At 34.7% G+C, this 67,560-nt stretch overlaps 3 protein-coding genes and 2 pseudogenes across 3 annotated transcripts; 2 read left to right on the top strand and 3 right to left on the bottom strand.

The window, feature by feature from the left end:
• Positions 1–5,269: 5,269 nt before the first annotated feature.
• On the bottom strand, positions 5,270–8,771 carry LOC138312153 (uncharacterized; annotated as a pseudogene).
• Positions 8,772–20,251: 11,480 nt separating this feature from the next.
• Positions 20,252–46,329, bottom strand: LOC138312150 (uncharacterized). Its single transcript, XM_069253171.1, is given in 9 exon segments — positions 20,252–23,241; positions 23,243–23,565; positions 23,710–23,817; positions 24,421–24,642; positions 26,012–26,096; positions 36,137–36,247; positions 42,051–42,287; positions 42,675–42,768; positions 46,002–46,329. Coding segments are annotated over 5 exon segments (2,931 nt in total). The 5' UTR covers positions 26,082–26,096; positions 36,137–36,247; positions 42,051–42,287; positions 42,675–42,768; positions 46,002–46,329; the 3' UTR covers positions 20,252–21,033.
• Positions 36,522–37,705, top strand: LOC138312149 (uncharacterized; annotated as a pseudogene).
• A 2,535-nt stretch (positions 46,330–48,864) lies between the features above and the next one.
• On the top strand, positions 48,865–57,599 carry LOC138312152 (uncharacterized). The gene is made up of 10 exons (XM_069253173.1): positions 48,865–49,497; positions 50,311–50,407; positions 51,208–51,290; positions 51,443–51,565; positions 52,547–52,597; positions 54,881–54,978; positions 55,169–55,308; positions 55,584–55,696; positions 55,964–56,115; positions 57,379–57,599. The coding sequence occupies exons 3-10, from the start codon at positions 51,250–51,252 to the stop codon at positions 57,582–57,584; spliced, it is 924 nt and encodes a 307-aa protein (XP_069109274.1). The 5' UTR covers positions 48,865–49,497; positions 50,311–50,407; positions 51,208–51,249; the 3' UTR covers positions 57,585–57,599.
• A 12-nt stretch (positions 57,600–57,611) lies between these two features.
• On the bottom strand, positions 57,612–64,641 carry LOC138312151 (uncharacterized). The gene is made up of 6 exons (XM_069253172.1): positions 64,250–64,641; positions 63,854–63,961; positions 60,125–60,501; positions 59,842–59,966; positions 58,443–58,617; positions 57,612–58,184 (listed from the first exon to the last, which is right to left on the bottom strand). Exons 1-6 carry the CDS (start codon positions 64,351–64,353, stop codon positions 57,946–57,948), a joined length of 1,128 nt encoding a protein of 375 aa, XP_069109273.1. The 5' UTR covers positions 64,354–64,641; the 3' UTR covers positions 57,612–57,945.
• Between the last annotated feature and the right edge of the window lie 2,919 nt (positions 64,642–67,560).

Genomic DNA, 67,560 nt, shown 5'->3' with positions numbered 1-67,560 from the left:
ATGGTATTGTGTATTGGTTTTCACAATGTTATTATTATCGTTGTACGGATGATGACGTTAATAACCAGTGCTTGGGGCGTTATATTGATGATTTCATCGCCATCGCCAATCGAACATTAGTCCATTACATTAAGACTCTCGTTTTGGTCTGAAAAAGTAACGATAAATTTGCGAAGAAATAATACGTAATTTAAGTCTGTACAGTACCCTTCTAACATTGGTGTTGGTTATGTGTCTCTCTGGTGAATTCTCACTTCACCTGCTAGACAAGTTCATACTGTGTTCGGTCGATCAACGAGGTTATCTTTTACAAATAATGTAGTAAAAATCTCTTAGTTTCGTGAATGATAATGTAAGTCCAAAATCCATGCAAAGTGTGTTCGTCATAACATGAACGTCACAAGCTTTAATTTTATCTACATTCTGGTGTCAGAAATAACTCTAACCGTAACATCATACTTTTTTTTAAAACACATTGCTGCTTTAACGATGAGCTCTCACGTTTTTCCATTTTCTGATCGTGTATGAGTTATGATACTTACGTTTATATCAAAGCATCAAGTACTTAAAAAGCATAAATTATTTGTATCGTTTTCTCAGAATTATTCAAATAAAAATAAAAGCATTATAAATAATTAGTAAGAAGTTTAAAATGCTGCAAGTGAAGTACTTTATATTTGAGTGTTAATGCAAAACTCTTTAACAAACCAGAAATAAAACCTTGTTTGCAGAGAATGAAAATCAAGTAAGGTGTATGAATCTACTACCTACACAGAAAAAGACCGTGAACCTGGGGGGAGGAATCATTATTTATCGCAAAGATAATATAGTTATGAAAAGAACGATATACAAATGCTTTGGACTGAGGTTACCACAGGTGGTAATAAGTCGCTTTATTAGGTTGTATTTACAGACCACCTGGTAGCAATGTAGATTATGTAGCGTGGAAATTTATGTCACGTTTTGTTTTTTATTAGTTGTTAAAGTTAAAGTTTATTTTTTTTAGTATTGTTAAAATAGAGGGGAGATTTTATGCTACTTAGTTCATAGTTTTAGTTTATATATATGCAGTATGTATAGTGTATATGGACAGTTAGGGGCCAGAGTGGCCACGCGCACGTGCCCATCTGGGGTCGTTACGTATAAGGGAGCTAGGGCACCGCATTCCGTTTTCCATATAAGGAGTTGTTTACGACTTAGGGCTGTGTATTAGGGTCCAGTTTGATGGACAGGTTGCGTAAGGTGTTCGTATTAAATAGTAACAGAATGAGCTAAATTTAGGTAGTGGTCACTCCGGCCAGCCAATTAGAGTTAGGTTGGGAGGGGGAATGGAAGTAGGTAGAAATACGTAATCATATTAAGATTCAGCCAATTGAACGTGAGAATGAAGATGGAAGGAGCGAGGTTTTAGCCAATTAGAGGATAGTATGAAAGTGGTATAAAAGGGGGTGGTGCACGTGAAAACGAAACGAGGAGTAGGACATGGGGAAATTTTTGGGACTTACTCCACGCATCTCGGGATAAGTTATTTTAATTCGGATTACTTTACTACACATGTATCAAGTGATGTGATATATACGGATTACTCTATCATTCTTAGTGTGTGACCATGGGATTTATACATTGCATTTGGGATGTACTGAATACTTCGCAATTATGGATATCACCTAGCAGTGACAGTGTTACCAGTAGGTGTGAGGTGTTCCTAATGGATTTATTGTGAACTATATTACATTTTGCACGTGGATGGTTTATGTGATAAATTATGTGAATTTTAGAGTGTTGTTTTCTAGTTTTCCCTGCCGTAGTCACTTTCCATCAACGGACTTACGATATACAATAGCGTCTCGTCATAGCCTTAAGTGCTATCATATTTTGAGTAAGAAACGCTACAATTATTTGGAAAATTTTGATACAATGTTTTGTGATATAACTAATAATATAAATTAGATATAATATTAACGGAGACATAAATGTGTGGATGGGTGGATGACTTGTGATCGCTATTTGCGAATGGACTTTTTTGGTCTGTATCCATGAGTGGAAGGAGTAACTTTCACATAAACAATTTTCACCTAAAAAACAATATAATCGAATTATACATCATCTCTAATTTACAAACGTTGATTATCTAAATCTTCTCATGTTAGTTGTTCAAATACTATAAATTGATTTTTAAAAGAGTATATTTTGTATATAATGTTAAATGCATTGTGTTATCTGGGGAGAACCTGTTGACGCTTAGCCTAATGTTTGACCGCTTTTCATATTTTGTATGAAATAAAATTTTATCAAATTGAAATTATGAAACTCGTCTCGAAGTATCAATTTAGATTAACTCAATTAGGTACTAATTATATATAAATTTCCGTGATATTACTTACTTTTATAATTAATCAAATTGAGTTTTGGCGGATTGATATCCTATCTAATAGTTCAGTTTGGCCAATGACTGTGCCACTTTTAAAAATATGCCCGGAAATTGCATGTATGACGTCATAATACTTCATACAATTTTTTCGGTCTATGGAAAAACAATATCTAACCAATAGAAATGAGTATAACATAAGAAATTGAATTGGTATGAAATAAACACTCGTTTTTGGTCGATATAGCGGAAATGGAAATCCTCTAGAACAAACGTCATGACGTCATAACCTGCAACACGATCTGTCAGATGACGGGAAATACACAAAAGATGGCCAACTGCAACCGCTTCGTTTTCTTTAATCACACAGTTTTCAAAGTTTTCCCGGCGACAGAGATACTGTAAACACAAACTCCTACCGACCATGCATATCTTTATAAAGAAATAAGAAAGAACACAGATTTGAAAGGTATAGTACAGATCGTTTTAGTAAGTGCATTCTGTTTTTAAATATTTATACAGGTTTATTAAAAATTGAATAAATTCAGAACACATTTGTATTAGGCTTTGTTTTGTTTTACTTCTCTGGCCATATTATGGACTTTTGTGCTGGTAAATATGATGTGATATTCACCAGCACAAAAGAACATAATTGTATATTATTCAAATATCTATATCCTATGTATAAGATGTAGGTTTCAAACTCGCAACCAAGCGCTTTATATAGTGGAAAAAACTGAAGGGGGATGAAAAAAATCAGATGAGCCTATATAACAGGGTTGGGTCTTTCAGAATGTTTACCTGGTCAAGTACATTTTAAATCTAATTATAAGTAGTCCTTTATATGTCGTCGACATTTTACCTACGTATACAATGATTGAAGTCAATTGGTCATAAAGAATTACAGGCCCCATTTTACTATTCCATTCTATAGCTGTTACTCTTATGTCATAATGTCGCATAAAGTAGCGGCGATGTTATTTTTACAAACTTTTGGTACGAATCAACGGAAAAGAATAATTTGTCAAATCATTGCTGGAGACACATATTCGGTCTTCCTCTTGCTACTCTTCACTCTACACGATACAAGTCATTCATGTAATGGAACTGCAGAACTTAATTGCATTTTTCGGTACATAATAATTTTTCATTAACATCAGCTGTTCGCGAAAAAAGCGTCACATTTCCCCCTAAACTAGCAAAACCTTATGCTTTTGGTATCGACCTCATCAAAAGTGCTTTCATTTATTTACAGTCGTTTTGTGCTGGATTGTTTTTTAATCGTTTCAATGCTTATGAATAAAACTTAAGGTCAGTTTAAGATAAACTTCGATATCTGAAATGACCATTGCCCAAAGGAATCCCAGTAAAGTTTGATATGTTATTTGATCACTTTCAGATTCCAATTATATTATATTCAAAATATATTTGGATAATATCATTTTTTAAAGTTTGTCTTGAGTAAAGTAATAAAGTTCAATAATAAAAACTGGGAGACATTTACAACTTTATTGAACCACGTTAGTATAAAAGCAGCATAATTTATTATCTTACATCAAATTTGCTGTCAATAAATATATTTAAAAAAATTACATTCATCAATCAATGTACATGTATATCAAAAGATAAAATAGACTTTTGGTACCATAATAACAATAAGCGATAAAACTGTGAATCACTTATTAACAGTGTTACCATAACACATTATTTATTTTATAATATTAAATTCAAAAGGAAACATTAGTTAAAACAAATATCTACATCATTATAACAAAATATTCTTTTTTAAAATATAATTCCTCTCCGAGGTACGTAGCTGTATGTTCTGAGTCAATAAATATAATGTTTGTTTACCATTAGACGATATTGATACTAAGAAGTGTTGAAGGTATACGACAGGTTGATATTGTAGTGCAAATACAGTGCTTGAAGAACTATAAAAATAGTCTTGAACGACAATCGTCTACCCTATATTTTTTATCTTGTGATTATCTTCCGACGATTCAATAAGAAAGAATCTGGATTAAAGAGGTAGCTGTGACTCATCCATAACATAAGAATATCAGTGGGACACTGATTCGCTCATTACAATATCAGTAGATATATTGTTTCGTATAGTCATCTGTATGTGCCAATGCTTAGCGTTTGAACCACGTAAATAACTTTATACCGTCTATCGCAAACCCCTTCCTTCCTTGAAAGAAATAAAAAAAGGATATGGTTGTTATTACAGCTAAAAACAGTACGCTGACACATTCTGCCATGTATGTATCATAACACTCATTTTAAAAGAGATATAATCATAGAATTTATAGCAAATAAGAAGGTAAAAATTTCACTAACCAGGTGATTAAGCCAATCACCTTTTGAACAACCAGGCCCAGGTGGTAAGTTATTATGGTGTAGATGTTTTAAACCAAGCTTTTCTGCTCCAAGGCAAGTCATTCAGTTTCACTTCCTTCGCCTTCATGTACTACACGCCGCTTTTTGACGATCAGCCTTTTGACTTCATTTGAGGTATCCACTGCTTTTTGGTAAATTTTCCTGAAATTGGATTCGTGCAGAGATCTGACCAGCATCCCGCATATGTCGGCAGCCTCTTCGAGAGAAGTTTTGGTACCGCGACGTATGAGACAGTCAATCAGTCCAAATTGACCCTGCAGAGCAAAATCGAGATAATCTTTGCAAATTATACTCCTGTTCTTTTCTCCATCTTCACTCGGCAAGTCTGAAGTGCTCCTCAGCCTTTTCCGATTCATTTTTGAGAAAAAACCTTGCTACTTTGGAACATGGAATCCTGGAAGGGCAAGCCACCGACACATGTGTCTGTCACCTAGAAGTTTTTCCAGCTTGTTGGCATGTTTCTTTCCATCCTGAAAGTGACGACTTTTGTTCTCGTCATCAGCTGCGTTCGCTATTCTGGTAATGTAACACTTGAGGAGAAGCTTCAAAACACATTGCGTCGTGATGCAGACGTTGGTGTTCGCTAACTTTAATGATGCCGTACTCATAGTAATTCGAGTCTTTTTCATTCAGCATATCTTCGTATTTGGAAATGATCGTGTGTAGGATATCATCTTTCTCTTTTCCTGATTCATTGACATGTTTCCCTACTGACCAAACAATGGTAACAAGATACCATTTCGTCTCGTGATCAGACTCTGCACGGATGGGAATTCTGGATATCGCTCCCGCAATAATTTCCCGAGCAGGTATGCCAGACGAAGTTCATTCCAGCTAACAAGTGATAACTGGTGATGTGATTTACTTTGGTAGTAATGGGCTCTGCCACTGTTGTACAGTATTGTTACCATCATTTCCACAACAGTTACTTCCCCTAGCTTATCTCGAGGCATCGCTTGTTGTTTGTCAAGCAGTTTTCTGTACAATTCATTGCTGAGTCGGCCTCTTTTACGTTCATCAACATGTTTCTTGGTCTCCAGAAAACTCAGCAACTTTTTCCAAATGATCTAAATCATGAACAGTTCGTTCTGTGTGTATAACGATGTCTGGTATCAAGTCTTCAGGGAAGTCTTTCGCTACATTTACTAGATCTTGGAACATCTTTTTAGTTTGACAAATCTTTCATTTTTGCGTTTTGTCGATGCTTCTCCATCTCGCTGTCCCTTTCATCAGTTCCAGCATATTTTGTTTTGTCTCGAATAGATGACAAGAAAACATTTTCTGTCATCCTCAATGTATTCCATACCGTCTAATGCTTCCATTTCTTCTGTCGTTATCATAAGCGTCTCGGGATCAGTTTTGATTAGCTGAAACCCAAGTTTCTTTGCTTCGTTTAAATGTTCGTCTGCTGCTAGCAAGCTTTCCACTCCACTCACTCGAAAAGTTACCCCAATGGCGGCATGAAGAGTACACATTAGAAACATGCATGCTTTCTTTTTGTCTAATTTTCAATTTAGTAGCACACAGAACAACTTTGGTAGCGTGAGGCTGCAGTTCTAAGTTGCTGAGCAGAGTTAGATGAAGCCGGCAATCAATGCTGATATTTTCGCAAAAGAAACAGAGCAAGTCCCTGATGGTCGACTCTTTCTCTTCTCTGGATAATCTCAAATCTAATACCAATGCTGTCACAGCATGTATGGAAATAGCTTGCGTCTGGTGCTCAAATTGAATTTCACCGCTTAGACAATACTTTCGAATGTTCGCTATCAGCTCGAAAACGACAGTGTCTTTATCTCTGTCGTCCATGCTGTCTGGAAGTAGTTTTTTCAGAAGTCGGATAGGAATTTCGTGGTGGTGCAGGAAAGGTATGAACTGTAATAGCATCTTCATATGTACTGACGATGTCTTTTCCACTCCTTCGATTGTGAGCATCTGAGCAGATACTAGCCCTTTGTCATATTTCTTGTGAGGTACCTCTCATTATTTTCTCTACTTGTTTAAGAAACTCTTTGTCCGTGAGTTTGTCTATGTACATCTTTACCGACATGCCAGTCGTGTACATATACGAGTTCGCAAGAACCAATCCGTAGGGTAGATATCCCATTGTTTTTGCCAAGGCCTGAATGTCTTTTTCGGAATTTTTCTGTTTGATCGGTTCCTTGAAAAACTTTAAAGCCTCTGATTCCTCAACTCCCTCAACATCCTCAAAAACATTTTCATTTTGAGTACACTGTTCGTAAAACTTAGAGTAGTTGGTAGAGCATAACATTCTGAGATTTCTTGCTTTGTGAATTTGATGAAATGAGTGAATGATTTGCTCCACTACCCCGCATGTCTCTTCAGTAACATCGTCAAAGATGAGCAGATATACTTTGCCATCCTTTTCGCCAGTTTTTATTAAAGATATAGCAACTTCCGCCATGTGTATGACATATTCACTTTTTCTTTCATTCTCTTGTTCAAATTTCATCTTCGAAAATTCCAAAAAGCCTCTAAAGCTCGTTAATAGGTCGTCTTTACTTTTACACAGAAGCTTGTATGCTTTGTGTTTAGCGTGTTGTCGAAAGTCGCTTGCATACCAACAACATGTTTGGGATTTTCCTGCAGCGGGTGGTCCTGCAAGAAATAGTGTAATGTATAAGGATAAGTTAAAGACGACCGGAAAACACACTTTTACTTACATATTTGTTGACTATTTTATCAGAGTAAGGTATGATAAGATATATAAATATCAGATCTGGTAAGCCAATTTAACATACCCCTGAGTATCGCCAAATGTTCTTTCTCTACACGTTCTTTCACGTTCTTGCATGTCAGTGTCTCAACAAAATTGGGAACTAGTTCTTGCCACATGGATCTCTCCTTGGCTGAAACAAACAGAAAACAATTGGCCTTCAAGAAGAAGAGAACATTGATACCAAAATATAACGTATATATATCCTCATGCGCTGAAATAAAAAAAAAACATCATCATGAAATACATTGCGAATATAAACAAACATTCACGCATAAGGTAAAGAGATCTAAACTTAAACTGTGATAATATAACCAGACGTTTCGGAGATACAAGCGTTAGGTCTGTCACCTGCGATACCAGCGATATAAATGTATACTTATTCATTGACATGAACTTTTCAATCTGCTAAGGTTGTGTGTAAATGTCGACCTTAGTCGACCTATTAAACATGAATTTTATTTACTTACATAAAAATAGAATGCAAAAAATATATATATTTTCATCAATATTGATCGCAGGAAAGCATACATAATACTTGTTTTGTTCCAAAATCCTCAACAAACGGCTTGATTGTTATATTACATGTATTTAATCAATTAATTAACACCTACCTGAATGAATATTTTTCATTTTTTCTGTATATAGATTCAGCATTTCTCGAATTCTATTACAGCCACCGATATTTTCAAAACTAGACTGTAATTTCGAAACGTTGTGTTTTGCTGACGATTTCTTTCCTAACGAAGAAATCCAGCACGTCCTTGCCCGTAGCACATCTCTCTAAACCCTCCATCTCCTCAAGGTTGTCAAAAAAGCTTCTTCCAAGAAATTTCAGTTCATCACGTTTTTCTGCGTGTAAAAGAGCACATCAATGAATATTGAAATATCGACAGCATTGCGTAAATGTGATATTCATAACAGGTAAAGAGATTTAGAGACCGGATACAGCAAGCCAGCAATGCTTTTCGGGGTATTGTAATTAATCATTTTGGCGCTATCAAATTTTAGAGAAAACGCGATCTGGAACAGGTTAGCGCAGTGATGAATTCGCACAATCGATGTAATAATTATATAAAAGGTATACCGAAAATACGATTGGCGCAAAAATCACTAAAATAAGGTAACCGCTAAAGTATGCAGGTTTACAGTAAATAGGTTAGATAAGCGGTATTTTGTATTACTGTATTAAGAGAGCCACTTACTGTCTGTTAATTCGTTGCTTATATTTTGGAGCAATTCTTCGAAATCACTTTCTGACGGCATTTTGAATCGTTTTTTCCTAGTTGAAGCGCTAGACCTGAAACAAAAGTAGAATATAATGTAATTCAATAGTTGAATAAATCGGTTGGTGACGTGCCTAATTCCATTTAAATAGTACACATGCACACACAAAAAACAACATAATCCTTTGTCCCAGTTTGGTCGTACTATTGCTTCAAATATCTTTCTACAGTTTTGAACAGATTTCACACGTGAGTGTGACGACAATTTCTACCGAGGATACGAAACCTGTAATAAAGTCAAGGTTATCAAAATCAAACGTCCAGAATATCCCACTAGGCTCTAAAATGCTGTTTGTTGTTCATTCAGTTATTTTATTTTTTATAATTTCTTGTTAATTTCTAGATGTAAAGTTTTCTTAATTTTTTTTTATTATATACTTCATTTTTTTAACTAGTAACTAATCTTTCTAGTTATTCACTATCAGATGGTAAGAAATCTCTCCTCGCTAGAGGGCTTAAGTTTGTCCCGGACAGGGTTAGGATAGACAAGCTGAAACTTTTAGCAGATTTAGGATGTTGGGAGAGGAGAATGCGGTTTAAAAGAGTTTTTCTATGACCGTGAAAATGTAACAGAACCACATACGGAGTGTAGTTTATGTTTGTAGTGAAGATAACTTTACTCCAAATAAAGGTAGAGACGCGTGGCTTGATCTATACATAGAGCTTGTAAAGAATGGTATTGTTAACAATTTGAAGAAGAAAGATAAGTTGAACATTTCTCCTGATGAACAACAGTCATTCCATTATCAAGACCAGCAGACAAAGGTTCTGGGATTGTTGTAGTTGACAAGACTGAATATATACAGAAGTTGCAAGATGATATGGATGGTAGTGACAGTTATATAGAACAGAGTACAAACCCGACCCAGCATGCATTTAAGTCAGTTAAAAAGTTGGTGAATAAAATGAGCAGGGATGGGGTGATAACCAAAGATATGCATCAGTATCTCATTCCGAAGCATGTAAATCCGGGAAGTCTCAAAGGGAATCCAAAGTTACATAAAGCAGGTAAACCGTATAGATCTATAGTCAGTGGGATAGGAACACCAACAGAGAGGATAGCACAGGTGATGGAACATGAACTTGAAGAATTCGTTAAAACGTTATATTTGGGATACAACTGATTTCATAAATAAGTTGGCAAGAGTTGAAACACTTTTACCAGATCTAGCAATACTATTTTGCTTTGATGTATGTAAGTTATACCCATTCATTCCCAGAGAAGAAGGACTCGATGCATGTGAAGAGGCGCTCAATTCAAGAACTGATGCGATAATAGGAGATTTCAGAAAAGATGGCGATGACGTCACACAAAGGTACATCCGGGCGCTCAAAGGTACAACTCCGTATATCTGTACACATAAACATGGTGGCAACACAGCCGCTTGGGATGTTTGTTTACATTTTATTGTAATAAACAGTACGGCAATCCGAGAACTATTGCGTTATTTTAATTTTTAAAAGTGTAAATAATAATATTTAACAATAATATATAGATATAAACATCTGGTATTCATATATTTCACTCTGTTTATACTCCATTTTCGACCGCCACGAGAAAAAAACAAGGTCGCCATTAGACCTACACATGTACGTATAAACATTGACAGAATATTAAAAATATCAGCTTGAAATTATCAATTTAATTCCAAGTTTCCCGAAATATCATACTGACATTTTAATAAGCGATTACTGTTTTCTAAGTCTTACTTGGTAAACACCTTACGATGTGTGATTATGACCAAACTAAAATTTACCCCAAGCGCACGGCAGCCATTACGTTCAGTACTGCCAGAAACATATATACATATGTATATATATATATATATGTATATATGTTTCTGGTACTGCCGAGATTCAGAATTTCGTCATTTTTCAGAGTCACAAAATTACGTATTCTGGATAACTTTTTCGTCAGAAATTTTGGAATTTTGTTAATGACATACAAATGAGTCAGTTTATAGTTACTTTTTATCATATTTCAAAACAAAACTTCGAGTAATTTAGGATTCTCGAAGCCATGCGCAATGTGTCCTGGTCGGCATTTACAGTACTACGATCTAGCTATATTGTAGTCTATCTAACATGTATTCAAATTATTTAAAAGTAACATCACTTCAATGTGGGACTTCACATAGCAGCCCATGGAATAAAAGTGACTAAAAAATAAAAAAAAAAAACAAAAACACTCTACAGCATGAAATTGAACGATTTCACCATTTTATTTTTTCGAGATATCGGCAGCCATACTGTACGTGCACGTACATATAGATCTGCATTTACGTGTAACACAGTAGCTTATACCATTTCTTTAAAACAAGATATACATGGAAAATAACGAAATATATATTTTTACAAGTACTTATTGTGATATGTGTTGGTAATTACGTATTAATATTATTAATTTCCCAACAATGGGCTGTGGCCTGAGGTGATCTACCAGCGAAGCCATGCACGAGCGGCCGTGGTCTGGCCAGGTGGTTCACATTCGTTATATTTATATTAAATAGTGTTGTGAATAGAAACAAAATACATTGAAATCAATTCTCTATTCATAACTTTTTTCACTACATGGATTTCTACGTGTGAACAAACAACGGGTACTTGTGACGGCCCGGCACCGCTTCGCAAGCTGGCTTCAACACTAAATCTACAGATATATTTAGCAAAAAACAATTGTAAATATAAAAATATAAATGTCTGTAACCTCTGAAACAATCAGAAAACATTCTAAAATCAGAATTTGCAAGTATGGAAGTGTATACTTTTGTCAACGTATCGATTGTGTAGCAGGGATGTACGTATCTGTTATTGTTTTTATTAGTCGCCATACTGTGTTTGTACCTTTGAGGACCCGGATGTAAACTTTCTGTGACGTCACGCCATCTTTTCTGAAATCTCCTATACCAACAGATCATGCTATGGAGATGATACGGACGGTATTGGCCAATAACAATTTTAGTTTGGGTGATAAAAACTATCAACAAACTAAAGGAATAGCTATTGGATCTAGATTGAGCAGGAACTTTGCATGTTTAGATATGCGTAAATGGGATGAACAGCTTATGAAGTATGAGAACCAACCAGAATTAGAATTCTACAAACGCTTCATTGATGATGGATTTGTGATATGGTTAGGTAGCCCAAAAGAGCTGGAAAAATTCGGTCTGCACAAATGAGGATTGTATTTGATCAACCGCCGTTACTGGCATACCGTAGGGACAGCAATTTGTGTCATAGTAAAACCAAAGGTGAGATATATGTAGACGCTGGTTGTGATTGTGCCATATGCGATCAAATGGAGAAGAATGTTGTGTATGACACAAGCCGTTCATACGAATATAAGTCAGTATCATTAGCAAAATGTTCCACACAGAATGTTGTATATGTTTTGATTTGTAATAAGTGCAATGTAACTGTGTATGTTGGTGAAACCGAAACATCGGTGAAGGAAAGGTTCACTGAGCATTTACGGGATGTGCGGATATTAAACCAATAAACCGGCATTTCTGGAACCACAAACGAACTGATGAGAAGATTGCGATTTTGAAGACATTGTCTAAGAATATGAAAGAATACCGGCTTTTACAAGAAAAACAATGGATAAGGTTGTTGAACACAAAGACTCCAAAGGATATATTTACATATGCCCCTATATAGTCAACGGATGGGAGTTGCGTTCAAATTAGCGTAATCGCAATGACGTCTGAATACTAACGCAGTATAGGTTCGGACTACTTCTAGTTCACGCTTCGATAAGATTTTGCGTCACAAGTTGACGGATTTCAAAATAACAATAAAGAGTTTTTGTAAGATCCAATTAAATATTTATTTGACATCAAAACAAAAGATGTGTTCGAGCATTGTAACGGTAATAAACTACAAAATGAATCGCTGGTCGGAGCTACAACCGGGGGGTTTTCCTCAGGAATGTTCGGGGAATCCCTTAGTTACGTCAGATGTACATGTGTGTACGGTCACTCATCTCATCTAAATATACAGAATTTTTGATTGTCGGTGAACAATTCTGGGAGCGTCTAAGCGGTTTTTGTTTAACTTCGTTCTTTAAATAGTTAATATGTTGTACACAACTTTTCTGATATAATAATATTTTTATCAACATGAACCATGCTACATACATGTACGGTTTGATAATTTATTTTATTACAAACCAACATAAACCAAAATTGTATAATTCTTAACCAAATATCGACATCTAATGGATATCTTTCAGCTTCTCCATATACCATAAAAAGTGTATCAAATTGTCTCTACTAGGATATGTTTCCTGAGGTTTACCTGTGCTCTCAGTGTATTGATAGTAAAACACACCTATTCCACCCTGGCCAACTTTTTACCCTACCTGTTTCTCACCTATAATCTCAAAAGTTGGCTAGACTGGAAGACACCAATTACTGCAAAACACTTCTATATATAGTTTTCTCTGTACACCAGAGCAATTACAAGGTCATCTAGTGATTACCTGATATATATGTTGTGTTTATTTCGGTATAAATGCAGATAATCACTAAAATGTTTTCAAATTCAGAGGTAGTTAAAGGAAAACGCTATGAGGTACATAAAAAGTATGTTAAAGTATAAAATAATGAAATAATTGTATTCCAATCACATGTCTGAATGTCATTCATATACATAATTCCTGCATTGGAATATACACGTGTCTGATAATGCATGGCTTCATACATGTATTACTTATAATTGTGTTTTATTCCTAACTATACTTTGGAAAATCTAGATTCGGTTATTTTCTATTGTTTTCTATATCTTAAATATCTTTTAGCATATAATAAAAATATTAAAGTTGCAAGGAGAGTAAAATAAAAAAAATACGAATAATAGGAATAATATGTGCTTTGCACGTAGTAAAGTACTTTTCACCAAACAGATTACAGAAGGAAATCTCAATTAGCTAGTAAAGTTATATGTGCCGTAACTTGGCGAAGATTTTGACATGTTATTTTTTCTTCACTAATCTATTGAAAACCATAAATTTGATGAATAAGCTGTGAATATCAATCAAATGACTTCAGATGTGTGATAAACGTTAGTTGAAACACAGAAATTATGCCCTTTTAAAACTGTTGTTTTTATACCTTATGTATGTTTATATGGAAAGTTACCTGCAGAAATCACTTTACAATGACTAATCACGCTATAAAAATGTTAAATGAAATTGTAGATCACGATTTGGCTTCATGTTCTGACGGTATGAACTCATTTCACCTCACTACAGATGTTAATATAATGATTTTTGGCAGTACTGCCAAAATCATTTTCAGCTCTTATATGTATATTCGTAAAATTAAAGCGTAAGCATTGAAAATACTATAACTCTCAAAATGTTGGTAACTTTTGGTAATAAATAACATATTAAAAGCTTATCTTGATTTGTGAGAATGAAAAATACTTCACATATAACTTTAACTTCTTTCAGGAGTTTTAATATTTTTTCACATGCCTTTTTACTTGTTCGTATTTTTATGAATGATTTTCAATTCCTTTTAAGTGTCCAAATTGAAATGTTGGTATATTTACATGACATTTTTTTGTAGTGAGACCACAGGTTTACGACGCGCAAAAAAAAATATTAAAAACCTAAAACATCATCCGATCTGAATATGTTTAATTGAATTTTATTTCATATCGAAAGTTGAATTACGAGGATTCGTGTAAAAATCGTTAGTCGGAAAAGTACACGCTACATCCCCAGGTCACGATTTCCTAATGAGCACAGACCGAATAAAATCATCATCCATTCAACGAATGCATCCCTGAAATATTCAGATCGGAATTTTTTTGTGGTGTTCAGAGCCTTTTAAAATTAATTACCCCATTTTCTGGAAATGGGATACAGGGCTATTTTTAGTATTATTTTGTTTGCGCAGCGTAAACTCGTGGTGAGACTAAAGCAATATCAATCTTTCTTTTGTGACTGTGTGTGATTGTTTTCCTTTATAAAATTATATCATATTTTCCATATTTGTAGTGTGCTGCGTGTGTAAAGTGCACGGTATGTGTTTTGGGTTTGTTTTGGTTAATTATATTATTTAAGAATGGCTTTCCATATATGTAGTGTGCTGTGTGTGTAAAGTGCATGGTTTGTGTTTTGGGTTTGGTTTGGTTAATTATATTATTTAAGAATGGCTTTCCATATATGTAGTGTGCTGTGTGTGTAAAGTGCACGGTATGTGTTTTGGGTTTGGTTTGGTTAATTATATTATTTAAGAATGGCTTTCCATATATGTAGTGTGCTGTGTGTGTAAAGTGCACGGTATGTGTTTTGGGTTTGGTTTGGTTAATTATATTATTTAAGAATGGCCTTCCATATATGTAGTGTGCTGTGTGTGTAAAGTGCATGGTATGTGTTTTGGGTTTGGTTTGGTTAATTATATTATTTAAGAATGGCCTTCCATATATGTAGTGTGCTGCGTGTGTAAAGTGCACGGTATGTGTTTTGGGTTTGGTTAATTATATTATTTAAGAATGGCTTTCCATATATGTAGTGTGCTGTGTGTGTAAAGTGCACGGTATGTGTTTTGGGTTTGGTTTGGTTAATTATATTATTTAAGAATGGCCTTCCATATATGTAGTGTGCTGCGTGTGTAAAGTGCATGGTATGTGTTTTGGGTTTGGTTAATTATATTATTTAAGAATGGCTTTCCATATATGTAGTGTGCTGTGTGTGTAAAGTGCACGGTATGTGTTTTGGGTTTTTTTTGGTTAATTATATTATTTAAGAATGGCCTTTCCATATATGTAGTGTGCTGTGTGTGTAAAGTGCACGGTATGTGTTTTGGGTTTGTTTTGATTAATTATATTATTTAAGAATGGCTTTCCATATATGTAGTGTGCTGCGTGTGTAAAGTGCATGGTATGTGTTTTGGGTTTGTTTTGGTTTAATATATTTACGTCCTATTAACAGTCATAGTGATATTTTTCCTTTTTAAAATTATATCCTATTTTCCATATTTTTTCATAGTCATTTGAGGACATCCCTTGTATATGTACGTAGTGTCGTGTATGTGTGAAGTGAGAGGTTGTTGTTTTAGGGGACCGTGGTCTTAATGGGTTCGGGGATTTCGAATGAATTTCCAGAAGAAAAAAAATATCTGCAAAAAAAAAAAAATGTCAAGCGGTGACACATTATACATATGTGTGGCCTGATTGTTAGATTCTATGTGATTCTGATAGTGTGGACTGGAATATTTGTGATTTATTTGCGTAGATGATATATAACTGTTTAAAGTCATATGTGCCGTAATTTTCTTACTTACGATTTTTTATTAGAAAACAAATCTTATTGACCAAAGGGAAGTCATTGATATCAGAAAGCAGACATTGCCTATATAGATCTTCTCATACAAACAAATCAAAAAGACATTTCTATATGTTATTCCACACCAAATGTTACTATTATTTTGAAATTTACAATACTTCCAGTACACAGGTTTTGATTTTTGTATATAAAGCTCAGTTGAATGTTGGTAGTATTGCCAAAATGCATTCTTTTTACAGCTACAGTGCAGCGAAATGTCACCTAAGGTCAAACCAAGAGGCCAAATTGTGGTATACAATTTCATTCCAGATTTCTGTCTTATTAGTAATTGTGAAATGACTTCCGCTGTTATATTTTCATCTAAACCTGCATAAGGTCTAAAACCAGAACTTTCACAGTGCTTAAATTCTGTGTTGTTACTAATGTTTACATGTAAAAGTAAACATATTTATAAGTCCTTTTGGATGATTATCACAGCCTTATTCATCAAACTTATGGTTTTCAGTAAATTTCCGATTAAAATAGCATGTCAAAATTTATATCTAGTTATGGCACATATAACAAAAATAAATTAGGATATAATTCATAAATATAGACCATTTTATAATGTTTAATGTTTAATGTTCATAAATATAGACCATTTTATAATGTTCAATGTTTAATGTTCATAAATATAGACCATTTTATAATGTTCAATGTTCATAACTATAGAACATTTTTTAATGTTCAATGTTCATAACTATAGAACATTTTATAATATTTAATGTTCATAAATATAGACCATTTTATAATGTTTAATGTTCATAAATATAGACCATTTTATAATGTTCAATGTTCATAAATATAGACCATTTTATAATGTTTAATGTTCATAAATATAGACCATTTTATAATGTTCAATGTTCATAAATATAGACCATTTTATAATGTTTAATGTTCATAACTATAGATCATTTTACTTTCTAAAATTCCAACGCATTGGTATGTTGACCAAGACTATGTTAATATATGTTATTGTTGTCGGACAGAAAGATTAAACTTTAATTGTTACATCACTTAGGTTTTTATTCCGAAGTATATTCCGTGGAAGTTGTAAGCCCTATAGTAAAATCAGGTACTGAAAGCTCTTGCGAAAATTGTTAACCTGTTATACTTTACACCCTGTCGACAACAATAAAGTACAAATACATACCTCTCATACACTTACATGATAGTAGTCCTCCACTTCATTGTCTCATTTGGTATTTAACCATAGTGACATGTTCAGCAGTTTCAGCAGTTTGCGGTCTTTGTCCTTCATGGTCTGTAGATATGTTGGGAAATGTTCTTTGTATACCAGTCCTTGTATCAGATACTAGTGTTGTAGTTTGTTTATCACTATGATGTGCTCATGTGATGCATAGACGAGTTTAATCTGGGAATTCCGAGAAAACTAAACAAGTGTCAGATACTAAATGGGGCTATATCTACTTGGGTAAAATTATCTTCATGAGCTCACTCACCTCAATTTACGTATGAAACATTGATCCGTATACACTTACATGGTATGGGAATTGTAGGCATTCTAACATTTCAACTTTGTTAAGATATTGATATATAAAGCATCATCTGGTATTTAAAGTATAAATCAAATAACTAATAAGTACACATGTAATTAAAAGTATTGTTATTTAAGCTATATAATAATCAGGGAAATGTCATTAGAATGTGCCCGATGTTTCGTGTACAAATCACGGTATCCACCAGTAAGGAATGGCACTACATCAGTAAGTGTGTAATTATATATGGCCTCGACAAATTCCGAGAATAGTAAATCATGATCTAATATTATGATAAGTCACTGTTAATATTTGATAAACCATCAACATAATGTTCAAGTCAATTTTCTGGGTTTTTTTAACCTTAGGTAAAGGTACTTTACATACTAATATTATCAAACATTCCTGAATTATAACCTAGATTTGATGTATAGATTTATGATGAGCATCTACTTTTACCGATATACAAATGACAAATAATGTTATGCTGAAAGAGACTTATTTCTGCTTTAACCGTGCTTTTAGTTTCAGAAACAATGTATATTGTGTTTGAGGACATGTTACAGCTCGTACATAAAGAATCATGTTATACAATCAGAGAGTTATGTCTAGCTACATCGTTATCTTATAGGTTACACTCAAGCTCGATTATTTCTGAATTTTGTTTTGTTTGTTTGAGTTTTACGGCCCATCGACAACTGAGGTCATTTAGGGCCAAACTACAGGGCAAGTATTAGTATTAGGATATAAACAAGGAATCTATCTAAAAGATCAGGATAAGAAAAAGGCAAGTAAAACCTAAAACACAAATTGTTAATGTTGATTTAATAAAAATAGTTGCATAGGATAAAATAGTTTTGGCTAAAACACATGAGAAAACTCATGCACAATGTTGATGAGACAATGAGTGTTACGTTGATATAATGATAAGATGAGAAAACGTTCAAATTTTGCTAAAAATACCGATCTCTTTGAGATAGTTGAAAAAATACGATTATGTCTCACGACATGGATCAATGTGTACATGTCAGAGACATCGTAATACTTATCTCGTATGTGTTTAAAATCAATACAATGCACTAACATATGTTCAATTGTTAGTGGAGAATCACATCAATAGATAGGAATGTGTAAAATATGTGTGTCCAGTTCGGTGCCGAGAGAGAACAACTTCCTCTCTGTGGTCTCTCCGACCCGACAGTTTGTTGGTCAGTAATCTACATCGTATAGTCTCGTTATGTATATAATGATGTTCATTCGTAGGTAAACTGATTTCTAAGGAACAAGCTCGTTGATTTTAAATCTCAGATCATATTGACTTAAGTTTTAGGTAAACTGACAAATAACAATCAAGCTCGCCAATTTTAGATTTTTCATCATATTGCCTCACAAATTAGAAAAGTCATTTGTAAGTTATGGAGATAAGCTGAAAACTGTACAATATGTTAATAAAGTACACTTTTATTTCTAATATAAACCAGTTTTTTGCCTTTGTCTATGAGCTCAGGTACACCAATGCGCATTCAACCATGACAAATCCAATATAGGCAATGCCAACATAGAATTACCTTTGCCTGGGTTATATGTGATGAATAGCCTTCATGAACGAAATGCATGAAGTTTGGGTTGAACAAATACAAATCTGTATATTCACTTTCACCATTTCCACCGACAGTTATAGAGGGATATTAGGTTCTCAATTTAAGCGACATAATAAGGTGGATTTAGTGACTTTTATTACTAAAAGGCATTTATTTCCATTGTTTGATGTGGTAAAAAATGACATATGAAATATGACTTGCAATTTAGGCATTAGTTTGAAAGCTTCTTGCTAATATAGTGTCAGCTAGTGTGTTACTATATATGGCCTCGGCAAATATGTACATGTCTGTACTAGTTTGGACAACGACGTCAATTTCATTGTTTTCCCCCCTTAGTTATACGTTCCGTACATACTGTAATATAATAATTGAAAAAAAAATGTTCCTCGTGATAAACCATCAACATTATGTACATGTCATCTACTTTTATTGACAGACAAACTGATACAATTAGGAAAGAGACGATTTTCTGCTTTTATCATGCTTTTGATTTAGAAACAGTGTATATTGTGTTAGAGGGCATGTTACAGCTCGCACACAAAAAATCATGTTATACAATCAGAGAGGCTTATCAGGCTACACTGTAATCGTATAGGTTACTGATAAATCACACTCAACTCGATTATTTCTGATCTCTTAATCATATCGTTGAGTAGATAATGATGATAACTAAGCTCCACGCTCGCTCATTTTAAATCTTACATCATATTGTTTCACAAATCATAAAAGTTATTTCTAACTACAGTGTAACCTTAGGTAAGCAATTAAGTAAAATAATTCGTATGGAAACTGAAAAATAACGACCAAAGTTTGCTAATTTTACATCATATTGTCAGAATATTCACACAAATCTATATTTATTGTCCTTATACAGGCTGATTTTGAATTCGCATTACTTTTAACCATTTAAACGATAGTCGTTACTTTTTTCACTGTATTTTTCAAAAAATAAATTGAAAACGTAGCGTGTTTATGTATTTAATTCTTTTTTATTGTTTTGTGCACATACAACAGAAGCCATACATTTACAGACCTCTTTTAATAACAACTTGTTAAATTATAACAATTATATAAAGGTATTCATATTTGTGCCATAAAATTATTGCACTAGTTGTGTTTTCGGTAAGGCGTAACTATAGCGCAGATTCATCAATCAGGTTCAAAATAGATTTTGGGGAAACTGTGATTCAATCTGATTAAAATACAGATCATCATTATACACTACGTTATGGAGTTTAGTGTGTGGAATGGTGATCTGTATTTTAATCAGATTGACTGTGATTGTGCTAAATTGATTGCGCCAAAAGTCTTACGTTTACTTCACAAAGCATTCATAGTTTTTATTTAAAACCATTAAGCCTATAATTACTTACATAGAACATATGTTGTGTTTTACCAAAATTTTAGAGTCAATTCGATGAACGAAAATTACATTAAATTACTCTGATGATGTGGAATGATAGAAACAAATTGTGATGTAGGGGTTTGATGATTTAATCTAATTACAGTACTGAAGAATTGCAGTATACACATATACAATCTGAACTAAAGATAAAAGTAGACTTGAGTGAGCACAGTAATCCCACGTCCATGTTCAATTAGTAATAAATGCATAGATATGAACCTATATTTGTTGCAAAGTTCTCTGCACATCTTTTATTATCCATATATATATTTTGAACAGCATGGACAGTTCTTTTATAAACCAATCTGTGCGAGAATGATCTTACCATTTTGTGTAAAAGTTTTGATATTTATCTAGTTTGACTAGTTCGCGTTATTAGCGTTCTTATCCAATCATTTCGGTCACTTCACAGATCGCGTTCGTTCCGTGATAGTCTTCATGTAATTTTCAGCTTTTTGTCTTTTAAAGTTTGTTTTGTGGAGTGAGCTTAACAACATTTCGCATATTGTACGCCCCTCCTCGAGATCGGAAGGTGTTCCACGACGAATGAAACACTTGATGAGCCCGAATTGTCCTTGGAGTTTAAAGTGGTTGTGATCCTCTTCCATCTCAACTGCACGCTTGAAGTGCCTTCTTGCTTTTTCGATGTCGTGTTCAATGAAGAACCTTGCAACCTGTACGTGAAATCCTGGAACAGCCAGCCAATGACAGATGCGTCTCTCCTCTAGAAGTTTTTCCAGTTGCTTGGCATATTTCTCTCCTTCTTTGTAATAACTCACTTTGTCGTCCGGGTTTTCGGTGTTTGCTATTTTTGTGGAATAGCATTTGAGAAGAAGCTTCAAACACATGGCATTGTGATGAATACGTTGATATTCACTTACTTTGACAATCCCATAAGCGAAATACTTCGAGTCTGTTGCCATCAACATTTCTTTGTACTGGTCAATGATCCTGTCCAGGACAATTTTGTTGTCCTTCGCGTCCACTCTGCTCCTTTTCCGGTCTAGTAGGCAGTGATACAATAGCCCATTTCTTCGTGTGATGAGACTTTGAACAGAGAGAAACTGAGGATAATCCCTTTGCAATAATATGCCGAGAAGATATGCAAGCCGCAGATCATTCCAGCACACCAGTGATAATTTGTGCTCTGTCTGACTTTGGTAATACAAGTTTCTGCCATTGTTGTACAGTATGATTATCATCATTTCCACAGTATATACTGTTCGTAGCTTTTTAAATGGCATCGCAAGATTCTTTTCAAGCAGTTTCTCATAGAGCTCCTGACTCAGTCGCCCTTGCTGAGATTCCACATGCTTCAGGCTCCCTGGAAAATTGGCGACTTTTCTTAGATGGTCCATTTCATGTTCGCTTCTTTTTGTTTGCATTATGATATCGGTTATCACATCTGCTTGAAGTGTTTTGGAAGCACTGTCTAGACGTTGGTACAACATTTCGACTCGCGAATCCTTCTTTCTGGCACTTTGTATATGGTTTACATTTTCCTCCTCAAGTTCCATTTCTGGGTGAGAAACTTTTACCTTTTTGTGTTCTGGCCCTTCGGTTATTTGACAACTGGACGGATAGGCCTGGTAGTGTCCACTGTCCAAACGACAGAAATATTGTTTACTGTCATCAATATATTCCGTGCAATTCACTGACTCCCTTTCGTCGGTGTTAAACATATATGAGTGTAGATCACGTTCATCAATGAACTCGAAACAGAGAGTCTTTGCTTCGTACAGGTGCTCGTTTGCGAGCAAGCCCTCGATACCACCAACACGGAACGTCACTCCTATCGCTGCATGGATAGCACACATTAGAAACGTTATTTCTTTAGTTCGTGTTATTTTAACCGCAGCAAGCGCAACTTTGGCAGCATGCGGGAGACATTCTAAATTGTTCTTGAAGGATTCTTTATGTCTGCAGTCAATGTTGATGATCTTGCAAAAGAAGCAAAGCAAATCTCTAATAGACGATTCTTTTTCTTCGCGAGTCAGTCTAAGTCCTAGAACCAAAGCTGTCACTGCATGGATTGAGATGGTCTGTGATTGGTTAGACGATTCAATTTCACCAATACAGTACTTCCGAACGTTTGCTATGAAGTCGAAGATAACTGTGTCTTTATCTCTGTCATCGATGCTTTCTGGGAGAAGCTCCCTTAGGAGGCTAAGTGGAATTTCGTTATGATGCAGAAAAGGTATGAATCGTAGCAACGACTTCACGTGAACTGACGAAGACTCTACTTGTTCCACAGCCAACATCTGTGCTGATACTAGCCCTTTGTCGTATTCCTGTGACGTACATGCGATTAATTCTTCGACGTTTTGCAGGAAATTCCCTTCTGAGAGAAGCTCTACATATTTCTTCACCGACATGCCCGTGAAAAATATGTACGAGTTCGCTAGAACTAAGCCGTAGGGCAGGTGTCCCATTTTCTCCGCTAGGTCCTGAATGTCCTTTTCAGAGTTCTTCATTTTGACGTGATCCTTAAAAAATTCTAAAACCTCTGATTGTGAGACTCCTCCAATCTTCACAAAAACATCATTTTCTGTACACTGCTTGTAGAACTTGGCGTAGCTCGTGGAACATAATATCTTGACATTTTTTTTCCCTGTGAAATGAGTGGATGATGCCCTCCACGACCTTACACGTTGCCTCGGTCACGTCGTCAAATATGAACAAATACTGCCTCCCGGTTCTCTGTCCCATCTCGATAAGTGACATTGCAACTTCTGCCATATGTTTGATGTAGTCACTTTTTGCCTCCGTCTCTCTTTCAAATTCCATCTTTGACGACTCCAGGAAACTTCTAAAACTCGCCAAGAGATCATCATCTGTTTGACACATTAGTTTGCACGTTGTATGGTTTGCCTCTTTCCGAAACTTGGTTGCATACCAAATGCAGGTTTGAGATTTCCCTGAAGCGGATATTCCTGTAACAATCAGACGAATGCATTGTAGATATACGAAAGTTATGAAATTCTATAAACCAAATTATTCTAAAGTAAATTAGGAAATATCCACCAATACTTCAGTTATAAACTTCATTAAGAACAACAGTTATTTTTCAATCTAACCTGTGAGAATGGCCATCTTTTCAGCTATTAAGCGCTGTTCGACTTCACGACACTTTGCTGTCTCTATGAAGTTTGGTACTAGTCCCTGCCACATCAGACTGTGTTTAGCTATAAGAGAAAATGTGTAGTTTATCAAATGCAAGCAAAATTAAACTGTTCACATAATGTCCTCGTACTGAAATTATAGTTTCATTATAGATCATATCAAATTTATTTGAAACAAATCCACATGGAATCGGGTAGTCTGGTAGACCGGGTAACTTCTCACAGCCTGCTATCAATTAGATTAAATGTGTAAGTAACAATGTGTTGATTGCACTCAAAAGTCCCACAACCCCAACCCCCAATCCTCGGCATTTTTAGATAAATTCTTTTTGCAAAATTCTGTTTCGTTCTAGCTTGGGTTAACAGAATAAAATTTGCCTGAATACATTACAAGTTTGCCTCAAAAGAACAAGTGATCAAGTAATGGTTTAAAAAGTGAAACAGAAACATAGAAAATGGCTAGGGAAATAATAATACATGTGCTTGGTATATTACCATGTATTCAAAATGCCTCACTCTTAACATAGCCGGTATATCGTACTTAAGTTTTGTTGAAATGCTCCCGATTTATTATGAAAACATTATTTCAATATCAATCAAGCTGTATATCATATGAAAATGACATAACCTCGATATCGCATGCGTTTTATTTTATATTGTATTTACCTGTGCTGATCTTTTCTTCTTTCTGTTCACAGATCTTAACTCGATCTTCAAGATCTTTTCTCCTGATCTTTGACAGAAGTCGTTTGAGATAATCAAGGCGAGTGCGTCCCACTAATTCCTTACTCCTTAATGTCGATATGAGTTCTATCCCAGTAGTGATTCGTTCTCGTTCAGAACTTGGGATGTCTTCATTTAATAGGAACAGCATGCTTTTCACATTCTCTGAAAATTTAATTAAGATATATTACTATAATTATTTTTTATTTCTTTTCATACTTCATCCGACTTTTTGATTAGCAGATACTTTTGTTCATACACGATGAAGAAAATATCCGAGAATGGTGCGAAAACCCGACGTTATCATGACGTCACAATAGAGACGTCGACGTTGCGTATTGATTTAGAAATAAATAATCCATGGGAAAATCAATGGAATCGTATGTTTAAACGTATTCATTGTCATTGGCATCGATGAAACTAGTTTTTAACTTTTGTGAGAATCCGCTAAAATCACAATTTACGTCAAATAGATAACTTTGAGTCATATGATAATAGCTCAAAATCAAGCACATCCCCTAATCATTTTTATTAAATATAACAAAAAAGTTAGACATCAGTTTGCAAACAAAATTTCTTTCAAGTATTGTCGACATCAGATGGATGTTGTCACAGTTGTAACCATAAGACAAATGACTTCAGAAATGTCGACATCAGACGGATGTTGTCACAGTTGTAACCATAAGACGGATGCCGTCGGAAATGTCGACATCACGCTTTTATCATTCAACCAATCAAATTAGGATCTATAATATGTGGCAATATCCTGAATCAGGTGTATCAGCATTAGGTTATAAATAGGACTGTAGTAGATGGTAGAGCTATTTTCATGAAGATCATTCTATTTAATGAAGGAAGTGAATGTTACTGTATAGTTACTATTCGTTGGGATTGACAATCGCATATAGTCGATATTCGCCAGCAAAGTAAATTTCAACTCAAGTACTAGTGGATTAAATAGAAAATAAACCAGGAAAGATAATATGGTTTATTTATGCTTTAAATTGACAGAACACAAACTCTATTCCCACCGCGAATCGGTGTCACAGAGAAACCGTGAAACTAATAAACTGTACAGTATATTAGGGCATACAATGTAAGTCTAGTATCTGATACAATGTTAAAGATGCTATACCGTTGACAAAAGGTATTGTTTCTCTATCAAAAACAGGGGAAGAGGAATTAGTACTTTTATTAGTTACAAAAGTTACTTACTTAAAACCATTCAAATTTAGGATAATCAAACTTATTAATTACGTCCCGACTAAATTCCATGACACAACAGGAATGAATTACTGATTGGGCATGCATCAGAAGTAAAATAAATTATTTTGTATTAATGTTTTTTGTTAATTAGTGATATATCTATAATATATTAAACATCGGTTATTGGTCAAAACATGAATATTATTTCTGCTCTGTCGGCATTGCTGAAATACAAACAACATGAAATAAGGCACATGTTCGTTCGCCTTATCAACACCTTTCCTCAAACATGTCCAACAAAACTAAAAAGAACTATTTATCTTAATACCTGCCGTCAGTTCCTCTGCCACATCGTAAAGGACCTCGTTATAGTCATCTCCGCGCTCTGTGTTCTCCATCTCTAGTTAACCTCTCTGTAAGTCAATAACACCAATAGTAATTTAAAGTGTTAAGTTAGTTCTATACCAGACTCTAAACGTTCCTACTTTGGCGCAATAAAATTTTGACGAGAACGTGATTTTGACCATTTTAGAGCAAAGATGAATTAGCACAATAAATACATTTTAGTGCAACATTTCTGACACGAAACTAATACTACCTCTAAAATGTGTACGTTTGCAGTATCTCATTCCTTTCCACTGGAGAAAATATACTACATGTATTACCTATCTAAGCCATTGAATTTTCCTATTTTCAGCTATATGATTTTACTACAGTTAATGCAGTACGTCGGGTAGTAATTACGTTTTGCGTATTTTTGTTATATGGCTATTCTAAACAAAAAAAATATTCTCGTTGAAGTTTGTAATGATTACCGTCATCATTTATTATATTAAGATAACTAGAATTGAAAATGTTATTTGTTTTTTGCAAAAATACTGTACATGAATCAAAATTATTTAGTGGTATAAATGGTCATCAGGAAATATACGGTATACATGTTTATATCATATTTACACCTGACAAGCAAATGCGTCACATCAAAGGTATCAAGTATAGATTTTTGTCTGAGGTTTTTAGGTATGGCCTTGTAGTTTACACAGTTTTAAATCTGTAAAAGTATAAATCACATGCAAATAGCGTGTTCGAGCGGTAAATGTATATGCCTATAATGTAGTTGGAAGACTAAGCTACCCGTCTCGAATGTCAAAATCACACTAAACATTTCAAAGTTGAATGATACATTACCTCGACGTCTTATTTACATAACAATACAACCCTCAAAATGCCAATTCAATCTATAGAACAGTCACGCTTACATCTTATATATGTAATCAGGCATTTACCTGTTGTCAGAGGTTTCAGAAGCTCAGCATTGTTTACTGACAGGAAAATGCATGGTTTTTTTCTCTCTCTCCAATATCAAAATCTTTTTATTATTAGTCCCCTGTCGGTGAAACCGCAGGGGAATATAATGTTTTGTTAATCTGTCTGTCTGTCCGGATTAGGTTTCCAGATGATAACTTAAGAAGGAATTGATGAATTTTGATCAAACATTTTGAATACGCAATGGTAGTATATGGGGAAAACAGCTTGGGATTGAATTTGGGGTCAAAAGGTCAACTACAAAGGTCACTGTTACTAAAATTAGATTGTTTAAAAAAATGGATTCCGGACAATAACTTGATAACAGACTAACAGAATGTGTTATTACTTCATGCAATGATAGCAAAGGAGGTGACACAGCTTGGGAATGAATTTGGGGTCAAAAAGTCAACTATAAAGGTCACTGCTGCTAAAACGTTTCAATTTTCCAGACGATAACTTGATGAGAAAACATCAATGGATCTTGTTCAAACTTCATACAACGATAGCATAGCTTGGGATTGAATTTGGGGTCAAAAAGTCAACAAAAAAGATTACTGCTATTAAAATAGATTGTTTCACAAAATATAAGTTTCCAGACGATAACTTAAGAACACATCAAAAGACTTTGATCAAACTTCACAAAATGGTTGCATATGATTAAATACAGCTTGGGATGGAATTAGATGTAAAAAGGTCAGCTAAAAAGGTCACTGTTACTAAAAATAGATTATTTCACAAATTCTAGTTTCCAGACGATAACTTGCGAAAACATCCACAGATTTTGAACAAACTTTATACAATGGTAGCATATGAGAAAGCAGAGTTGAGAGGTCAACTACAAAGGTCAGTGTTACTTTAAATATATTGTTTAAATTTTGTTATAGTCTCCGGACGATAACTTGAGAATACATCAACAGAATGTGTTCAAACTTAATACAATGATAGCATAACTAGGCAATAATAATACCTTGCTATAGATTAGAAAATGTAATTGACGGCAGGGGACGTGTGTTTCTTGCATATCATAATCTAAGAGCTCGTTTCACTAAACTTGGGAGACTTTGGACGGATATGTTTCGTTTTCTCAGTAAGGAATGTTAAAGAGCATGGACAAATGTCTGTCTCCGTTTTACCAGCCAATTAGCAACAAGTTCTAAGTGACTGTCAAGAACAAATATCTCGGATAGCCGGTATTACTACATATACACTTTTATCATGACCTTGATAACACGAGTGGTATGTGGTGAGTATGGAGGCTGATAGCGGGTCGCCACAATTGTAAACTAGCATTATAAATGACACTGACATCCTGCTTTACAAAGAAAGGGGCTACTATGAAATTTATTCATAACATCATGTTCGTAGACCTTCATTTTTAATAGTTGCTCGTTTGGAGTTGGAGGTTTTGTTTTGTTTTATTTTTATTAATTAATTTCTTATTACAATGTCTTTTATTTCATTTATTTCATTAATTTCTTTTTTTAGTGAGGTGAGGGGGTCAGAGGTTGGATGTAAATCCATTTGGATAGCATTAGGATTTGGATTGCATGCTAAACTCAAATTGAAACTACAGAACAGGCTTTCTTCTCCAGCAAGTCATTTATATTTGTGATCTGTATCAGTCTGCCTATAGTTTAGTAGGTCATTCGGTTGCAAATTTAATCAAGATTAGATAGAAACTATCTCCTAGGAGAGGTTTTGATCCTCCATGTGTATCTCACAAAAAAAGTACCGCGGGTACAAATAGGGTAACAGCATGCTGTGTATAGCCCCCGAAAAAGACTCGTGATTATATGCTTTACAGTATAAAATATTAACACCTGATTTAATCTAAATCAATTTGAATCATTTTTTCTAATTCTCGGGAAACAAGCAGGACATAATAAAAACACCGAGCGTAAGAACGGATAAATCCAATACTTTTACAAGCATATAGTATATAAACCTGCATAAATATTTCGAAAAACAATTTTGACGAAATATTTCAAGAAAGTCGTCTAGACTGTGAATATCAATATAATCACTATATCCTTATACACATGAGTTACCTCCCCTGAATATTGTACAAATATGTAATATACAAATGTACCTAAAACTGCTACAGCCTATTTGTATGGACACTTTATATAGTTTTTGTCTGTCATTTGATTCCTTTGGTTCTTCCCCCAATGTGTCAATAAAATTGGTTAAAATAAAACGAAAAATGAAAGACTAAAAGAATTAAAAAGGGAATTTATATAAATTTTAACCTTGTTTTCCAATTCCCAAAGTTTTTGTATATATATATATCAATATATATTTACATTCTGAGTGTTTCGTCACTATATGAATCAAACAACTGACGAAAATAAACATTTGCCTATGAAAACACTATGAATACATTATGAATACAAAGATTCTCGTGCATCGATCAGCTGATTTCAAATAATACGCCAGTTTCATATCAATAAAAAATAGTCCCCCACAAAATTTTAATATTTAATATTTAATGTGTTGTTTCTTGATATAGAATCAACTAAGGTTTACTGTAATAAGTCATTCAAATCTTATCTTAACTAAATTTCTTGTTTATCATTTGTCATTTGCAAAAAACAGTCGACCGGAGGGCGGAAGCTTGAAAACGCGACGTTTTGGAACGACTTCGTCATTCAGCTGTTCCATAAATCTCGTTTCTCGTCGTATGTGGGTGTCATAATTTTAAATATAATATAAAAACCTTTCAGTAATTTTTATTTTCATATATTATTCTAATGTAAACATATGGATTGAATGTATTTTTCTAATTTTCGTAGCGGCTATGAATAGCAGAAGCTATCTACATATCCCGTGGGCGCGTTCAATACATTCAATCCCTATATATGAATAAATATTTTAAAACTAAGACTTAAAACAGCACTTGCAATATATCAAACCTGTCTGTCTGAACCATATAATATATCATAAATATATGTCATACTATTTAGCAGTTTAAAAACGTATCAGAAATATGCATACATCTACTTATTGATGTTTATTTCAGGATCACAAAATAATGGAAACAATGAATTCATGATTTAAGGAATTCATGTGCATCTAAACTATAGTGTAAAAAGTTTTGAATCTAACCATTCTGACGTTATTACAATGTGTTATTACAAAGGAAACCCGCTTCTTTGTTCTAGTTTGAAAAAAGGGGGTTTAAATATGAATTTAAGCTTTGAATCTTTTTTCAACAATTGAAAAATTCCGAAATCTGTCGATATATTTATTCAATTTGTGGGACGGATGAAATAGAGATATAAATGTACACTTAATAAACCAGAAGCGGTTTATGATGAGAGTACACTCAGAGTTAACATAAAAAAAATTATTTTGGGTCTCTTTTGACTATGAAATCATCACGCCGTCATCTCATCTAATCAGAAGCAACGTTACAAACGGCGACGCCATTTTTTTCCTTTATGGGCTGATAAAGTATGTTTTAAGCCAATGCAAATGCTCGTTACAAGCAAAAACTGAATCATTGGATGATAATCTATTTATCCGTCACCCAATCTGTATCTATAACACGATTATATGAAATATTAATAAACGAATGAATAAATAAATGTGTTTTGTTAAGTTATTATTCCCTGTTTAAGCTAGTAATTATTTTTTGACGTTGTTATGAATATGGTGGTTGTAAATTATATTGCATGATATGGCATATAGGCAGGAATTTTAACCATAAGAACAAGACACCTGCAATGAAGACTGGAAACAGGTAGATTTAGGGTAAAAAGACTGAAAGTCATTAATTTAACTTTTTTTCATCAAAACAGTCCGTTATGCTGTATAATCATGATTTATACATTATTTACAACTGGCATATGCAAGTAAGGGTAAAATAGTACTCAATGTGGTCACACAAACGCTGATAGTAACTGCTATAGACACTTCTAAAAATAACGACATAGTTATTTGATGATAGAAATATGATCCGAAACTGTGGGACATTTCGCTTACAACACATCATTAGTCAACAATAGTATCTAATGTTGCATACACACACAATTTTAATCTACTTAGTGATGTTCATTTGGCCTAGGCAGTGTTATAGGCATGCACGATATCACTAGTCTTAACACTGGATAATTAGTGTAATTTATACCGGTAAATGTCGGGTTGGTAGAAGAAGACAAAAGTGAAACACAACACTTTTTAATAGGTTATATTCGTTCTGAGTTGATAAAGTGGTACACCAGTTTAAAATTAAATGTTTAAGAGTCGGACGAATAGTTTGTGTAATGTCAGTATGATGGGAAAAAAGTCCATGAGATAAGTATTGCTTCTTTTACGCCCTTTTAACAGCCAGGGTCAGGTAAAGACGGAAGGTCTCCCATGTATGAGGTGTGTAGCGTGTATGAAGTGCGCGGTGCATGTTTTGGGAGACTGCGGTATCTCCGTGTTGTGTCTACTTGTTTAGTGGAATCTTGCCCTTTTTATAGTGCTATATCACTGAAGGATGCTGCCGAAGACACCAAGCAGAAAACGGGCGAACCAGTCGTCCCACTCCCGGTATGCTGAGCGCTAAGCACGAGCACAAAACTACCATTTTTATAGCCTTTGGTTTGTCTTGGCCAGGGGACAGATCCAGAAGCCTACCTCGCAGGGTCGAACGCTCAACAGAAGGCCAAAAGTGAGGTGGTGTCAAGGGAGACGTTAGGAAGAACAAAGCTAGTTAAAAAGAAGAGAAAAGATAGGATCCACAATTTAGACGCCTTTTACGGTCATGCAATATGGGCAGAAGGTACAATTCTAACGCTCTACCTGCAGAACAGAGGAGATATGTATTCGACTGTATACTCTATAGAGATAGCACATAAACATAGCTATAGCCACAATTATCACAAACCATTATACACTAATAGCATTTCTTATTACACAAAATTGCCACATATACACGAAACTCTCGTTGCTTTCGAACCAAAAAAATAAAAAAAAACGAATTGTTTGATGCACATGTGAATTCATTGTTACAATGAAAAAACCCACGAAATAACGTTCCAAGAATAACCACAAGAAAGTATCTTAAATAATCCATGTGATACAGTATATCGAACACTACTGTCATTACGACGTGATATAAAGGGAAAAACTGCTCTTTTATACCCTAACCCAAGATCAAGATTAGACTGAAGTCTTTACTATGCCAATCAAAATTGACATAAATTTGTAACGTCCTTTGCGATTTGACAATAAAGCTTCAATTTAGATTGTTTTATATTTCAGACTATTTTTATGATCTTAGGGCTAGGAAAGAAAAAACAACTTTCAATAACTTACAACAAACATTGCTCCAACCGGCAATCTTGACGGCACCCCTATTTCAATAACTTACTACAAACATCGCTCTTACCGCCAATCTTGACGACACCCCTATTTCAATAACTTACAACAAACATCGCTCTAACCGCCAATCTTGACGGCACCCCTATTTCAATAACTTACAACAAACATCGCTCTAACCGCCAATCTTGACGGCACCTCTATTTCAATAACTTACAACAAACATCGCTCTAACCGCCAATCTTGACGGCACCTCTATTTCAATAACTTACAACAAACATCGCTCTAACCGCCAATCTTGACGGCACCCCTATTTCAATAACTTACAACAAACATCGCTCTAACCGCCAATCTTGACGGCACCTCTATTTCAATAACTTACAACAAACATCGCTCTAACCGCCAATCTTGACGGCACCAGCTATTTCAATAACTTACAACAAACATCACTCTAACCGGCAATCTTGACGGCACCCCTATTTCAATAACTTACAACAAACATCGCTCTAACCGCCAATCTTGACGGCACCCCTATTTCAATAACTTACAACAAACATCGCTCTAACCGCCAATCTTGGCGGCACCCCTATTTCAATAACTTACAACAAACATCGCTCTAACCGCCAATCTTGGCGGCACCCCTATTTCAATAACTTACAACAAACATCGCTCTAACCGCCAATCTTGACGGCACCTCTATTTCAATAACTTACAACAAACATCGCTCTTACCGCCAATCTTGATCGCTCACGTCTGACATTAACATACTAAAACATTGCTTTAACCGCTAGTCATAACCACTTTCATCCTTCAATAACAGACTTAAACATTCAGGAAAAAATTACTGCCATTTTTTTTATACATTCATTGCATTGATTTTATTTTTCCATGCATAAATATTTGTACTGATTTAATATATAACAAAGATAAAAACGATGATTGTTCTGACGAGTTATACCGTTTTGAGTTTCAATTTAATTTAAAAAATATGAAAAATAACTATCAAAGATTTGTACCTGTATATATGACTAAATAGATACATTGTACAAATGAAAAGGCCATTCATTATCATATATTATATCGCGGATTAAAGTTTCGCGAAGACCAAAATATCTCTTGAAGTCCCAAAAATACCACCCGCGCTAAAATTATCGACTTCACGGTATTTTGCTTTGCTCCAAAGTAGAGGATTTTTCTGAGTCATTATGCGATTAATTGCGCCATTTTGTAAGTCCCTCTTTGACTTTCGTAGTGTAGCTCACTGCTTTTTGGTAGGTAGCTTCTTGTGAACTTCGATTCGTGGAGAGACTTCTCAAGTTTTCTACATAGGTCACTAGCCTCCCTGAGTGATGATTCAGTGTTGCGGCTTATGAGGCAATCGAGAAGTCCAAATCTACATTTGAGAGTAAACTGTGACATTCGTTGCAAGTTATAATCTTTCTCCAACTCCACTGCACGTCTGAAGTGGTTTTCAGCCTTTTCCAAATTGTGTTTTAGGAAGAATCTTGCTAACTCCACATGGAATCCAGAACAGCTAACCACCTACATATGTGCCGATGAGTCAGAAGTTCTTCCAGTTTGTCCGCGTATATGTGTCCATCTTTGAAGTAACTCTCCTCTTCCTCCTTCGTTCCAGCGAGTGCCATTCTGGTATTAGAACACTTCAAAAGAAGTTTTAAACACGTTGCATCGTGGTGCAGACGTTGGAATTTGCTCAATTTGATGATGCCATATTCATAGAAGTTCAAGTCTCTCTCTTCCAGCATTTCTTTATATCGGCAAATGACTTTCTGTAAGATGACGTCTCTCTCTTCTCCAGATTCACTGCCATATGTTCTACTGACAAGACAGTGGTATAAAATGCCGCTTCACCTCGTGATCAGACTCTGCATGGAAGGAAATTCTATGTATTTTCCATCCAATAATTTGCCTAGTAAGTATGCGAGTCGAAATTCATTCTTGCAAACAAGAGTTAATGCAGGATATGATTTGCTTTGATACTGATGAACTCTGCCAACATTGTACAAAATAATCATCATCAATTCCACAAGAACTACTTCGTCTAGCTTCTCTCGTGATAATGCCAATTTTTTGTCGAAGAGTTTCTGGTACAGTTCATTGCTGAGTCGACCCCTTTTACGTTCATCAACGTGCTTCATACATCCATAAAACTCAGCAACTTCTTCCAAATGATCCAATTCATGAGGAGATTTTTCTGTCTGTAGGACGATGTCCGGAATCAGGTTTTGTGGTAACTTTCGTGTGACGTTTCCTAGACTTTGGAACAGCGATTTAGCTTTTGAATCTTTCATTCTTGCATTTTGTCGATTTTCTTTCTTTTCATTTTCCCTCTCTCTTCCGGGATGTTTGTTTCTTTCTTGATTCACTGATAAAGTTGGGATATACTGAAGAAGGCTGTCTGAAATGCTTCGAACTTTTTTGCTGTCATCAATATATTCCATGGTGTCGAGTGTTTCAAATTCTTCTGTAGTTAGCATAAGCGATTCGGGGTCAGTCATATATATGAGCTGAAAACAAAGTGCCATTGCCTTTTTCAAATGGTCTTCTGCTAACAAGTGATCTACTCCACTCACTCGGAAGGTAACTCCAATAGCTGTATGAAGAGCGCACATCAAAAATATCGTCTCCGTTGATAATTTCAGTTTGACCTTACGTAAAACTACCTTGGCGGCGTGAGGCTCAAGTTCTAGGTTGCTGACTGAAGTGAGATGAAGCCGGCAATCTATATTCATATTTTTGCAGAAGAAACAAAGCAAGTCCATAATAATCGACTCCTTCTCTTCCTGTGATAGTCTTCTTTCTAATACTAACGCCGTCACAGCATGGATGGAAATGGCTTGTGTCTGATGCTCAGATTGAATTTCGCCGCCTATACAATACTTTCGGATGTTCGAAATCAGCTCAAAGATGGTGGTAACTTTATCCCTTTCATCCATACTTTCACCAAGAAGTTTTTTCAACAGTGTGATTGGAATTTCGTTGTGATGAAGAAAAGGCATGAACCGTAAGAGTGGTTTAACATGTACAGACGAAGTTTCTTCCACTTTCCTGATTGTTAGCATATGTGCTGATAAAAGGCCTTTGTCATATTCTTGCCATGTACAGCTTAAACTTTCTTCTACTTGCTTGAAAAACTCTTTGTCTGATAGTTTGTCTATGTACACCTCCATGGACATGTCTGTAGTATCCAAATACGAGTTAGCCAGAACCAATCCGTATGGCAGATATCCCATTTCAATTGCCAAAGCTTGAATGCTTTCCTCTGAGTATTTCATTTTGATGTCCTTCAAAAACTTCAAAGCCTCCGATTCTGAAACTCCGGCAATTTTGACGAAAACATCATGTTCAGTACAATGCCTGTAGAACTTGGAATAAATGGTAGAGCATAGTATTTTAACGTTGTTTTCTTTGTGAAATAAATAGATAATTTGTTCCATAATTTTGCAGGTTTCTTCAGTTACATCGTCGAAAACGAACAGATACTGTTTGTTCTCTAAACTGCCAGTTTGGATTTAGGACATTGCGACTTCTGCCATCTGCATAACATAGTCACATTTTTCTTCCCTCTCTTGCTGAAATTGCATCTCTAAAAACTCCAGGAAAACTCCAAGGCTATTAATGAGGTCATCTTTATTTGTACATCTTAGCATGCATGTTACATGATCTTCCTTTTTCTGAAAATCAGCTGCATACCAATAGCATATTTGGGATTTTCCTGCGGCCTCTATTCCTGTAAATACCTATGAAATGTATAAGTAATATGATATTGCAAATCAAATTCTGATACATTTAAAAATAATAATAAAGGACATTTTACCTTTCAGTATGGCCAAACGATGTTTCTCCACACATTCCTTTACCTTCTTGCACATTGAAGTCACGATAAAATTGGGAACAAGGAGAAAGTGCCACATTGCTCTCAGCTTAGCTAAACAAAATCAAAACAATCTTCAAGAGATGACGTAAACATGACAAATAACGAATGTATGTACTTGAATTATGATAAACAATTTAGAACTTTATCAAATATATCTACAACGTATTTTTGGTCAATATTCCCAGCTAATGGTCGAAAATAGTGAGTTATCGTTCCTGTCCAGGTGTCGCCGTGGTACCCGGTCCAGCATCAGTGACAGGAGAGTTCCAATATCTTAGCAACAAGTAAACATAAAGATGGGGTAGTTTAGTAAGATATTTTAGATATGCCTTCAACTTGCTGTTCGGTTCCCGGGTGTCATGGAAGAGGTGGACATGAATTTCCGAAAAACCGGGAGCGACGGAAATTATGGATGCATGCCATAAGACGTGAAGATGAGTGCACAAGGAAGATCTGGACGCCGACAAAGACATCTGTCGTTTGCAAGGCCCATTTTTCACCGGACGATTACACGTAGCAGACGATACATGGTAAACATGAAATATAGTTCTTTTGCAAGTAATAGCTTTCAAATTTTAAAGTGTTATTATAAATTTAATGAAAATTTTGTACGTAGAGTCGTTCAGCGATTTATGCGAAATTGTAATAAACTGTACAAAGTGTACGTTTGTACAGTACATTGTACAAAGTGTACGTTTGTACAGTACAGTAGGCCTACTAGAATAGTATATGTACAGTACAGTGTAGCGACAACGTACAAGATGTACATGTACGTACTTTTTGTCACTTATGAAGCTCAGGCGTTACACAACAAACTTTGAGTTGTCCAAAGTTTTCTCAATATCTGAGTCTAGTGTAAAAAATATTGTATATACTTGGATCATATTTAAGTCCAAACAGTGGCAGGAAATTAATATTTGGTCATCTCGCAGTTTAGTGAGGTACTTTGCCCCATCTGACTTCAAAGCCAAGTTCCCAACAACTAGAGTTATAGTAGATGGCACCGAATGTCCCATTAATTAAGAAGCCAAGAGCTCCAAAAGCTCAACAAGGTACATTTTGTACTACAAGAACAGGAACGCCATAAAGATTCTAGTTGGATCAACACCAGGTGGATTGGTTAACTATGTTTCAACTGCATACGGTGGGTGTACAAGTGACGGTTAAATTGTTGAAAGATGTAGGTTTGTAAATATTTGTGATCCTGGAGACAGTGTGATGGCAGATAAAGGTTTTAACGTACAAGATCTTTTTGCTAGAATGGATGTCACTGTGAACATACCAACCTTCTTCAAAAAAAGAAACAGAATGAATTCAAAAACACTTATGCGAGATAGAAAAATCACAAGTAAAAGAGTCCACATTGAAAGAGTGATTGGTCTTGGAAAAACATTTAAAATTCTAACAAATCCTGTTAACAGTACTGAGACTAAACTTTCATCACATATCACATTCTGCTGTTATATGCTTTGTAACTTCAAAACTTGTATCATTCCTAGAGATGCTTAAAGGTTTCATCTTCAATAAAATGTAACACACTTTTAGATGTTATGAAACCAATTTAATAAATTACAACAACAGTTCAATATAATAGCAGAATCTGCTATGAGCATGGATTGTACATTATATTCTGCATATAAATGACCATTTAGAACTTTAGGACCTGTGAATGTAATTTTAATTACATTATAACTACTATATACTTTAGGACATGTGAAATTAATTTGTAATTACATTAAAACTACTATATCCTACATTACATGTAGTTAGCACTTGGTTTGAAGCATTTAAATGTCATTAGATTACAATAACTTTACTGAAAATCACATTTGGTATAATACATGTATGCCAATTTTATGATATGTATATAGTGTACCTGCCCAGTGTGGCTTATCAGAGTGTTACTCAGCTGATGCAACTCCTGTATCATTTAATGCACTTAATGGTATTTAAATACAGTATGTTCGATAGGTTTCCAAATCATACCAGTACCACAGGTTTTAAATATTAAGAAGGAAAATGCCATACTGTCGTGCCGGAATCCATTGAGATCATGATTAGACAGACTCAGTTTGACAAGTTATACTGTATCAATAAAATTTAGAATACAAATTGATCTTTTTCAATGTGCATACCAAGTTGAAATGTTATAGATTTTTTCTTCAACTACTGATGGTTCAAAATTAATCAGGCAGGTAATGTTATGATGTATAATGTGTCAATCATGCAATACTGACAGTTATAAGGGCACTTGCCTGTTTCTATTACATGATTCATGTACACTAATTTTTGTACAGGTGCTGAAATTGTCACTTCTAATGGATAGATTAAAAGTGATCATTATACACAAGTTGAATGAGTAGCAAAGTAATATTTTAAGAGTTTACAGCTGCTTTTGTTTGTTAAAGTTGTTTGTCAAAATTATTATATTTCTGATTTGTTAAGTTATCAAAACATGATTAGTGTAAACAAAGTACCTTTCACAATTTTATTTTAGCATTTTATTGAAAAGGGCCTTCTACCTTAGAGGTGACTCAAATAGTTGTATTGTAAATAGGTACGTACATTTATCATTGTTTTATCAATATCATATATTTTACTACTATCATAGCTAAATTACTTCATTGACAGATTTGATTGATGTAACTGATAAATCATTAAATGGAATAGCTATAGATAGTAATTAATAAAATATTGCTTGGAATATGTACACACTGTTCATGTATTGTTTCTTACTTTTTTACATAGTGAGGCCAACTCTGATAATATTTGTGTTTCCTATTTAGCATTACCTTTAGTCATCAATACAATATCATTACCGGCAGATAGCCATAAATGGCTCATAAATGGCTTATAAACCATATAATAATTAATTTACTAACATATTGTACTGTATTTGCAGATACCTATGCTACAAGGCAGCTTATTTATTTCATATAATTATGAAATTTATATTTGTTTTGTACCAATAAGTTCTGTCTTTTCTTTGTGAAAACTAGCTATATGTATAAATGTCAAGTGCAGGCAGGAAAAATAATAGGGAACACAATATTATGTTAGCCTTACTGATCAAATGGTTTGTAGTACAGCATATTCAACAATGTTGGTTTGAAGTATTTGTGATAAAGGTTGGTTAACTTTTCAACCATGTCTGCTATGAAGGCATCATCTCTGAGAACTGACAGGTACTTAATATCAGTGATATTTAGATCATTTGCATGGCAGACATAAGAGTACATTCCTTTAAGCTAGTACATTAGAGATGACCCTGGATTTGAAAATAGTAGTCATGGTTTGGGTCCAAAGTGTACCCACCTTCTGAAGTTTGTTTCAAATATGGTACAGTGAGAGAATTAATTGGTTTGTCTCTTGAAACATATGGGCACTTAACCTCAATGATGGACTTGTCAGTTACTATACCATGTGGTGAAGATGACAGATGTGGAAAGTCCATGGACACAAACAATCCACAAGGTTTAACGATGCACCCTGTGTCACTCATGTATTTCTGTATAGCAAAGCTCTCATATTTGCGACCATGTTCTAACGGTGCTGTTTTAATGTCAGCAAAATGTGTTAAAGATCTAGCTGGCTTGACAAAATCAGTACGATCCGTCGCATTACATATTCTTCCATACATGGATGATGGAAGATGGTGCATGCGTTCTTCTTTCCAAGCAACATTATTTATTTGACCCCGTGTGCGTTCTTCAATTGCATCTATTTTCTCTTGTGTTATGTTGAGTAAGTTAATTCTTTCAAGAAATCTATCTTGGGGTGTTAGTTTCAAATAATCATGGTCATGGGCAACAGCGAATGCATTGGCAGGCTGAAATAACTGAAAAACGGGCATTTTGGATATGCCTGAAAAATTTATACACTTACTTCTGAAATTATCTTCATATCCAGGATCATTTCTGAGGTGCTCTGTCCTTGGATCAAAATCCAAATTTGTAAATTCATCAGCTCCAGGCATATTTATGTCATGTGCCTTCAGAGGGCTACCAATGAATCGCTTTGCTTTGTGAAAACTCTGGAGCTTTTGGGTACACGTCTCCTCAATTTTAACATCTCTGTGTTTTTGAAACTTAACTGAGGCATACAGTACAGAGAGCAACCAACTAAATGATTTTACATAGACCACAGTGTTAAACTTTGTTAAAGTTTTGTACTGTATTATTAAAACAAAGGAATATTAGTTAGCTGTTGTGTTCTATAATTAAAGTCTAGGTTCTCATATAACACTAAATAGAAAAAAAAGTTTGGGTCCTTCTGCTCAAACTCCAACCAGGGTAGCTTTATTGAAATCAGGCGCATTTTGCACTAAAAAATCCTGAAATTCTAATGCTTTTACCTATTCATTATCAAAGTTGATATTTTGAATCTAAATCTCAATATGAATTTCCAAATTCATATCATGGTTATCTAGGAATAATTACCTGTCAGAAAACATTTTTACTTTTGAAATTCATAATTAGCCAGCCAATCAGCGGCCGGGTTAAAATTCTATCCTGGGCTCAATCTTGTATACACAGGGGCCATTTCGAAGGTCTTTTTTTATTTAGTTGGTTGATCCCTACAACACAGACATGTTTACAATGTGCACCTAGTCCCTCTCCTGCTGGGCAGTCACACTGCGCCTGCTGAATAGAACCATTTTTGTCAAATTGCACATCAACATCATATGTGACACCTTTCCTATATTCAGCATAGCAACTTGATGATACATAAGTAAAATCTTTGTCAGTAGATACTCTAAAATACCGGATGGTTCGCTCACTATACATTCTTTGTATTAGTATGTCTAGCTGCTTGTCATACTTGGCCAAATAAGTGGTAAGATTGTCTAGCGTGGTGCCAGAAAACACTGAATCACAGTTTACATCCAAGTATGATGAAGGATCAGGTGTGGTCATTAGGTACTCTGGGTCTAAATTTTCTGTCTTTCCAAAATTCTGATTTCTATCATAGTCAGCCAGTCTGTAAGAAATTTAGAATTTTGAATGACCTTTGAATAGGCATATCAAAGTATTTTTTTAATCTCTATTGACAGTTGCCTATTTGTATAAAATACGTAACAGATGCAAACTAAAATGTGTCAGAACCGGTTTCCGTTTGTACTTTTTAATAATGTATAATTATAAATTATTAGTGGGATTGTTACAACAGGAGTTTGAAGTTTTGTCTATAATGTATACTGATGCATAAATACATGTATTCCCATATTTCTACTATTAAAGATATGTGCTTAAGTGTGTATATATATATTATAGATAGAACTTCAAACTCCGGATCTCGTGTTGTACAATATATGTAACTGCAATGTCTGACCGATTGAAGGCTTGTGGTACATGTACAACACTAGACTAAACTAGACAAAATTCTATATGATGTACATATGTGGAAACACTGTATACAAAATATCAATATTCATGTCCAGCAAGACATTCTGCTGCAGTATATTCTACGTTATGATCATTCACGGAATCGGACATGACACCATGTTGTAAATGAAACAATTTAATGGCTGTAATATTATAGCCTACCGGTTAAGTAATTCTTGTTTACGACCGGATATTCTAGCATTTCTCTTTCTCAACTCGGTTTTGAGTTCTTTAAGATTCCAATGCGCATATTTATCACACGATTCAATTGCGTCGATTCCATCGCGTCATTGAAAATCGCATCAATAGATCGTCAAGGTAAACATTAGAGAGTTCCAAAACTGCTGGACCGGGAACAGTGTCGCCACCTGGTCAAAATCAAGATGAGATAACCCACTATTGTTTGTCATTGAAAGTACTTTACCATATATTCACAATAACTTACATTTATTTGGTTATAGCACACTTACCGTTACGAATCGTTTGAAATTTCTCTGTGTATTGACGAAGAATTTCTCGTAAAGTACTGCAGCCACTGATTATTTCGAAAGCATGTTCTAGATTCGAAATGTTGTCTTTGCTTATAATTTGTCTTCTTGCTAAGCAATCCAATATTTCCCTGCCTGTGGCATTTTCCTCCAAGCCCTCCTCCTCCTCGGGAATTTCCCACTTGCTTTTTGCAATATATTTTAGCTGGGCTAGTTTATCTGAAAATAAAGCTATATATCAGTGCCATTGGTACAATTCTTAAAGATCAGGTAAAATCGAAATGATTGGAAGAATGACATCACCAAGTAATTTTATTCATCATAACATCCGCCTTATATTCACTGACTGGTGTTATATTGTTGCTTATGTCACTAGTATAATATGAATATAACCTGGAGCGTTTTTCATTACATAGAAATCCATGGTGAAATCATGACATGACGTCAGTAAATGTTGACGTAATGTCAGAATTCGAGGATGTCTTGCCAAAATATCTGCCTTCGTTGCAATACATATTGACGTTGAGCTTCTTCTAAATGTAGGTTGTTTTATAGTATAGTTTTGTGATAAAAACGTATCTTAAATTTGTTAATGATATCACTTACTTCTTGACAATTCACAACTTATATCTTTAAGCAACGTTCTGAAGTCACTATCAGTTGCCATATTTATTCTTCTTTCCTCGTGACAGCAGTACACCTACAATTTAATCGCACCGTTGTTAAAAGACATATTAGTGAATATCATTTTAATGTATATGAGTAAACATTTCACAAAAGTATACAACTGGTATGGCATACGTTTATTTCTTTATTAATTCTTATCAGGAGTTCACAAAAATTAAACATAAGTCCTGTAGCTTCATCGATCTTGTAATCAATGGATAGGAAACCTTCATTCGCCACATATGATTGGCGGCTTGACAAATAAGTAACGGCTTTACAGACCAATCACACAAATACGAAAGTTTCATAGTTACATTATTGAGAGGTTTTTCATCGAAAGACTGAAGACTGGATATATGTAAATGATATAGTTCTATTACCATTAAACTTGTCTATATATAAAATGTGGTCTCTTTAGCAAAGCGGTCTTTATACACAGGTCAAGTTGTGTTATAAATAGACCTATGGGACGCTAACAATGTGAATAACAAATAAAAAATAAGCAGGTGGTTATTGTACAGAGGTGGTCGCTAAGGCAGGATATACTGTACACCATATAGTATATAAAATCGAGTGATTATCCTGTCAAAGTACTGATCCATATCTTTTTCCATGTATATAGCTTACATAAAAACGCTTCTCTGTTACAAATGTATACTCTGTTGGATACGAAAAGTTTTAAAAAGATAGAATAGAATTTCCAAACATGATCTGATACATGTAATAATGAACATACCGTTATGTAGTTTAAATGGGATAGTTGTAAATGTTTAAGCTTGTGCTCAGACTCGTTTTAACATTAAGTATAGAGTTTTTATGATTCTCAAAATGTAACTGTCTCTATTTGTAGCAAGTTGCCATATAGAAATATGTTAAAATCAGACTTCTATTGTTTGTAGAAGTTTTTATACACGGACTTTAAGAAAGGACAAATGTGGCGGCTATTTTGAAAAAGTGCATTTCTTACTTCAGTGCTTTGCCTGAACGACGACATTTTTAGCTACCTTATGTTCATTTCTGCTGTAAATCCTTTCAAGGTTTACTGAGATGGAAACATGAATTTATTTTTTATTTTTGCATTTTAGTGAAATTAAAGTTATTTGAAGTTTTAGCTAGAAATGTTTGTAAAACAACAAATTTTGTTACAACAAGCACACTGACCCTCTATTTTCATGGTGGGTTTAGAAACCTTACTTCATTGGCAACTTATCAACATTACTTCATTTGAATTGCAAAAAAATAGTTAGTCATCAGAACTTTTTCTGTGAAGAGAGTTAAATTTGTCAGATATTGTGAAAATACCTCGTTCACCTTCGGAAGAGTTCGGACAGACCTTTCGTAGAACTTTACGGTAGTCACATAACGTTCTCGGCAACGACGTTACAATGTCGGTTAACTTCGGTTTGTTTGAGTAAATTGGACCCACCTAGCGATGTTCAATATTTATTTGACATTTTTATCAAAAGTTTCCTAATCATTATCGCTTTTAGTCCTGTCTCTGCATGATTTACCACAGGATTTTTAACTCTTCTTAATCATGACAAAATAAGACAGATACGTATATTGGGACTGTAAAGACAAAATTTTGTTTTAAATGATTATCTTAACAAAAAATCAATACTTTTGGGAAAATTGGAAAACGAAATATTGCTCTTCTTCATCTCTTTTCACCCTTTTAATGGGGTGTATACAATATTGCCATGTATTTAAAATACTCCCAGGACATTCACTGTCCATGTGTAAATTAGTTTCAAATTAAAGTAAAAGAAAACTTTTTTTTGCGATTTAAACATAGCGAGTGCAGGTAGGAACAGAACTCTGTTTTGTTAACATATCCAGCTTAACATTTCCAGTTTAAGATTCCAGAGTTCATTTAAAATGAAAATTTGTGTATTGTAATAATTTTGGATGCTTAATAAAATGGTAACAGTGTCGAAAGTATTGATTGCCATGGTAACAAAGCTATTACATATTGCTTTTTCAAAGTGACGCTAATAGGCTTTCATATTACGATTTTCAAAGTGACGCTGATAGAATTTCGTAATATGATTTCAAAGTGACGCTAATAGGCTTTCATATTGCTATTTCAAAGTGTCGCTAATAGGCTTTCATATTAAAATTTCAAAGTGACGCTAATAGGCTTTCGTATTAATATTTCAAAGTGACGCTAATATGATTTCGTATTACGATTTCAAAGTGACGATAATATGATTTCATATAACGATTTTAAAGTGACACTGAGAGGATTTCGTATTACAATTTCAACGTAACGCTTATATGATTTCGTATTACGATTTCAAAATGATGCTAATATGCTTTCGTATTACGATTTCAAAGTGACGATTATGTGATTTCATATAAGGATTTCAAAGTGACGCTAATAGGCTTTCATACAAAAACTTCAAATTGACGCTAATATGATTTCGTATTACGATTTCAAAGTGACGCTAATAGGCTTTCAGATTTCAAAGTGACACTAATAGGATTTCGTATTGTGTAAACACATGTGTTATGTTTGAATACCCTTTGTTGTATCCAGTACACATTGTAAAATCACAGGGATCTGAGAATTAGTTACCAATTATACACTAAGTAACCATGGACCACCAGAGTGCCCTAAGACGTTTTAGAGGTCTAGATCATAAAACTTACGAATATAGTACTAAATAGAGTATGATTTTACCGATTTTGTTTATGTAGACCCCTAAAACGCCTAAAAATGGTCACTCTGGTGGGTCCATAATTATATAATCTGTAACATATTCTCAGATCCCTGTGTGTTAATCAGAAAAATACCATAACAAATAATTAAACAATTTTGCTAGACGCAATAAATGTAAACTGAATAATGAACATTGTGTGGAGTATCGAGATAAAGACTCAGATTAGAATTGATTATCGAACAACAATTAAATTATCTAATTATCTTTAGAGTTGTATATATCATTCGAATGAAATAGATGGCAAAATGCCATTTAGCTATAGATAATGCCTCTGAAGTACATGAACAGGTACTGAACCACATTTAAATTGACATTTAAAATTTGAATATAAATTATATATAACAATGAAATATGGTTAATATAGTAAATGTTTTGATAAATTCTTGTCATCATTTTGCTGAAAAAAATCACAATTTAAAAATTTAAAAGTGTAGAAACTCGTCGCAACAGAAGCAGAGCATTTATAATTTTCTATGTTTCAATACTTGACGATCAATTCAGAAATAACAATAAACATACATATGAACCTAAAACTTCGACTTACCTGCACTGATAATATCGTCACTTATCCATGCAGCCAAAACTTCCTGTTCTCTTCCACCTTATGCTGTCCCTGCTCATGAAAAAGTATTCCTCACCTTTCATGTTTGCCCTTTCAATTCGATCAATTGAGTTATTCCGAAAGCTTTATATTTCTCTACATTAATTGTGTGGGATAAAAACTTAATTAAAACATCAGTAACTTTTTAAGTGTGTAAAACTCTTGTAAAAATCGCTTGTCAGGTCTGTGTCATTTAGAACCAGACGCAGTCAAAATGGCGGTTCAATAATACACACTATATAATAAACGTCTATTGCTCTAGCTGTCCTCACCCGACCGATTCCAGTGTAAGATATATGTTGTTTACCGTTAGCGTGTATCTAAAACAATGGTGCGCTGTCATAATCTATATATAGGCTAGAATGGAATACTTCGAAGCACCATTCGTTTGGTGGTATAGTTTGCGTTAATTTCACGTATCAGACTTTATAAAATACATGTGTATGTGCATTGATAGATACCCAGACGATTAATTCCAGGTTATCCTTGCGTTAATGTTGATTTATGAAATTATAATCAGTGGTACTGGAATGTATTCTAATGATTGGTTTGATTTCACGTCCAATTAACAATTAACAACCAGAGCTGTTTCAGGATATACGAGGTTTAAAATATCCAAATACCAAATATATACCGTCAGTACTCGTCAGCTATCCTACGTTGTTTTTGAATACGAACTCATAGTTCGAACCAAACATTTTATTAATTTAACCGTTATTTACCACTGGTATCTTCCATGAAGATCAATGTCAGGAGTCTTCAGGTTCTATGTACGGTGTATAGCATTCTGTATTTCAAATAGGTGATCAATTTTCATGGAGATTGGACTTAAGATCCAGTTTATTCATCTGAACACACTTGATATTCTATCTTTAAAATAGCTGTGCAAACTCAAAGTTACCTACCCCGAGTCTTTGTTTATTCAGATATTTGTTTTAAATGAGAACAATTTTACCACCAAAAAAATTTTATACCAACTAGAAAGTTCTAAAATAAAGTCACAAATTGAAACGCGTTCGAACCTTGTAATCACGATTGCTTATGTGTAATGTCATGAGATAGAAAAATGAGAATCCTTTAGCACGTTTACCGTGGGAATTTGACTTGTAGAAGGAGCCATGTTAAATATTTGTTTTATCTAATCTTTACTATGCATGTGCACAGGTTAAATCAGGACAATTTCTGGTCAATTCAGGTAACTTTTTTAAGATCAAATTTACCTGATAAAATGCAATAAAATGTAAAATCAGATAAAACACCTGACCTGAAATTCAGCTGCAGTTTACCTGAAATCAACCTTTATTTCACATGGTTTTTTCAAGTAACCTGATTTTTTCTTCATTTGAAAATTGACCGGAAGATATTTTGTTTGTGTATAACATATCAAATGTATTAGAATGTGTTCTAATTCAAAAGTGTGTTCTTACATCATGATATGGTTTGCACCTTGTTCATATAGAGAACAACCAACTAAATAGTTTTACATAGACCACAGTGTTTAAGTTTGTTAAAGTTTTGTAATGTATTATTAAAACAAATGAATATTAGTTAGCTATTGTGTTTTATAATTAAAGTCTATGTTCTCATATAACACTAGATAAAAAAAAAAAGTTTGGGTCCTTCAGTTCAAACTCCAACCAGGGTATCCATGTTGATATCAGGCGCATTTTGCACTAAAAAATCCTGAAATTCTAATGCTTTTACCTATTCAATACCAAAATTGATATTTTGAACCTAAATCTCAATTTGAATGTCCAAATCCATATGATGGTTATCTAGGAATAATTACCTGTCAGAAAACAGTTTTACTTTAGAAATTCATAATTAGCCAGCCAGTCAGCGGCCAGGTTAAAATTCTATCCTTGGCTCAACTTGTATACTCAAGGGCCATTTCGAAGGTCATTTTTTCACGTAGTTGGTTGTTCCCTATAAATTACATAAATATACTATTTTGATATTAGTCTTTTTTTACAATTCAACTGCATATTAATTACAAGAATTTGTTTTCAGCCAATATATCGAAACTAAAGTCAACGTCAAATACATAAAACCTATAATAAAATGAATATTTGAAGCTGTTTTGTAAAGTTGTATTGTTTAGTTAATTGTATAGTCCATCAGGTACATGTGGTTGTTGAGATGGAATGATGACTGGACTCCAATTTCTGTCGACATTTTATTTCCGTTGTACTTCATATACATTTCACTATAACAATAGTTAACAATATAGATACAGTCATGGTTATGTGGTCCAAAATAGGACCACACACAAGGTGTGTGCTCCAGTCTAACTGTCTCCCCGTATATCTACAATCACTGGTCAGCTTTATCTAAATTGGTTAATGTGTTCGCATACAATTACATAACAACGAGAGCATGGGGATCAGTATTTGGCCATGATACCCAACACCTGAAACATCTAATACATGGATAGCTACTGTATAACATAAGTAACACGCTGAACCAATTAATACTGACCAGTTTCACAATTAGCATTACATATAAGATGTTCAGGCACCACATACCATTACACAACAACGAGAAACTTATACCTATAACCCAGACTATTATGTACAGACCTGGCCAGTTATCGCATGACTACGATGGCCGATATCAGCCGTCACGTTACTCCCATTAATGTATGACAGGTTACATACATGTGATGCGAGTAACCTGACATAGGTAAAAACACATGACAGGTTACTCACATGTGATGCGAGTAACCTGACATAGGTAAAAACACATGACAGGTTACTCACATGTGATACGAGTAACCTGACATAGGTAAAAACACATGACAGGTTACTCACATGTGATACGAGTAACCTGACATAGGTAAAAACACATGACAGGTTACTCACATGTGATACGAGTAACCTGACATAGGTAAAAACACATGACAGGTTACTCACATGTGATACGAGTAACCTGACATAGGTAAAAACACATGACATGTTACTCGTATGTGATACGAGTGACTAGACACAGCCGCAGAGTAGGGTACAGTACACTTGTAAAACCAATTAACATTCCAGTCTAAAGTTTTACGTGACCTTTCAAATTGGGTTATCATAATAAATTCCGACTGAGCGTAAAATCGACTAAATGTAACGGTGTTTTATCGTGATTTAGCTGACTCTAAGCTTACGTGTGAAGGTGAACATACAATGGAGGTTCTTGAGGGGTGTATAACTTGTAAGTATTTATTGTTGTTTTGAGCTGAAAATGAAAGTATAGGTTATATTGTTTGAAAATGAAAATGACAAAATTCGAATAATTCCTGATAGTTAACTTAATATTTGAATTAAAGCAAGAATTATCACTCATTAAAGTCTATTGATGTAACAGTGAATGATGGATTGGTTACCCTGGCGACAAAGAATTATCCTTACAAAGACATTTCAGGACTGATATACAAACACTACGGGGAAACGTTAAGGTAAATCTTATTGGAATTTTATATTGATTGTCTTCCATAAATATATAAATTCGTCGGGGACATGTTTTCGTCATGTTTACGATTTTGCTTATATCTCGTGAACTATCGCGTGATTTCATAAAGAGTGTCGTCTGCCAAAGTAGAATTGGTCAAGGAAAATTTGCCTTGCTTAAAGGGGAGTGTGTGTTATAAACAAGTAATTTCACGAAGACAATACAGCAATATACCCCAAAACGATGGTATTTTCTTTAGTCCATTATTAATGAAACTTTAAAACCCCCCGTCAGCGTTTGACTGTCCCTGTACACTGTTCAGCAGTATGCCAATAAAATACCGGAAGTCACGTGTCTGATCATGTGATTCATAGCACAGATTTAGGATTATTACAAATTATTTTGGCGATTCAACTGACCCAACACGATTTCAAAAATGCCTGCTACTCAACATTTATTTGGAATGAAGCCAAACAGCCCCCCCAACCCCCCAACCCCCACCCCCCGAGCAAAATAGGTCCCTATTGCGTCGGCCATCACCCAGCTCGCGATAGATATTTGTGTTGGATCATCTATTGGTACATTTTATTTGTTGCTGTTTTGTTGATATCGGAGGGGATTTGATTACCCTGACGAAAATACATATCATAAAAAACTTTAAGAATATGATTATATCTGTTAACTATCGTCTTGTGATATATTTTATGTCAAGCTAAAGCTCTCTCTCTCTCTCTCGCTCCTTCTCTGCGCATCGGCTGGGGTTGTTCACATTATAGATGTAGCAATGAAATTTTCTTTGTGTTTTTGTTATTTCATATAGCCCAAATGCTATAGGGAAGCGACTAAAACGCCTGGGAATATTGCCTAGGAGAGGAATAACTTTACATAGCGAGGATGAAATTAAACACACCATAGAGGTTAGTGACCAGATTATCCAGTGTATTTTTATATTGCACATTTCGATTAGCCCGATTTAATAATATTATGTATTTATGGCCCTAGTTGCAGTGTGATATGAAGATTTATTTATTTATATCTATTTAGTTATATTAACTGAAGGCTGTATAATTAAGGGATGTTCTTCTTTCACTATTAATAGATAATCACAAAACTTTCTTTTATGCCAAAGCAGCATATCTTCTCAGATATAGGCACAAGTTTGGAAACTGAGATAAACTCTCATTTAGATGCCATTCTACTCTGTAATACGATTGATTTTTGTTTTTAACCAACCGTTAACAGATTTCTCGTGAAGTACTGAGTAGGGCTCTAGTTGTACATGTAGCTGCATTTTGGGAACTATAGGTCATCAAGTACATAGTCAAAGAGATCTGTCTCAAATTTCATGTGTAGGTTCCCTTTGGGCCATAGTTGTACATATCGCATTTTAGGACCGATCAGTCGACAAGATGGCCAACAGGCCGTCATTTTGCATCATGATAGTTGAAGTTTGAAGATCCCTCTCTCAATCTTTAGTGGTCTCTTTTTTATTTGATATGAATGGAAACCTGTTTGCAGGTTCTGTTGGCATGACATGGTTTTCCAACCAATATTCATTATTTTGATAAACATTGTATTATAGTATATTGTTTCAAATAATCACAGACACTGTTATAAACATGAGGTATAATAATATTCATGATTAATTATTTTGTTTTCTTCAGCCACTTCTATCATTTGGTTCCGTGTTATATATCACTAATCTTCAATATTACAGACTATTTTAAATGACTTACCAGAGACTGTTGGGTACAGGAGCATGACAAATATACTTCGACGGAAAGGATTGCATGTGAGAAGGTGATGTATATACTCAAAATTCGATTTCAGCTCCATTTTTGTAGATTTTTAAGGTATGAGAAAAATGACTTTTCCTTAAATAAAGAGCTCATGTTCTTGTGTTCTAAAGTTTGATTGTTTTGTATTCTTATTTATTTATTTATTTATTGCAGGGACATGGTTATGAAGGCGATGAGAGAAGTCGATCCGGATGGAATCGAACTCCGAAGGAGACGCAGGATTGAAAGACGAGTGTACACATCCATTGGGCCAAATCACACCTGGCATGTCGATGGGTAAATATTGAATAATCTTATTCCTTATAATGTAATTACAATAATTTGTTCATTACTTTTGAGTGTATGAGGAAATTGGCATTTTGTGGTATGTTTGTGTCAGTTGTGATGGTTTTGTTACGCCATGTCGGACTTAAGTACTCTGGCAATGACTCTAGCTATATCGACTTATAATATTATGATGTTAAAGATGCTCCACCGCCGACAGAGCATAAATGATATTCATCATTTGAACATTAATTGGTGTTTAATCGTGTATATATATGCCTAATTAACACAAAAAATAACTTAAAGTAATTTATTTCGCCTTTGGTGCATGCGCAATCATTACTTCATTCCATAAAATGTATAGTGCCACGGATTTTTTTCGGGATGCAATTAGTTATTTTTCATATTTTTAACTTAAAGTAAAATAAGAAGCTCAAACTTTTCAATGGTAGTAATGGTGTAAAGTAAGTAACTTTTGTAACTGAAGAAAAATACTAAATCGTATGCTCCTGTTTTTGATAGAGAAAAAATATCATTTGTCAGCGGTGGAGCATCTTTAAAGGAACTATTCGGTCTAGGAGAACATTAAGAACATATATGAAAAATAGATTAGTTGATTTTACTGTTATATGCCAAACAGACCATTGTGATAATGTGTGTGAAATATTCAGAATTGCTCGCTGTCCGCCATTACACATTATGGTTGAACGTTTTGTATACCAAACTCTGGTCCTTGCCAGTGGAGTAAATCATCTTTTGTCTGAAACTACTCGAATCACTACAGTAGTGTATTTATTTTATATGTGCATTTTATTGTCTAAGAATAATTTCATCAACTCCTTAGTGGATGATATGGGTATGAATCTAATTGGACATCGGTACCTCACGTTATCAAACTAAATGTATGAAGTATCAAGAAAAATATGGCAATATTATCATAAAGGTATACGTTACATCGCTATTACTTTATGATGCTTCTAATTTCGGTTTTAGGTATGACAAAATGAAGCCTTTTGGATTTGCAATTCACGGATGCATTGACGGGTAAGCATATTTTGATAATTACATATAGTACTCCGATAGCCAATAATTAATTGTAATGCCTTTTTGTAACATAGCTAACATTTCATTAAGAGTCGGATCTAAAGGTCACCTGCGATGTTGTCTCTTGTGACGTATTCTAATCGCATCGCCCTTTGTCCGTAGTCATTCCGGATACACCTTCCATGGCCCATGGAGGTCAAACAAAATTGTGAATTATATGCCCTCTCTCCAGAGAATCTAAGAGGTCAAAATTAAGTAAAACCACAAAAATCAAGCCCTCTCCAGATTGATTGAAGGTACCTTAAGACCATGAGGTTTCAAATTTGCCAAAGTGATGGGTCAAATATACTGTTAGTTTATACAAAGAAAACACATGTTGTAGTATTACTAGGCCATTGGAAATGAGTCGGTGAGAACTGTCAGTAAAATATTGCAGTTACATAGAAATATTTATAGTTTGCACAGACATGGACCATGACCATGTTTTCTAGTATTATCATTATCAGTGTATAATAATAGTACCACGCGTGCAGTGATTCTGTTGCTACGGGAATAGCCGCTGGCGTAGCAATGACGGGAAACGTGGGGTCATGACCCCATTTTAGGTGGGAACATATAAATGACTGGATTACAATCAGCTGTTCGATCAAATTAGTTGACGTTGACAGGAGAGAAAAAAGGGGTATTTAAAAAAATATGCAACTGTCGCGAGAATAATTAATATTCATTTGCGTGAAAAATTGTAAATATAAGGAATATATTTTTATTTTGTTGTGATTATGAGGGTATAATGATAATGGAGCCCGTGTAAATTTTAAGTCACCCGGCTTCTTTATGATTATACAATCATAACCTCAACAAAATGAAAATATATTCCTTAATTAATAAAGAGATATGGCGCATATCGGACCATTAGACCTAAATGTGATCGTAAATATAGATATCAAGATATTGAGTTTCTGAATACATATAATTCTCATCTGATACACAAATAATATTTGTTGTGAAAAAGTTGGTTAATTGCATCAGAGGACCAACTTTTACTATAGCTCATTATATTCAGAAAATTTAAAACAACCGTAATCTTTATTCCCAAAAAGTGAATTTTAGTCATTTTTAACAATCCGTCTATCATCCGTCCGTTCGTCCGTTAACAATTCTTGTTATCGCTATTTATCAGAAAGTGTCGAAAGAATGTTTCTGAAATTTCCCTAGTTGCACATATTGCATCTTGGGATCGATTGGTCAACGGGATGGCCGTCAGGTAGCCATCTTGGACTTATTATAGTTGAAGTTTGTTACTGCTACTGCTCAGAACTTACTGAAGTGATCTGTCATAATTTTTAATGTGGATTCCCCTAGGGCCCTAGTTGTACATATATATAACATTTTGAGACCGATCGCTCAACAAGATGATCCACCGGCCACCATCTTTTTTACCAGTATTTCTCAGAAAGTGCCAGAGGAATCTGTCTCATATTTCATATGCAGATTCCCCTAGGGTCGCTGTTGTGCATATTGCATTTTGGGACCGATCGGTCGACAATTAGGCTGACCAGCCGCCATCTTGGATTTTGATAGCTGAAGTTTTTACCGCTATTTCTCGGAGGCCTCATTCTCAAATTCCCTACGTATATGCTCCACATAGGTTCTATATTTGTTTCATGCATATTGGGATCGATCGGTGAACAAGATGGCCAACACGCCACCATCTTGATAGCCAAAGTTTGAAAAGCAGAGAAAAGATCATGCTTTCATTTGTCACACATAGATAATTCCTCAGTGGGCGCAAAGATCCCTCTGGTAACTCTGCGCAATCTACAGAATAGGTTGAGGGAGTTGGGAGGTATTTGAAATGGCATTCATTTTTCAGGATGCAACTTTGTTGTGCAAAATTGAAATCTGAATGAGTTACCAATGACTTTTTTACTGATACATACTGTGAATCACTTTATTTTCGCGTATACACAATTTTACCCCTTCGATTTCAAAATTTCAACGCCAATTATTTTGAACATATAATCATCGCAAAGATGAATTGAGTTGTCGCTATAGTTGCCTGATATATATCATAAAGAAAGTCAATAAGCACCGTCAGATTATTTATACATAAATTCGCGATCAGTGTTTCCATCTTAAACCCACACATTAACATGTATATACACACGTTTACTTGCGAAATATTTTAACGTTTGAGCTTGATCTCGAAATAACGCAAAAAATATTGATTTGCAGTATATTAAATATTTATGATAGTTAACAAAAGGCATTGTCGTTTTGCAGTTACTCAAGGAAAGTTATGTGGCTTACAGTTGGACCGTCTAATAATGATCCAAGGATTGTCGCAACAAATTTCGTTTTGTGTGTGAACAGATTTAAAGGTATTACTATACTGTATCATTATGTCATGGTAAAACCTTTGAACGTTGAATACAACACTTTGGTATAAAATGTGTAATTCAATTGATCTGTCTTATTTATTTGTTATCACATACTTTTATTTCTTGATTTTAATCATATTTTGTAATATGTTTTGTAAATATGTGATATAAGCTACTTGTCTTTGCATAGGATGTCCAATGGTATTGCAGACTGATCCTGGCACAGAAAATGTTATCATGGGAGGAATACAATGCGTTTTTAGACATGACGCGGATGATTGCTTCTCTGGTATTGATTCTTTCCGTGTTTCTCGGTCCGTTTTCAATCAGGTAAGTTTCTATTACTGATAAATATCAATTACATAATCAAAGAATCACTGGTTATTTACGACCACAAGGTTTTTCCTGTATCAGCACACAGAAACAAAAATCAATAATACAAACGTGGGTATATGTTTAATCTTTGTGTTTGGTTTATGCATGTATGTATTCATGTAGGGTGATGCTTTGTACCTCTTTATAACATTATAATATATATGATAGGACGACTACTGAATATCGTGTAACAAAATTAACCATAGATACTAATCATTACTTTAATTTAGAGAATAGAAGCCTGGTGGAGTTTGTTGAGGCGACGCCAAACCCATTCCTGGATCGCTATGTTAAAGGACCTCGAGTCAATGGGTAACTTTCATCGAGGAAATGTAAACGAAATGTACGTTTAAAGAACTTCATGGCTTTAGTGTAGGTAATAGTTGATGTGTAAGACGAATTCCTTTTTCAAATGTGAAGTATTGTGGAAAAAGGGAATATGTAGTGCTGATTTCATATTACTAAAAATAATGAGAGGTAAAAGTAAGATAATATATTGCCTACATAATTAAAAGGAAATATCATAGTTTACAAAGCACAAAGCAGCGGATACTAAGAGATGCGTTAATAACAACACGAATAACCATCACCACTTCGTTTCTGTTAACAGGTACTCTCTTCGATACTGTCTTATGCCTTTAATACAGAGTGAGTTGGATAATATTCGAGATGAATGGAACAGCCATCATGTGTCTTACAGTCGACAAGCTTCCTGTCCAAATGGTCGCCCAGATGTTCTTTATACACTTTTTGAAGACACAGGTTAGTAAGATATGAAAATTGTAACGACGGGGGCCATATATATGTCAATGATTCAATGTTTGCCGCAAGTATGCATTGGTCTGTCAAAAGGAATAAAACTGAACATGGTTCAAATCTTGTCTGAAGCAAGTCTATGTATCAGAAACACCATTTTGCTTCTGCTTTAAAATTGTTGTGCCATGTCTAAGTAAACAATATATTGCCGATAACCGAATCCATACAACTGAAAAACTATTTGGAAGTTAAACAGTGTATGTTTCATGATGATAGTGACAAGAGAATCTAAATATTATTCAGTAAATTGCAAATTCCTTTAAATTACATCTTTTATATGCAGCGGATATTGACGGATCGTCAGCTGTCAATCAGATCGCATGCTACTTGTAGTTTTTTTATGTTACGACGCTTGCGTTCGTTAGTACGAGGCGTTGTTATGTGCACATAATATTGTCAGTCTGCCACAATAGGTAGGGTTCCGTATTTGGATAAACTTCAAACAAGAGGCCCAGAGGGCCTGTATCGCTCACCTGGTTTGTTATGCCAAGTAATGTTCTAAATACAGTATCATTGTTTCTTTTCTGAGGAAATTTAAAGATTTACCTCAATTTTTTCTATAAAACCCCACTCTTTCTGCTCCAGGGGTTCAGAGACAATATTTACACAAATTCTCTTCCCTTCCCAAGGGGATGTTTCAAGTCAAATTTGGTTACAATCCATGCATAACTCTATGACTAGTAGCGATTTAAAGGATTTACCTTATTTATCCTATTGGGCCCGCCCCTCTTGCAGCCGGGGAATCAGAGCCAAAATTTCTACAAACTCTTTTCCGCTTCCGCCAAGGGTGTTTCAGGCCAAATTTGGTTACAATCCATGCAGAAATATGTACCTAGTAGCAATTTAAAAGATTAACATCTATTTCCCCTATTGGGCCCTGCCCCTGGGGGATGTTTCGAATCAAATTTTGTTACAATACATGCATAACTCTATGACTAGGAGCTATTTAAAGAATTTATTTTATTTCCCCTATTCGGCCCGCCCTTCTTTCCCCCGCGGGGTTCAGAGCCAAAATTTATGCAAACTCTGTTCCCCTTCCCCTTCGTGCCAGGTGATCTAAAACTATTTCTATCTTATTGTGTTTGATTTATGACATAGTCATTGTACATAGTACACCTGAGAGCGCAACGATTTTTGAGGAATACATACTTAAACTAGGTACATCTCATGGAAAAAATGTTCAAGAATAATGTCTTTTCTATACCGCAGGTGGAAAACAATGTATCCAGCCAGTAAACGAAGATGACGTTGAATGGGCAATATCTGAATGTCGGTTTCCTTCGAGAAGCGGGTCGTTGGAATTTGATAATTTTGCAATAAACTCCTTTGAAGAAAACAACGAACATGATGCGTTTACTTGGAATGAGGCAGTTAATAATTACAACTCGTTAAGGAATCGCATAGGAGTGATTTGAATAACGATTTAGCATTGCATATTCATTTATTTAAATCAAATCGCATGATTTTACACATGGAGATTGCGGAACAAAGAAGATGGACAGATAAATATTTTGATATTCAATTCTAATAATGTTTTTGGGAATAATACATCGAAGGAAAAGAAAACATTAAAAAAACGTTTGGTTGTTTGCGTTGTTATCCAACATCTGTATGTTTACCTTCATTTTAATTACATATCCTGATAAAGTAGCCAATACAAAAAGTTTAATCATCTTCTCGTATCGAGTTTTGAATAGTAACATAACATTTTTTTCAGTCAATATCGTTTGGTATAAAACCAAGGGTTTTCAAGGTCATCTTTGGTCATGAACTAGCTCAAACACATCCAAAATAGGCATTAGCAAAAGCTAAATCATATTTGTAGAACATCTCCTCCTCATTCTGTATATCTATCGGTAAACACATCTCCCGTGAACAAGTCGATGATGTTGGCAGGTTACCCGACAGCTCTGTAAATCGAACTGTGGGTAACTTCATGAACCCCATGACTGGTTCCTCTTTCAAACATGTGACGAAGGCAAGAATGTCACCTAATGAAATATTTCGTCTTCCGGCTGAAAATTAGTAATTTGAAACTTTAATGAGACAATGTATATAGAATTGAAAGTCAATGCATCCTAAACATGATTCTGTTTAAGAGCGAAAATCGTTTTAATCGATATCTTATGTAATAAACATTTTTGACCATATTATTCTCATTTGTATTTTGATAAAGATTGGTCGTTTATCAACAGTCAATGGCATTTATATAAGTATACAAGTTACATTATTGAGTTAATCTTATCATTTGTTTTATTTCAAAAGCAACTTACCAGCAACATTTCTGACATATCGTACAAAACAGCTGTACGCCCTGTCCTCTGCCATCCGGCGGTTAGACCCAGGTTCTGCGAAGACTGGGGTAAGCAATTGAAGGAGTCGTGTTACCGTCAATTGCCTGTTACGTGGCTTAAATAAATGGGCCACCGTTGGCTTTTGTTGAAGAAGCTGAAAAAATATAAAAACAAATATGTCACATCCCATCCTGTATCTGTTGATAAATATCTAAGCCATATTATACCAAGTTTTTGGCTCCTATATATCGGGACCGCGGTGTCCGACTGGTCAAGATGTCTCGACATATTACCACAAGCCCTCCACCATTGGGTCACGAATTCGAATACCATTTGGGGCAGTTGCCAGGCACTGACCGCTGGTCAATAGTTTTTTTCCGGGTACTCCGGCTTTCCTCCACCAATAAACATTACATTACACCGGCTGTTAATATGACGTTACACTAATAAAACCCCTCCTATTAATATTTACCTTATGCTAGTTAATATTCTACTCGTGATATCTAAGTAACTGGTATCAAGAGCTATGTCATTTACTAGCCAACTGATGTCTTTTGTTCACGAAATAGGAACATAGATCTAATAGGTATCTACATACAAAGTTTCATTAATCTTGGTGCATATTTACTCAAGTTATCGTCTTCACAAGGTTCAATAAGTATTATTGCAAAGGGCAATAACTCTTAAATTACCGTCGAATCAAGCTGATTATCGAACTCGTCTTACAAAATTTCATTTAACTCCGTGCATATTTACTCAAGTTATCCTGTTCACAAGGTTCAATAATAATTATTAGTGCAAACGCACGACCGACGACGCACGACGGACGCCGACGGACAAAAGACTATCGCAATATGTCACCATGACCTTTGGTCAGGTGACCTAAAAAGTCATTCACGGATATAATGATTGTCGTTCAAATGCTGCATTCCCTAATAGGATATGAATCACAATGGATGATTTTTGTTTGATTGATTTAAGTTCCTATTGATACTTCACAGCCATGGTCTTTTAAAGACGTGAAAGGTTAAGGTGGTGGATGAAAGCCGGAGTAACCGGAGAAAAACCACCGACCATCACCTGGCAACTGATTCGGACTCGCGTCAAAGATGTGGTAATATGTCGGGACATATTGACCACACGGCTTTCGCGTTCCAACAAACAATGTATAAAATTCAATTTTCTTTTAAAACAGTACAATTAGAAAAAAATCTTTATAAGAGCAATTATTGAAAGCGTGCATTGCAAATACGTACTTCAGCGCAGATAATATTTAGCTCTTTCCGATTTGGAAATCTTCAAAATCAATTGTGTCAAAATTAGTACCTTGCCAGTATGAGCAAAGCTGAACTCTAAAAACCAATTCTTTAATACCTACTTGCCATATCCCCACTCTTTCAAGTCCGGCTTTAAACTGTCGGTGGTGTTCTTCCTGATCTTTAAGTTGTGGTAAAAGAGTATGAAGAAAAGGTGCACATGGTCCGCCTTGTATTGCGCTTAGCCCTGGAATTTTTAAGTACAACGCATTAATCAATTTCTTAGTGAAAGCAAAATGCATTCAGCAAACAACTGTTTTAGATAAAAGCACCGAACTATTAAACGGTGTCATTTGAGCTGCAATATTATTGTTTTATTGCAATTATCACAATGCTAGTTCTTACCAATGATGATTCCACTGGCATAATATCTTTGATGTACGATGTCATCAGTTGATTTCCTCAAAGTTATTTTCCCATCTTCCGCACAGACTTGGGTCTCTACGAACTCTTCTATGAAGAGGCGAAAAAACTCTAGGCGGGGCCCGCCTAGATCCTCTCCCAGCTCTCCATAGAAGGTCACTTCAACGGTATTTCGGAGATTTGAGGCTGTCATTACCTCCTCCGTCCCATTTTCAAACAGAGTCCCTCTCCCTATGTAAAGATGTGTAGTTTCACCTTCATCCAAAGGTGTCGTGACATCCGTCATATCCAGAGTTCGTCCTGTGATAAATGCCTTGGAGTATTCACGAAGAATTTCTGTGGGCTCTTCAGTATTAGCTCTGAAAAATAAGACTTAAAACTGAAGATGCCTCAGTTTGCTTTCGAAACCCATCTTTACTGACAAAGTCACACTTAGGAAATAAACGTATACCAATAACACCTCAATAGCAATATCAGCCTATATCAAACAATGTATACAATGTGGTAGCTTTTAAACTGTTTATGCGCATGCTTTGCATATTAAGACAGACAGCTGACAATATCATCCAAGCCAAACATCATTAAGCTAATCTATTGATCGAATAGAAAATGAATTAGATATGGTGGCATGGTGGCCACCTTGGATTTCAGGCAGGTTTCAGCTAAATCACACTGGTAGAACTTGGGTAAGAAAATTTAAATGTGTTTTCAAAATGGCGGCTGCGGTGGCCAACTTGGATTTAGGATCGACCAGAAAAATAATAGGTCGGGATCATATCAGGATCATTTCAGAAAAGTTTGCGCACCAAGGACGACAGACGAAACACGATGACGATGTCCTGTCATAGATTATTCATCCTCAAGTTTTTTTTATAATTTTATTTGTATTTATATTTTTCAACTATCGTAAAAGGAAACGAAAATATTCAAAACAATTTGATGTGAATAATCTTGCTGATTAAGCTGACAATTTCTCATAACTTCTCAGTCAGCTTTAACACAATATTTTTTTTTTTCTCTGAACGGTATAATATGCACCACTGCAAATAAATTACTGCAATCCATAGGTTGTCCTTAGAAACCCTTTCTTAGTACAGGGCGCCAAAATCAAAATCATTTTTGTGTACACGGAAGTCAATTCTGTCATAACATAAACGTTTTTGTATTACAAAATTATTTTTCATTGGACAAAATTCATTTATATAGACAAAATGAATTTTGTCAAAATAAAATCCATTTTGTATGCAAAACTTATCTTGATAAAATTCAAAATAAAATTCTGTTAATTTTGAAGATAATTTTTATGAGAAATTTTGTCCTTGAAAAATTGCTTTTGTAATGGTTTCTCGAAAACAAAATCGACTTTGTGAGATCGATAATAAGTTTTGCAAGACAAAACTAAAAATCCAACACAAAGTTACAAAACTCATTTTGTCTCACTAAAGTCTCTCGTCGCGATTTTGTATTTCCTGCTAGGACCTGTATACTTCAATTAGGTGAGTATTTTATAACCTCCTCCCTTTCTCCCAGTGTAGTGTGTAGGTAGTGCTGCTATTCAGGATGAGAAGGTCATTAATCAAATCCATTTATAGGTATATGGGGCTGTTCTGTATGGAGAACTCGTGTTGACCATACACAGCGACAGTGTGTTCGCACATGTGTGAAAAATTCCACACGCGCGCGACGAAAACCTGTAATTACAGATATATATCAGGTGGACTTATTTCACAAATCTTTAGTACACATACAGGGATGTAAACTTGATAACAACATTTGTGTAGGAATATGTCATCAGAAACATGGACTTGTAACTTTCAACAATTTGTTTATCTTCAAGCTATACTATACCACATGGGTTTGTTTGTATCCAGAATGCGAACACACCCAACCCGGTCACATTATAACAACGGGCGAACGACGGGCGAAGTATGACCTAAAAAGCAATTTTATTTGATAAAATTGATGATTTTTGTCAGACTACGTCAGAGTTCTGTATACATTTTTGTTCAGAGATTCAAATGCAAGCTTTGATTTGCTAACAAAAAATGAGTTGGTATTGGAGTATTTCTGTCAAGTGAAAAATACATAATCCCATTAAGAATATTTTTATCGGGATGTGTTAGATAATATAGTACACACGAGTAGAACCTATATATATATAATGGCTTCGGTGAAGGATCGAAATTACAGATAATGTGTACAACGACTGACAAACCTAATTACGAGGAAATAGTATACGCCAACACACACACTACCACAACTGACCATATAACGCTTTAAAATTGTGGGGTCCATATTTCGCGGTTTCTTAAATTCACGATACACTTTTATGTCTAAATTATTATTCACAGATCGATAAAGTAAATCAATGTTAGTTTCTTTTTTTCCCTTTATCTTGTATTTAATTTTGTGTATAAATCGCTTGAGAGCGGTGCCATTTCCCAGCAATGATATGCAATTATTTCGCCACAGTGCATACAATTTGTGATTCAATTAATACGAGTAAATTATTAAGGTACATCATGCAAAACAAATAACAAAAGTTGTGACAGTGGCATTTTTATGTCGGTCAAAAATCCAACATGGTTGCTATAACATCACTTCCTGTTTTAAACTTATGTCAATATCTTAACAAATAATGCATCAATTTCCCCTAAAATGTCAACTAATTATATAATGGGACCTAATATTGGACCAATGTTTAAGCTGATATAAAGAGCTATCTTACTTCAAGGTCACAGGGGCTAAAATACTTAAATATTTTAACAACTTCTGTCATGTTCTGGAAGGTCTAGAAACCTGAGATAAAGGGCTGCCAAATTTGTTAGTAAGGAAGACATTAACCGTATTTCCATGTTGGTGAATAGTCCGCCCAATTGTCCAAAGACAATTTCTAGGTACAATGACATTTTCTAATTCTAATAGATACGGCTTTTATAAACAAATGTTTTATCATGTATACAAGTAGAAACTAAAACAAAATAAAAGCCATAATGTTCAGTACATTTACCTCTGTATCACAATATTCATAAAAATCAGAGAATATTTAATTTTTGACCATATTAGTCAAATCTCTAGTTACAAAGTATCAAACAATCTATGAAGATTATGTCAGCAAGATCCGTTGAGTAGTTAATGTGTTGCTGATGGATCGTTAAGCATACAGACGGACAACCTGATTCCAGTATACCCCTTACAGGCATAAATACAGTGAATATAGAATTACTAAATTAGCATTTGTACGAAATAAATTCAACTAAGTATAAAGTTGTAAACGATAGACGGCACAAGACGATTAGGTCATATTACCCGAACGTTCAGGGTGACCTATAGTTTTTCGTCCATCGTCGTCCGTCGTGCACCGTGCGTAAACTTTTTAAATTTTGAACTCCTTCTCTACTAGTGCGATTTAGTTGAAACTTAATATGATCTTGTTCATGACATGGTCACGACCAAGTGTTGTTATTTTTTGGGTCGATCAGAAATCTAAGATAGCTGCCACAACCGTCATTTTGAAAACACATTTTGAACTTCCAACTTGAAGTTCTACTTGTGTGATTAAGCTAAAATTTACCTGAAATGATCCGTTTTTAAATCCAGGATGGCCACCATGACACAATGTCTAATTAATTTCCTATACGACTGTTGCCAAGGTTAGTCAGTGAAGGCAATTGGGCCTCTTGTTTTAGACATCTACGATACTATACTCACGTTTTCTGCAACACAAACTTCACGATGTTTTCTGATATTTGTTTAGCATCTGCATTATGCATAAATGCTTGAACTGCATTATCCGGCAATTCTGGTGCATCCTCAGACCTGTTAACAAATGGATAATTGTCAATAAGTATTTTCAAAAGAAAATTGATATTATGGCGTTTTTCATTGAATATTACTATTATGATATACCTTAAACACTTCAATCCGATGTTCCCCATCACGAACGTGTGACATCGACGTGGTGAAATTTCATTATGAGAATAAAGAATAGCGTATTTAGATAAGTGTCGTATTTTCCCATTGTCTCACCCCTCCCCAGATGCAACCCCACAAAAAGGTAATCTGTTTTTTCAAAACAATTGGAATCAACAAGTACCGTCCGCTTACATGTTGTTTTTCCCCTCCACCACCAGAATTAACTCTGAAGCTGACCCCAAGGTCATGATTCTGTCATCGGCATGGAGTGTCCTGCCACGATGTAGCAATGTCATTGAGGCCAATCCTAAATTCTGGCTTTCCAAGTAGGTCAGTAGTGTCTACAATATGTACATTAATATATTGTAAAATACTTATACATATTTAGATTTACATACATATGTATTAAAATGTGTTCGGCTTAAAACAGCATTTGAATTAAGCAGGGGCAAACACAATATACCGTACTTGTACTTAATTAGAAATAACAAAACCTAATCGATTAATAGATGTTTGGTTAAACTGATAGGCAATACATCGGTCGATGACAGATGTTGCTCCTCAAGTCGTATGACATAAAACTTGTGTACAAGGTTGTCCAGTTAAATTTTGAAACTGGTGCAAAGACTTACGATGCCGTTTCTATTGTTAACGTAAAATAAACAATCAGGAAATACTTTGTGTAATAATTTAAAAAACTATTTCAGTGTACTGTTTTCAGCGAACAGTGAACCATTACTTAATGCAAACACCGTTTACTGTGAAATTTCTTTACAAATATTTTACCGCTTGTATATCTCAATAGAGTAAGAATTCGGATCTAATGTTCATTAACCAAACGTATTCGTATTTGAGTTGCTCTTGGGTTCCTTTTGTTGTCTCTTAATCTGACAATCCACCACATCCCCAACCCGCCTTGCTCAAACAGTGTTCCGTCCAAGGCTAAATAATGCATTATTAAAATGTTACATGTCTCCTATATTTATATTTCATCTTGATTTGCAACAGTTAATGATGATGTAAATGTGGATGTTCTTGCAAAAATTTCGCTATTTGTAAATGAAAACAGTTCGTGTTTGTAATATTGTTAAGACAGATGTGTGTAAATACAATAAGAATCAAATATCACAGAATACCCATAGTCAGGCATGCCTTGTGCGTTAGCTCAAATTTCAAATAAAATGGTCAAGTCATTCACCCTTCCCTGTTACAAATTTACAAAATTTTACAAAACTTTGAAATATAATTACTACCCTTCAATCCTTTAACTGCATTTCAATGTAACATATAGCACTTTATCATATCCTGTTTAATGTCTATTGAATCAGAGAATCATACAGATTTTGTTTTTTTGATTTTTAGAAAATAAGGATGTAAGAACACAATTGACCTTATCCAGAACTAACATTTTATTGGAAAGGTAGGTTTTAACTGACCTAACTTTCCAAAAATTCTTAAAAACTGTCAACATTTACTATTATTCTGCAAAAAACACATCACAGATATTACATTATTTACATATGTTTACTGTGGCTAGTAACATTACATTATATACAAACAATGTTAATCAAACGAAATAGAAAATAAGTTAAAAAAATCCGGTAGTTATCAAAGTTTGTTACTATTTCTAATGCTGGTCTACATCATTGAAAAAGACATATTGGTCAACTATATGTTATCCTGCTACTTAAAGGCTCTGGAAAGTAACAAGACATCTGCTAGTAAACAAACATCCCAGGCGTCTGCTGTGTGTACCCAGAGCTGTAGTTTTAAATATCAATTATGCATAAGCATGAGCCATATCTTTCTAATCTCAGTATAAATACGGGATATTTGGCATCATATTTTGATAAATATCAAATAAAATGAAAATGATGAACTATCCATCAACTTTCCATATACATTGGATAGCAACTGGGTTTAAGAAATAAGTTTTTCTCAAACTCAGCTGTGCTTATTATTATGCCCTGACTAACCATAATGAATGGCATTCATTTACAGCTAAATTGTCTCGTAGAAATGTTCTCAGTCACAAATGATATTTTATGTTTTGTTTACAAAAATACATATGTGTAATTACGCAATTAATTATGTAACCTCATACATACAACAACATCCAAGTTGTTTGATAGATGTGTAGTTAGTCAAACACTGTCCTAAATACAAAAATTTAAATTGGAGACAAGTTCATATATGTATGTTTTGTTAAATTCCAAAAAACAGCCACAGAGATCTAAACGTAAAGTGTTAACGTTGACGTCACCCTATGTATTGCTTTCCTGCAGCACACACACAAAAAATTGAGGTACCTCAAACCCACAAAAGTGTACCTCCCCTCCTCCCCCCCCCCCCCCCCCCCCCCCCCCCCCCCACACACACACACACACCAGTGCTCAGTGATAAACGATAAACAAATTAATTGAAACTGTCAAATCGTTCACAGTCCAAACTCGCTGACAGTCCCTTTAGTATCCCATATCACTTTCGATGACCCAGATGTGTATGCGCGTGAGAGGTCTCAAATACACATGTATCTATATAATAATTATATTAATATTAATTACTGTAGGAGAAAACCATTGTACCTAGGAAACATATATATATAAACACATGTATAGATGATCCGAGGGAGCATATAATGGAAGTAGGCTTCCTTCATGTATCCCAATATAGGGTAAACGAAAATTATGGATTTAATACCTATGTTTATTTATCTTTAATATAATGTGCAAATTTGGGTTTCCATAGGGAGGGACATATAATATTATGTTCGCAGGAGCTTTAGGTGAGTATGAATGCCTGCATTAAATTCGGCTGTGAGCTATAGCTTTTCCGCTTTTCCCTACAAGACTAACTGCCATGTTGTTTTCAAACTTCTAGGCCCTCGTTCCCCCGTTCCTGACATTGTGTCAGGTACCCTTCGCGAGGGTATGGTGTCTTGGGCCTAGGGCCCCAGCTTCAGATGTCAGATAGAAGCTGAGATATGCCAATTAATCAACTCTATTGTATTTTATTAGCCAACATAATGCTAGTTAAGTAGTGTCTACAATTTCTATATGAATATTCTACATAAAAGCGCTGTATAATAAAGAGTGACGTTTGGATAGCTTAATATCCTGTTATAACTGAGGTATAGATCCCATTTATGTTTTATATACAATATATCTTGAAATTATATTGACTGTTGAGTCATTTATTACCTGTATAAAGCTGACAACGTAATTCAACCCTAACATAAAGTTGGGCCCCCAACTTAGAAACAATGGCAACAGAATGTATTCATACTCGCCACACATGTTTCTGACCAATTAATTTCAATATTGTGATAAATATTCGATTACAATGTATGTGTACAAAGGCACGTCATAAACCTTTTCATACCTGCTTAGTATTTTGACATATCAATTCTCGGTAATTGTTTTTTAGCTTAGAAACACTCAGGACTACATTCTGTCAAGCATGTACACATGAGTGCACAGGAATTTCGGGACAAAAGTAGATGC

This window comes from Argopecten irradians, unplaced genomic scaffold, assembly GCF_041381155.1.
Source record: "Argopecten irradians isolate NY unplaced genomic scaffold, Ai_NY scaffold_0226, whole genome shotgun sequence".
Lineage (NCBI taxonomy): Eukaryota > Metazoa > Mollusca > Bivalvia > Pectinida > Pectinidae > Argopecten > Argopecten irradians.
Note: the sequence above shows the minus strand (reverse complement) of the source record. Positions and strands in the feature narration are given on the sequence as shown.

What these genes read in the sequence shown, in the direction of transcription:
- LOC138312152 (XM_069253173.1), top strand. Translation starts at nt 51,250, where the DNA reads ATGACAAATATACTTCGACGGAAAGGATTGCATGTGAGAAG. An exon ending in CGAGGAAATGTAAACGAAAT is followed by an intron (nt 55,697 to 55,963) that starts GTACGTTTAAAG and finishes TTCTGTTAACAG; the next exon opens with GTACTCTCTTCGATACTGTC. An exon ending in TACACTTTTTGAAGACACAG is followed by an intron (nt 56,116 to 57,378) that starts GTTAGTAAGATA and finishes TCTATACCGCAG; the next exon opens with GTGGAAAACAATGTATCCAG.
- LOC138312151 (XM_069253172.1), bottom strand. Translation starts at nt 64,353, where the DNA reads ATGACATTGCTACATCGTGGCAGGACACTCCATGCCGATGACAGAATC. An exon ending in AAGTTTGTGTTGCAGAAAAC is followed by an intron (nt 60,502 to 63,853) that starts GTGAGTATAGTA and finishes CTTATTTTTCAG; the next exon opens with AGCTAATACTGAAGAGCCCA. An exon ending in TGCCAGTGGAATCATCATTG is followed by an intron (nt 59,967 to 60,124) that starts GTAAGAACTAGC and finishes TAAAAATTCCAG; the next exon opens with GGCTAAGCGCAATACAAGGC.